The sequence below is a fragment of the Leguminivora glycinivorella genome, chromosome 16 (assembly GCF_023078275.1).
Source record: "Leguminivora glycinivorella isolate SPB_JAAS2020 chromosome 16, LegGlyc_1.1, whole genome shotgun sequence".
Taxonomy (NCBI): Eukaryota; Metazoa; Arthropoda; class Insecta; order Lepidoptera; family Tortricidae; genus Leguminivora; species Leguminivora glycinivorella.
The window spans coordinates 14204370-14270412 of NC_062986.1; the positions used below are offsets into that span (position 1 = coordinate 14204370).

The 66043-nt window shown below is 35.8% G+C and overlaps 6 protein-coding genes across 7 annotated transcripts; 2 read left to right on the top strand and 4 right to left on the bottom strand.

Moving 5' to 3' along the window:
* Positions 1-200: 200 nt before the first annotated feature.
* Positions 201-5601, top strand: LOC125234800 (allergen Tha p 1-like). The gene is made up of 2 exons (XM_048141207.1): positions 201-304; positions 5113-5601. Exon 2 carries the CDS (start codon positions 5118-5120, stop codon positions 5499-5501), a length of 384 nt encoding a protein of 127 aa, XP_047997164.1. The 5' UTR covers positions 201-304; positions 5113-5117; the 3' UTR covers positions 5502-5601.
* A 553-nt stretch (positions 5602-6154) lies between these two features.
* LOC125234797 (ejaculatory bulb-specific protein 3-like) lies at positions 6155-8554 on the bottom strand. Its single transcript, XM_048141202.1, has 3 exons — positions 8438-8554; positions 7149-7334; positions 6155-6358 (listed from the first exon to the last, which is right to left on the bottom strand). The coding sequence occupies exons 1-3, from the start codon at positions 8451-8453 to the stop codon at positions 6168-6170; spliced, it is 393 nt and encodes a 130-aa protein (XP_047997159.1). The 5' UTR covers positions 8454-8554; the 3' UTR covers positions 6155-6167.
* Positions 8555-11700: 3146 nt separating this feature from the next.
* On the bottom strand, positions 11701-15987 carry LOC125234796 (ejaculatory bulb-specific protein 3-like). 2 transcript variants are annotated; one of them, XM_048141201.1, is made up of 3 exons: positions 15927-15987; positions 12767-12969; positions 11701-12008 (listed from the first exon to the last, which is right to left on the bottom strand). In XM_048141201.1, the coding sequence occupies exons 2-3, from the start codon at positions 12948-12950 to the stop codon at positions 11821-11823; spliced, it is 372 nt and encodes a 123-aa protein (XP_047997158.1). In that variant the 5' UTR covers positions 12951-12969; positions 15927-15987; the 3' UTR covers positions 11701-11820. The 2 variants fall into 2 exon arrangements, with proteins under 2 accessions (XP_047997158.1, XP_047997157.1); XM_048141200.1 differs by lacking the exon at positions 15927-15987 and adding an exon at positions 15653-15825.
* Positions 15988-19837: 3850 nt separating this feature from the next.
* Positions 19838-28315, bottom strand: LOC125234805 (allergen Tha p 1-like). Its single transcript, XM_048141212.1, has 3 exons — positions 28294-28315; positions 26741-26913; positions 19838-20697 (listed from the first exon to the last, which is right to left on the bottom strand). The coding sequence occupies exons 2-3, from the start codon at positions 26910-26912 to the stop codon at positions 20546-20548; spliced, it is 324 nt and encodes a 107-aa protein (XP_047997169.1). The 5' UTR covers position 26913; positions 28294-28315; the 3' UTR covers positions 19838-20545.
* A 5484-nt stretch (positions 28316-33799) lies between these two features.
* Positions 33800-36314, bottom strand: LOC125234804 (allergen Tha p 1-like). Its single transcript, XM_048141210.1, has 3 exons — positions 36189-36314; positions 34864-35052; positions 33800-33996 (listed from the first exon to the last, which is right to left on the bottom strand). Exons 2-3 carry the CDS (start codon positions 35039-35041, stop codon positions 33842-33844), a joined length of 333 nt encoding a protein of 110 aa, XP_047997167.1. The 5' UTR covers positions 35042-35052; positions 36189-36314; the 3' UTR covers positions 33800-33841.
* Positions 36315-39679: 3365 nt separating this feature from the next.
* Positions 39680-41335, top strand: LOC125234803 (ejaculatory bulb-specific protein 3-like). Its single transcript, XM_048141209.1, has 3 exons — positions 39680-39709; positions 40192-40384; positions 41042-41335. Exons 2-3 carry the CDS (start codon positions 40210-40212, stop codon positions 41227-41229), a joined length of 363 nt encoding a protein of 120 aa, XP_047997166.1. The 5' UTR covers positions 39680-39709; positions 40192-40209; the 3' UTR covers positions 41230-41335.
* Positions 41336-66043: the final 24708 nt, after the last annotated feature.

Consider the following 66043-nt stretch of genomic DNA (forward strand, 5'->3'; position numbering starts at 1 on the left):
CTTTGAACTTGGCTTTGACACTCCCGTGTCAAAAAAAAATAGGTATTGATTAAAAAATCAACTAGCTAATATTTTACAATAATTATCGAGAACAGTGTCAACTGTAGAGGAAGCATATAATTTGAGTTATAGTGCCCTTAACAATGTCGAAATCGTTAATTAATAGAAATCTTCCGTGTGCAGCAATATTCATTGTCTGATCGATAGCCATTATGTCCTGCGCTGACGTTGTCGATCCTTCGCTATAAATGCTACTCGCGACGGGGCGTCACACTCATAACACAATCGTTCGAGACGTTCAACGGTGAGTTGTCTTATCAACTCTTTATTTTATAATTAAATCTACGATCATTAGAAACGTAAATGCTTAAGGAAATTTATTTTCTTTATATTTGAAACTAAGTACTTAATTTGTTAAATTGGTCGTAATCACAACGTGATCCATGATAGTTTTAAATGATCCTTAACTATATAGGTACCATTTTAAACCACCGACGCAAAAACGACGGGGTGTTATAAGTTTGACATATCTGTCTGTCTGTGTGTGTGTCTGTGGTATCGTAGCTCCCGAACGGATGAACCGATATCAATATAGTTTTTTTTTGTTTGAAAGCTGAATTAGTTGGAAATGTTCTTAGGCATATTTGATGAAAATCAGTATACTATTTCGTGGTTGAGGGTTTTTTCAAAATTTCAATTTTGTGGTTAGGTTATTAAATCTATCAATTATGTGTTCACTATTAATATACTATTTATTGAGGGACACCTTACACAGATTAACCTGGCCCTAAACTAGCTTGTAAGTATGCTATGGGTTGTACTTAGATCTATCTTTTAACTTTAGTATACTTACTACTTGACTCTATAGTTTAAATCCAGTCTGTTTAATGACTACTGTGTGCCCCAAGGAATCATATTACTATTGCATTCATACTTTTCAGTAATGTAATGGTATTCTATTAAATAGTAAACTCTGCAGTTGATACTTATAATATTAACTGATTCGATTATGCATTGATGCATAAATTAACTTTGCTTATTTTTACATGACAGATAATTCCAGTGGCCCATTTCTCAAAACTGAAAATTACAAGTTACAAGCGGACGTCTCTTTCCAACATTGATTACCACTTGTAAATTGTAACTTGTAGCTTCGAGAAATGGGCCCCTGGGGCCCGTTTCTCGAAAGGTACAAACCTTGTATTACATGTGCGCGAACTGTCAAATCGTATGGGTTGTCATGGAAACACACTTGTAATACAACGCTTGTACCTTTCGAGAAACGAGCCCAAAGAGGTAGCTTTCGGTATTATAGCCAAGTTTTAGACTAACTTGTTTTTGAAGTGTGTTATAAACAGTGCTCGGACAAGTCATCGCAGAAACAGATATGGGCAAGGGACAAGACTATTACGGAGTCGAGACTTAAGATTATTACCCCCTTATTCATAAACGTACTCTAAAGTTATCAAGCCGATAAAGTTCGTTTGTCCTTTTCTATCACACTAATACGTCGGAAAGGGACAAACGAACTTTATCGGCTTGATAACTTTAGAGTACGTTTATGAATAAGGGGGTTAGTATTTAAAGCTGATATTATCGTAATTTATTATTTAACATTTGACCTTTTTAGTCGCATATTTGTCATGGATTTGTCAAAGTGGCATGCTTGAAATAGTTCGAATTCAGAAAATTGTCACTGAAAATAGTAGGCAATTCACCGTTTCCAACCGGTATTTTAGTGACAATGAGACTCAAAAATCGGCCCCCAGCATGTAGCTTTATAGCCAAGTTTTAGACTAACTTGTTTTTGAAGTGTGTTATAAACAGTGCTCGGACAAGTCATCGCAGAAACAGATATGGGCAAGGGACAAGACTATTACGGAGTCGAGACTTAAGATTATATATTAAGCCGATAAAGTTCGTTTGTCCTTTTCTATCACACTAATACGTCGGAAAGGGACAAACGAACTTTATCGGCTTGATAACTTTAGAGTACGTTTATGAATAAGGGGGTTAGTATCTAAAGCTGATATTATCGTAATTTATAATTTAACATTTGACCTTTTTAGTCGCATATTTGTCATGGATTTGTCAAAGTGGCATGCTTGAAATAGTTTTGCGGTGACAATTTAAATTAATACAATTATTTGCTCAATTATGGTTATTTCTAAATATTTTAAATACGAGTATGGTGCAAATAAATACAATTGATAAGTGGATTAAGGACTACCCCAAACTCTGTTTGTATGGTGAATTTTAGGTTGCAGTAATAAATGTCATTGAAAAATATAATTAAATAATATTGTACATAATGCAACTCTATTGATCTTGTTCTATTGCAGTCTTGCGATTGTTTTGCGATGTTTTGTCCGAGCACTGGTTATAAATAATCAAACGGCATAACAAGCTCCAATGCCTTGATTGTAAATAACTTGATAAGTAAGAAGCATAATACCTACTCACTAACAAGTTTGCATTGATCGGATATTCTCATAATTTTCCGCAAGACCTGCCACATTTATTATAATTGTCTAATTAAACTGAGATTTTAATGGCCTCATGTAACTAATAGAAGGGACTTAATCTGTGACTAATAGTAATTAATGTATCTAATGATAACTTAGGGAATGCCGCCATCTTTGACAATCATTATAGATTTCGAAAACTTTTTTGATTTGAACTACGAGTTAACTACATAACAGTGGCGGGGCGTGAAAATTTTCGTTGGTAAAGCCGGAGGGGTTTTTGGAATCTGTTTTGTATGGATTTCTACCGATACTAGAGAATTCTAGAGAACCCGTTGGGAATCGAGTTGTATCGACGCTCCGCCACTGCTACATAATATACTTATATTAGATTGTTTAAAGCTCCCATATGCATTATTTCGGTAATGTCAAAACATCAAAACCGGCCAAGAGCGTGTCGGACCACGCTCAGTGTAGGGTTCTGCAGTTTCCCGTATTTTTTTCAAAAACTGTTCAACCTATCAAGACCAAATGAATTTTCCTAGAAAGTCTTTATAATGTTCTACTTTTGTGATTTTTTCCATATTTTTCAAACGTATGGTTCAGAAGTTAGAGGGGGGAGGGTACATTTTTTACGTATAGGGGGTAACATGTTTTTTTTTTTTGCCTTTGTATTTTACCGCTTTGTCGGCGTGATTGATATACGTATTGGTACCAAATTTCAACTTTCTAGTGCTAACGATTACTGAGATTATCCTCGGACGGACGGACGGACAAACATGGCGAAACTATAGTTGACTACGGAACCCTAAAAATGCCTTCAACCAAACCCAAACCTTCAAGAAAGAAAAACATACTTGCAACGTAGTGGATGTAGGACCGATATCCCATACATTGAAGCCGCCATCTTTGTTTTTTGCCTTTGATATCCTTCCGACATCCGATATCGGATCGGATAGTGTGAAAACGCACATATATACCCTCTTTAGGCTAGGTTGATTTGTGTTAGTTGTCTCCACAACATTTATTATTTATTTATATATTTAATAATGCTACACGTTTACACGTCTTTCATAACATAACTTAACGTTTTGGTAATTGATTTGGTGTAGTGTGTGTGTAAATTCGCTTATGAAGAATTTAAATACATTCACAATTTTGGTTCTGTAGCTATTTTAGTGGTAGTATGTCGCGTGCATTGTAACTATTGTAATTAGCTACTCGTATTAGCATGGAAATCCACAATGCGTCAACTTACCGTTCACATTTCATTGACAGTGGCCAGTACCTAATTATCAGAGCACGTGTCATTTACTACACGTCACTATGCTCTTGACCACATCCTTACTTCCCCCCACATGTGATATTGATAGGCCTTTCAGATCTAAACCTTGTTTTCATACAATAAGTCAGACATTTGAGGCAACTCTTCAACTGACTTGTAATGGGTTTGATGAAATGCAGCAGTGTGATTTTAAATAACAGTTCGCAACGTATCATCTACTTCACAACATAGAAGACTAGACGTTTATGAAGTTCATATTGCAAAGGCAAGGACTGTCGTAAAGTAGAAATTCATGTTTTTATTTTCCGGTCTAGGTCATGTTCGAGGTAATTTATAGTTCTTGAAAGTTTATCAGAAGACATTCAGCGAGAAAATATAATCCCTTGGGCGCAAAAAATACAATATTATTTGTTGAAAACTTTAGTTAAGTCGCGATCCATACTATGCCGATTTGCAGAACACTTCAAACTTCAAAAATGTATTAGTACACAAACTGTGTGTACATGTGTGTCATACAGTAATTTACAGTTTTTATGTTAAATTCATTTAACAATATGTAGGTACCTCAAGGAAGAAAATTCTGTTGATCTGTCCCGCTAGTAGCTAAGTGTCCAATGAGTTAGTATATTAGGTATTTAATTATGTCAAATTATTCAAAAGTAAAGAAATAGGCAACTCTTCCTCGGGATGTAACTACAAAAGACAAATTAGAAAGGCGTTGTCAGTTATCAAACTTAAACAACCTAAAACATAGCGTCTCAAAACATTATCAGTCTCCATTGTAATTAAACATACTCAAAGTATTTATTATTTCCGTCCAGAACAATGGACAATGGCCAATCACCACCATTAAGCATTAACACCTATTATTCTGCCATACGTATAGATAACACAAAGATTTTTGCTGGGACACCCGACCAATCTTCCCATGAATTGTTTATTGTGATAGTGGTTTTTGTAGTTGGAGACTTGGAAAAACTATGTAATCTCCGTGATTCTGAGTATCATTTATCATTTACTATGACATTAACTTGATGACTGTTGATTGAACAATTCAATGTATTTGATAAATGATAACCAGATTTACCTGACAAAAAAGTGTTGTGGCAGCTTATGGATGATTTTGCGACTATACACGTATTAGCAAGCTTATTATTATAAGTTACCAAAAATGCAAAAGATTGCCTTTCTTTTAAGTTTCCATCTGTAATCATAATGGAATATCCATTTTATTATTAAGCACTTCGATATTATTATTGACTCTTTTTTAGTTAGCAAATGCCTACTTGCTAAATTTTCCCTGACTTACCTCAAAAAACGATAAACTACTGTACTGAGTAATCGCAATTTTCTTATTTCCAGACACTATGAAGCTTCTAATAGCGATAGCACTAGCGTGCGTCGTCGGGCTCGCCCACGCTCGCGCCCAAAGCAAGTACACCGACAAATGGGACAACATCAACGTCGACGAGATCCTCGAGTCCCAGCGACTCCTCAAGGCCTACACCGACTGCCTCATGGACAGGGGCCGCTGTACCCCTGACGCCAAGGCCTTGAAAGAAACACTCCCTGACGCCTTAGAAAATGAATGCTCCAAATGCACAGAAAAGCAGAAACAGGGATCCGAGAAGATCATCAGGAATCTTGTCAACAAACATCCTGATATTTGGAAGGAACTGTCGAGCAAGTTCGATCCTGACAACAAGTATACTGAGAAGTACAAGGACAAGTTGGAGAAAGTCAAGCAATAATTATATTTCAGAGTCATGGTGATAGTCCTTTAGGTACGAGATGATGAGCGTTTGATTTGGAGCGATTTTTGTACATTTTAATAAACGTCATTGTACCTGAGTTTTGGATGTTTTTGTTCTGGTGACTTAGTGTATTTGCTAGTAGACATGGGGTGGCGGTATCCGGAAGTGAGATAGTTGTATTTAGTTAAAAGCGTAAACAAATCACAACTTAGGTGAAATACCGGACATGTTCAACACAAATAAAGTACGTGTACTCAAACTCCCCAACACTTATTTTGTTCCGTTAGTTTTAAAAATATTTATTACCAAAATATCTAAAATGTACACCAATACGAGTAAGCTATGGAAATGAACATGTGAACATTGGGCTCCGCTTGTGAGAGCTGGACAAATTTATCAATGCTACCCAAGAATTCAGGCAGTATTCCTAGTTTACTTAAAATATCTATTTTTAATTCCTAGTAGCTTGTAGTATGATTGAAGCAATTATTGTTATAAGAGATAAAAGACTTCAATTTATATGCATCATGTTGATGCCATAGGTAGTTTATAAGATTTTTTTTTGAGTCACATCACGTCACATAATATAAATCAAAACTTCCTAATAAATAACATGCTTCCTCCATACCACTGTCCATAATAAAACAAAGTAATCTCTAATATTTATTTCCTACTCTCAGCCAGAAATTTATCAAAATCCTCCTTGTGCTTGTTTTCCGGGTCAAATTTTGCCGTAAGCGCCTTCCAAGAGTCTGGGTGCCGATCCATGATAGCTTTGATGACTTGCCTGATCAGCTGCTTTTGTTTTGGAGAGCATTTGCCGCATATCGTCTCTAGCGCTTCGGGAATCACTTCTGAAATTTGAAAAATAACCTCAATGAGATACTAAACAGGGATGTCAGGGACAAGTGAAGACTGGAAAAGGAGGGGGGAATAAGATACAGTGGGTACTGAATAAAACTGATAAATAAATACAACTCTAATTAATCATTGCTCAGGTTTGGCTAATCAAATAGCAGTAAACATGAAAATTATTTCATGGTCAACGTGGAGAAGACATACAAATGTTCTATTTATTTTTATTTTTAGGCATTTCATATATCTGCTCGACGTCAGCAGCGCATTCACCCTCGTGTATTGGAACCTAAATAACCCACTACGATGTTACAGGGCAATTTTAGAAATCACAAGTTTATTGCCTGGCCTGTTGCCTCGGTGACATTTTTTATGTCGTAGGCAGAAAACTGTAAATTTTCCTGATGTTCATTGCCGCATAACTACTGAAATTATGACTTAAATTACGTCATTCAATCCGTCACTAATTTTACCACCTCAAAGTGAACTAATAAATGCAGTGTACATTCCATTCTAAAGTAGGAATGAAGAACACTTGTATGACAACTATCAGTTAGTGTATAATATATGAGTTACGTTCACCACTACATTAATGCCGCAATAATGACATTCATTTCGGAACCATTTTTTAAGGAGATTGATAGATACAGCGGCACCAACAACGCTGCCACATGTTATCGCAACTGTAGTACAAATGCAGATAGAAGAGCATTTTTTTAAAATTGAATTGGTAAATTTGCTTTTTAATCGCTTCATAATACAGAGCCAGTATAACTTAGGTTAATTTACTTTTAAAATCCTTAGCGTCGGGAGTACAAGGTCCCTGATCGAGGAAGCACTTGGTGTAACTCAGCAGGATCCTATCATTCTCCAGCAGCGGCTTGATGTCGAAGTCATCGTATTTGGAGCTGTAGAAGTCAGCGGTGACCATGGACAACGCAGTCACTAGGATTAAGCTTGATAACGACATTTTAGCTGAAAAGATTTTGAAAATGAAGGTCTTAAAACGTTTGTTGTCCTCATCATATAGTGAATTGAATGCGCCTTAAAGAAATCCGAGTTGTGTTCGATGCATCCAAAACTGACAAATATGCGTAGGCGCTGATTTGTAAAGAAGAGATTGTTAAATTATTTCACTTTGCCAAGTTTAAAGCTCAAGTTTCAAAGATGCATTATCTGGAGATGGACATCCGTTCAGGATGCATTTTGTTACCATGAAAATACTATTTTTGTAAATGCATTTAAATCCGTAAGATTTTGTGGGGATGAAGAAATTGCATCTGTCTGTTATCTACAGAATATTGAATTGTCACGAACCACTTATGATACCTTCTCCCCGATTCTTACTAGAAATGGAATTCACTATCGCTGTTGTACTCCATGACAAATATTATAGGTGTATTCTTTAAAAAACAAGACTGTAAAAGGTAGTAGGTATCAGCAAAGACATAATAATATGTAACTCCGTATAGACGGATAAAGTCTACACTCAATCCTCTTTGGATCAGGTACTGAACTAGTTAACTATAAGATACGAGTAAGGCACTGTCATATTTATTTTTACAGGTTCAAAGGTGCATGCCAATATTTATATACATTTTCCATTTTTAACAACCGGAGACCTTAGTGGATAGTGATCCTGCCTATGAAACCTATAATCCTAGGTAGGATATTTATTTCTATGATGATTACAGATATTTGTTGTCTTGACAAAGAAAGGAATTACCTACGAATAGGTACATAATACAACCATAATTTTGAGCCGATAATTTAGTTTTGTACTGTTTTCTATTACTAATGAAGTGCCGACTAATCGGCCTTTTTTGCCGACTAGTCGCCGACTAATCGCCGACTAGGAATGTGGCCGGATAGTCGGCTTTCCCGACTAGTCGGCGACTAGTCGGTACATCCCTATTAACTATATAAGATAAAGCAATGTCATATTCACGTTAAAGCTCAATCAAATGGTTAAAATGCAGTTGTTCCACTTTATTATGTTGATCTTGCATAGCTTGAACTCCTTGAGCTTGACCACACCAATCGGTATGTTCCTCGAACTATAAAATAAGCATATTTACCTCTTAAAAAATCCATATAAACATCCTCTAAGGCAAACTCAACACTAAGTTAAAACTTAAACTCCAAGTAGATCTACAAAGACTGTATGGACAGTAACACATCCTCTATATATAAGGCCCGTTGTCATTGTACATAAATGGGCATTAAGCAAACAACCCAACAATTATTATGTTCGGATCGTGTATGTAATTTTAATGTACGTAAGTATACGGAGGTTCCTTGCCGCATTATGTATTATGACTAGTAAATGTGTACTTAGTGTTTAAGTACGTAGTTATGTTACTTAGAAGATATTGATGCATTATTGAATTTATGTTACATACTTCTAAGTACACATACATACATACATACAATCACACCTGTATCCCATAAAGGGGTAGGCAGAACACATGAAACTACTAAAGCTTCAGTGCCACTCTTGGAAAATAAGGGGTTGAAAGAAAACGAAACTGTGACATTGCAGTGACAGGTTGCCAGCCTCTCGCCTACCCCACAATTTAACCCATATCCCATAGTCGCCTTCTACGACACCCACGGGAAGAAAGGGGGTGGTGAAATTATTAACCTGTCACGGGCAACCACGGACGGGCGTCACTTCTAAGTACCTAATGTTAATACCAAAACTTCCAAGAGATATAAAGCTTGACCAGAAATATATGAATATTGTCAGGAGGGCGCTGTTAATATCTGATGTATGGGGTCACAGTTCAGTTTAGTAAAGAAAATAGTTCTAATGAAATTCCGCAAGATGGCGCATAGTCATATATTTCTGAAAGAAGAAATAGATTTCCGCCAACCCAAGCTCTCGTTGATACTCCCCGTAATCCCCGTTATTGAGCGCAGCTTCCATTCCATTTTCGACTTCAATCTCGTGTTGCGAGTGTCCATGGGCAGTAGTGATCGCTTACCATTTAAGTACGTTAACGAATTCTTAAACGTCATAAACCTAAGGCGGGATATATGCTCTAGATCTTTATCTTAGACTTAAAATGCTACTTTTAAATAGCACAGAAACTTCAAATGGCTATAGTATTCACTGAAAAATGTCGTACGATACACGTGCGAAGAGGAAATTCGTTACTCGTGTTGATTTAAAACACTCCTTTGGGTCGTCTTTTAATTTATCGTCGTTCGTTTTGAACTTCCTCTATTCCGCACTTGTGTCGTAATGTACATACTCTTTTGTTCCTCAGAGGTGAAAAAGATAATTCATTTTTCCCCTCACTAGCTCGGAAACACGTGTTTTGTCCTTTAATACCAGCGGGTAAAAACGCATTTTATCCACTAGTGGGTAAAGTTTTGACTTTATTCAAGGTCAAATTAACTGTTTTAAAATTGATAAAAGTAGATGAATCTAGTAATAAAGATGATTTACTACTTGTGGAACTACTGGAAGCAGTGATAAATGCATTTTTGCGTTGTAGTTTCCTCGCTATAGTTAGGGGAAAAGTTTTGTGTTACACTCGGGTGCAAATGTATTTTACTTCTCGTGTGTTAAAAAACTCGCAAGTTCAGGATTCTATTCTCGAACCACTCGCTTCGCTCGTGGTTCAACTATAGGATCCTTTCACTTGCTCGTTTTTCAATTCCACACTCGGCGTTAAAATACAACTTTGCCCCCTTGTATAACAAATAACTATTGCTACATTTGTGAAATAAATGTGTGACTCAGGTATCGCGTGCAGCTAATTGTATTTATGAAGACTTATAATAGAAAATTATATATCTTGCGTTATTATGTTCATTATTTATACATATTTAAACAAATGTATTATTTAAAATATTTAATTTTTTTATTAAATCTTAACCTATATAATTTAAATAAATTACGACTTAATAACTATTAAATGCACAGTCTGACCTATACAAGTATATAGTCATAAAATACATAAGCACTGTATAATTTCATTGTTTCATGAAGTTGAGGAATAGGTGCATAGTTACCTACTCGTAGGTGGTACTAGCAGCTACCTATAATATATATTTATGTATGATATTTAGTCAAAAGAATATTAAACTAGTTCATACATGCAATGGCTACATATATTAATAAAGATGTTAAGCGAAATACAATATCTGACATTCGCGATGAAAGCGTCTTGTTCATCTTCTCAATCAGCAAGACAAACTCACAGAATATAAAAGATTTCCATGTTAATGAAAACATACATTTAGCTTATTCTCATTATTATGTATATATCTTACTCGCAGTATTTTTTAAATAGGAATACTGTTTCATTGTCATTGTTTACCAACTATTTTCCACAAGCATAATTAAAAATTCTACTAGGGCTTAAAACATGCGCACCTTTTGTAGAAAAGTCTCAAATAAATTATGTTTGCTGTTAACCTTCTCGAAAACAATTAAATAGTAAATCACAACATATTACTCGCTTAACAAAACTAAAATAACACAATAAAATTAACGGATATTCAAATATAAATACCGTTAAATTAATAGCACCAAAACAGCTTGAACACAAATACAAGAAAGTAACTACGTTTGTTCCACTTTCACAAATGAATAGCAATATGAAAATTCGTCGCGTCTCATACTTCCATATCGATAAGGTTTGATTTCGTATGCGTCGCATCGCCGTCGCGCGACCATCGCGCGACCGTCGCCCACGCAAGCCACGGCGTTACTCTCCCTGAAGATTTCTAACGTGCAAACTATTGTACTTATAATGTAAATAGCTTACGAAATCCTGTCTTGTATTGAGAGACCTCAAAATAACCGCATTTCTAAGCGGCATTCTTATGATATGGCCAAGTACATTTTGATCAATATAATTATTCACAGAAGGCAAGAAAAATGTCAGCAAAAGCTGACTATTTATTATTATTTGTCAGGGCCATTAGCGCTCCTTAATGGACGGATTTTAAAGGCGGTTCCTTTATACTTCAGTATGTAAATGTAACATGGCAAACCTAGGGGACGATTTTTGAATTTCTGTCACTATGTTTCAGCTGATTTGTTCAATAATAAGTTGAGGTGTTTAAATTTTGTTTATACATTGCGGAGTGATCATGTTCAACACCACTATATTCCCAATTTCTATCGCTCTTATTTTAAAAATAGCATTGCGCCGTTTCCTATATATTGAGTGACAAAATCAAGCACTCAAAGTAACAATCAGCCCCCTGTGCACGATCCTCTACACATTCTCGGCGTTAAGAAATTATCGCTAGGCTTTTGTTTTTGATGGTCAATATCTCACGGAAAGCCATATTACAAGTGCTGGAGCCCACTGGCTGTTTGCCATACGGTATCGGTCTGTCGGTCAGAAGTTAAAAGTGACAACGCTGATTTCTGACTGGTTACCGATCAGTGAACTGCTAGTGAGCCTCTTTATCAGAATCTGAATTTACAGCTTGAAGCCTAGTTGCCAGTGACCAGGAACTTGTAAAGGTCATCCCGGTTGGAGCGGTCCGGGTCGTATTTGTCCAGCAGCTCGTTGAAGCGCGGCTCGCTCTTGGCACGGATGCCGAGGAGGAGCGTGCGCACGATAGCCTTCTGTTTGGGGGAGCAGCGGCCGCAGGCTGTGGACAGCGTTTCTGGGAGGACTCCTGGAAGAAATAGATGGGTCTTTAATAAAAAGGGACTAAATTTTAACTAAATATATAAACTTTTTAAACTGGGTATAAGAAAATAAATGGGGCAAATTCAAGTTATCTAATTACATATTTAAAAGGGTGACACAGTACCTACATAACTACTCAAAGTGTTAGAAATATTTCTCATAGTTCTATAGACAATTTCACATAAAAACCATGTAGACACTTACTGCTTCTACTCAAAACAATTACCTCAACTAAAGATAATATGGCTTAAAGACAAAATTCCAGTATAAAACTTACTTTTCTGAAGTGCAAGGTCCTTTATCCATGACCCACTTACAGTAGGCTAGCAGATTTTCGTGTTTTCTACGGTGGAGTCAGCATTGATGATATCTCACCATTTGTCCCGAAGCAACTGCTTCCAACTTCTGCTTTAAAGACAAACTTTTAGTAAAATACTTACTCTTGAAGTTCCTTCCTTCCTTAGTGCATGGTCCTTTATCCAGGATGCACTTTTAGTAAGCCAGAAGTACTCTCTCGTACGCTACGATAGAGTCTGCAGTGACTTTGGCAACTGGTCGCCACCACCGTTACGCGTTAGAAAGGGGATGAGTAGATGCATCATCTTTATGCTTGCCTGGTACCTGTATGTGGGTTTTGTAGTTTCCCAAAGATATGTTCACGTTGTCATGCAGTTAAAATAATGCGTCAAGCCAGCTAAATAATCCTGATACAGAAAATCCCAGATTAATTCTGTGAACACTTACTCTTGAAGTTCCTTCCGTCCTTAGTGCAAGGTCCTTTATCCATGACGCACTTGTAGTAAGCCAGCAGCACTCTCTCGTTGGCTACGATGGAGTCTGCATTGACGTTGTCATAGCGGTTGTAGTACTGCTGCTGGGCACAACAGGTCGCCACCACCGTTAGCACGAGGAGGAGTAGATGCTTCATCTTTATGCTTGCCTGGTACCTGGATATCAAAATTGTTGTTGTTTACATATGTTTAATAGTATTTTAGCAACCGGCGTTTGAAGGAGGTCAAAAAAGATGAGTCGTGTGGGTACGACGCCACGAGTATACTTTGATTCTGTTAAACACCGCTGATGCATACAATACTTTTTCTACGGCCATGCAGTTATTTTTTAATAGTTTTCTAGAATAACTTTCGTGAAATTCACCATGTTTCCTGTATTTTGACGCAGGCTGGCTTTGGGGAACAGACTTTTACGTAGGGTTTTAAAGATCTATGCTGTAAATGACGAATAACAAACAGTTCGGGAATAGAAAAACTTATTACTTAATAATTGTGTGGGTCAAGAAAGAATAACATTTTTATGTGATCGTGGTGTGAATTTCTGTTTTGATTTTTTTTTAAATCTAAATACACACACAACACAAAACATCTCTAAAAGGCTTTCAAACATATTCCAGAACTCGCGAAAAAAAAAAAATCTTCCGTAAAACCGGCCAAGAGCGTGTCGGTCGGGCCACGCTCAGTTTAGGGTTCCGTAGTTTTCCGTATTTTTCTCAAAAACTACTGAACCTATCAAGTTAAAAACAATTTTCCTAGACAGTTTTTATAAAGTTCTACTTTTGTGATTTTTTTCATATTTTTTAAACTTATGGTTCAAAAGTTAGAGGGGGGGGGACGCACTTTTTTTTCCTTTAGGAGCAATTATTTCCGAAAATATTAATACTATCAAAAAACGATCTTAGTAAACCCTTATTAATTTTTAAATGCCTATCCAACAATATATCACACGTTGGGGTTGGAATGAAAAAAAATATCAGACCCCACTTTACATGTAGGGGGGGTACCCTAATAAAACATTTTTTTCCATTTTTTATTTTTGCACTTTGTTGGCGTGATTGATATACATATTGGTACCAAATTTCAGCTTTCTAGTGCTAACGGTTACTGAGATTATCCGCGGACGGACGGACGGACGGACGGACGGACGGACGGACGGACGGACGGACAGACAGACATGGCGAAACTATAAGGGTTCCTAGTTGACTACGGAACCCTAAAAACCATCGACATCGGATCAGCCAAACTATGTAAAATAAGTCTATTTTACAAGAAGGATAATCAAAATATTATTCTACAATATACATTTACTAAAGGCTACGTCAGCAATTGTGTCGCTTAACTTCAAACTTGGGTAAACCCATTCTGCTTTAAGGTTGATTATGTATAAAAATATATATAAACTGAAAAATAATCAACCTTATAGCAGAATGGATTTACCCGAGTTTGAAGTTAAGCGACACAATTAAGACTTGTTGTTCTATTATTTAAAATCCCACAAAAAAATACACAAATACGTCTCCGTCCCGTCTCCAATAAAATAGACTAACATCACAAATAATACATACGCAAACAAAAAGCTTTCTCTGCTATAAATGATCCCTATTCGTTATACACGGTGTAACATGAGGAAACCGAAAATTTTTCACTACGCATTTCTGAGGGCAAAATAAAGATAAAATGTTATATGACGTAAAGCAAATTTCGTAAAAAAGTTTTTTTAATTTTTTTGGATGTATTTCCACATAAAAGTAAATGTTATAAGTAAAACTGGCACTTAAAATAAAAATAAAAACATTTTTTTTCTAAAAAAATACTTTTTTGAAATGTGTCACTAGTTTCTTTTGTCAACTAGGATAGTTAGATCATGTCCGATAACGGCATCATCGCCATCAAAATAGCGTTTTTTTCTGAGAAATGATAAGTAATTGTTATTTTTTTTAAATCCAACTCTGAAAGTAGGCGAAATCCTGAAAAGTTTATATGACATTTTACTCTTCTAAAGTGATGAGGAATACGCTATTAAAATTATTCGGTTTCCTCATGCATTTACACCGTGTATTCACACTGGCATTAAACTTAACTTCGTCAACACATATACTGTTACGCTTTCACAGAGCACTTCACTTTCTAAACAGATAATTCAATGTTTACACGAGCCTAGTTTACTAATTGCTCACTTTGCTCCACTTCTACGTAAGGTACAGCGTACAAGTTTTATTACTTTAAAAACTGTATCGTTGTTTTGAGTGTGTAAATAATTTCTTGTAAGTTGTATTTATAACATTTATAACTCTGTTTAATGTATAAATTCATAATTTATCCATGCAATTTTGCAGCTCACTATTCACTTGCGCTTTGCACAATCAAATCGTAGCACATTATTAGATAAATACTCGTACATACCTAGTAAATAGGTACGTATTTGTATGATTTAAAAATATAAACTTTTAATGCGCAAAGAAATAACTAGTAAAATTGTCTCTGCTTTAGAGCTTTTAACTATTTTTTGATTAGTCTTACACCCAAAATCCCAACACATTTATCTATGCTAGAACTAAGAAGTAAGAACTAAGTTAAAATTTAAATGCTAATAAATTTTAAGTGAATCTATGGTTACTGACCTCATGTAATTGGTCAACTGGACATAAACATAACCGAAACAATTGCTCAAGCTAAGAACTACGTATAATTTTTTTTTAAATAAATTCCGAGATGATTGTTTTAGTTAGTGACCTTGCAAGGAGTATTAAAATCGGCACAAACAATTGCTCAAACTAATAACTAAGAAAATATTTTAGTAAGCGGAATAAATTCTAAGTGAATTCCTGTAGTAACTGACCTCATGGTCCTTTGGTCAAACACAAAACCAATGATTCTAAAACTACTAAAAAATTCAAAGGGAATAAATTCTAAGTGACCTTATAAGGAACAATAAACACAATGTTATTGTCGAAACAACGGAGAAAGTTAAAAATTTAAAGGAAACAGAGTTCAAGTAGGTTCTTTATTACTGGCCTCAAATAAATGATTCACAAAGTTAAAAATCTAAACGGAATAAATTCTAAGTTATTTTAGTTACTGGCCTTATAAGTGGTCAATAAGAGAGTACTCACTAGGGAGTCCTGGCGGCGAGTGGCGGTGAGTGTGGCGCATTTCTAAACCAGTCTTGAGACTTGAGAGGTCGACGTAACGGGACGCATTCAAAGCACGCCCCGGCCGCGGAGGGTTTAGGTGAAGATTGTCCACTTTCCTAAACACACTATACTGCCAGCCTAGCCGATATGACAATCGTTGATGCTAGGCGCCGATCGAAACGCAGTCTGGCTCTGTCCCGCCAATAGGGAAGAGCGATAGAGATAGTAGTACAATAACGATATTACCGTAAACCCTGGCCTGATCCACTTTATGGCGAAACATGTCGAGAAATCTTCTGGGCGTTTTCCAAAATAAATCTCGAATATCGAATTTCACAGAAGAATGAGCCCAAACACGTCCAGGTGGCCGATTTTTGAATTTCGGCCATTCGATTTCGTGAAATTCGTTCAATTATATCTCCACTACTAGCGATTTAGATTCTACTAACAAAATCGAAAACGAGTGGTCATTACCACTAGTTTTAAAATAACTAGCCGTTCTTTTTCAAAAATAGCATTACGTCGTTTTCCACAGACTTTAGAATGGCGAATTCGTGCGTTATTCGAAATTCAAAAATCGATTCCCAGGGAGCCGATTTTTGAGTCTCACTGTCACTAAAATACCGGTTGAAAACGGTGAATTGTCTATTATTTTCAGTGACAATTTTCTGAATTCGAACGCCGTGAGACTCAAAAATCGGCCCCCTCGGCCCACGGCGTTCGAATTCAGAAAATTGTCACTGTCAAAACAAAAATCTTACTTCAACAATTTCACGATTTCGGAAATTTTCCGATACCATTAGCCATATCTATGTTTTGATGTACGCAGTGAACTAACTGTATCCTATCTACTCTGTCCCGAAGAAGAAAGCAGTTTAAGTATACGATAAAACGAGTGATTTACTTGTCACTTTTTCCTTGACTTGTTTTGTTACTGCATTGTTGATTCCATTTTGATAGTTAGAACTAGAACAAGGATTATTTATGTAGGATTTACATACTAAGGGCCGGTTGCACCAAACCGTCTGTCACCGTTAAATCATTCGTAAAATTTTATTGTATGGGAAGTTCCTTAGACCTCTGCTGCGTAACGATGATGTGTCTGTCAAATATGGTTGATGCAACTGGCCCTAAGAATCGTAACTCCATTTTTAAGCGCCACCTATTAAATACTATCATAACTACACCTACAAATTAATGCTGCATGATAAAATTTATGCTGATGATGTCTACAATTTTTTTTTTCAAAATGTGCATATTGAAGTGATACCATGGTTTTAAAATAAAGAAATATGTCATTTTTTGTTCTCTCTACGATTCGTGTTCATAGGTAATACTTTTATTTGCTCTAATTTCAATTTCTGTGGAAACTTGCTATTGGTTCATTGTTTTTATGTTATAAGCCTTATTGTAACTTTAGCTGTAAGTTTTCCTAACAAATAAAATAATAAATAAATAAATTTCAATTTACGGTAGGTATGTAGTTGCTTTTGGAACCAGAGTAACCAGACATAGGAATCTTGTTATTTCACTTATTTTTATTTATTTTGTTATATACAATTTGTTTGTATAAAATTCACATATATATGTATAATATATGCAGATATGTATGTCTTCGATAATCTTTGTATATGAACTTAATTTTGATGGCAAGTTCTTGGGAATTTAAAAATAAATGTTTAAATATACGTCTTCTACCTATTAACATAGTTAAATAGTACTAATTATTATGTAAATATACTTATAAAACGCACGTAACTTTTCAATACTTATAATAATTAATTAGGCGCTAAGTATGAATGGGAGGTCAATTCTTTGCGAATTCCATTAGATTTTTGTAGCATATATATGTACATGTAGATTTACAGTTATAGTCATAATGTAACCCCCTTATTCATAAACGTTCACTAAAGTTATCAAGCCGATAAAGTTCGTTTGTCCCTTTCTATCACACCAATATGTCGGAAAGGGACAATAGTTATTTGTTATACAAGGGGGCAAAGTTGTATTTTAACGCCGAGTGTGGGATTGAAAACCGAGCAAGTGAAAGGATTCTATAGAATCCTGAACTTGCGAGTTTTTTAACACACGAGAAGTAAAATAAATTTGCACCTGAGTGTAACACAAAACTTTTCCCCTCACTATAGCGAGGAAACTACAACGCAAAAAATGCGTTTATCACTGCTTCCAGTAGTTCCACAGGTGGTAAATCATCTTTATTACTAGATTCACCTACTTTCATCAATTTTAAAGCAGTTAATTTGACTTTATTCAAGGTCAAATTACTTTACCCACTAGTGGATAAAATGCGTTTTTACCCGCTGGTATTAAAGGACAAAACACGTGTTTCCGAGCTAGTGAGGGGAAAAATAATATATGCATAATACTAAAATTATACTCGAGTGCAAAATTTATGGAAGTTGAAACTTCACCGTTAGTCAGTGCCAATGCCAATATTTTTTTATTACAAAAACCGAATTCAATTAACGGTTGTGCCCAAAACGGGAGAAGGGTTTTGACCTTAGCCTTGGTACGAGTTTGAGTAATTTGATTTCTTTGCATCTCGCTCTTTTTCTACCACGTCGGTGGTAAGCTGGCATACGGTCCGCCTGATAGAAAGCGGTCACCGTAACCTATGGACGCCTGCAACTCAAGGGGTGTCACAAAGGGTGCAAAGAATAAATAAAAGCTCTTGTTAATTTTATTTGCTTAATTTTATCGTATGTAGGACCGTTCCAGTGGAATCCTTTCGACATCCGATATTGGATCAGATAATGTGAAAACGGACTAACGAGAGATTTTTGGTCGGCGAAAACCGATTCCGCGACGATGATATATACAGGGTGTCCCAAGACCATGGGACATGAAGGGAAATAACCTACCTAAAATATCACAGATGGGATATATTGCTGAAAGAAGACTTTATTTTTCCCCTCACTAGCTCGGAAACACGTGTTTTGTCCTTTAATACCAGCGGGTAAAAACGCATTTTATCCACTAGTGGGTAAAGTAATTTAACCTTGAATAAAGTCAAATTAACTGTTTTAAAATTGATAAAAGTAGGTGAATCTAGTAATAAAGATGATTTACCACCTGTGGAACTACTGGAAGCAGTGATAAATGCATTTTTTGCGTTGTAGTTTCCTCGCTATAGTGAGGGGAAAAGTTTTGTGTTACACTCGGGTGCAAATGTATTTTACTTCCCGTGTGTTAAAAAACTCGCAAGTTCAGGATTCTATTCTCGAACCACTCGCTTCGCTCGTGGTTCAACTATAGAATCCTTTCACTTGCTCGTTTTTCAATTCCACAACTATTACTTTTAAAATTTGGTAAAACTGCATTCAAAGATTTTTTTTTTACTCCTTTACTTTTTGTCCATACAGGACAAATTTTAAGGCTAAGTGCGTTTTCACATTATCCGATCCGATATCGGATGTCGGACCGATATCCCATACATTACAGGCGCCATCTTGGATTTTTTCTATTGAAATCCTTCCGACATCCGATATCGGATCGGATAATGTGAAAACGGCGTAAGGAGTATGCCGTGTAAAATGTTAAAATTCATGGTCTTCCTTTTATGTCCTACACTATGTTATTTAGAGAAAAATAATCCTTATAATGAAGCCTATCGATCGGTATGACAAAATTACAGAATGTTTTTTTTTCTCGTGCAGCGGGTTTGATTCCCAGTTTAACCATATAATTATTTAAAAATCTATGAATGCAGTTTTACTTAGTTTTAAAAATAAAATAAAGTCTTCTTTTAGCAAAATACCATATCTACGATATTAAAAGTATTTTCCGTTCATGTCCTATAGGACTATAGTCTTGGGACACCTGTTATGTATATATTTGGGAAGAAAGAATACTAATAAAACTCTTGTTCCTTTTATTTCTTGCTTAATTTTTTATTGTGTTCGTACATTTATTTGAAAAAAAAACAATCATTTCTCACCTACACAGAAATAAAGAAACCAATATATTTATTATATATTATTTTATTAATTTTTAACCAAGTTAACTCGCCACTTGTACAAAAAAAAGAATAATTTCACAGTATTGCATTTAATACAACATTTATAGCGTAAAGTCAATAGGTACTAATAAAATTAAGAGGATTTCATAATTTACGTTCCGACATCGGATAGCAGAGACGGTATGATTACTTTTTTTAATACTACGTAGGTAGCAAACAAGCATACAGTCCGCCTGATGGAAAGCGGTCTCCATAACCTATGGACGCCTGCAACTCAAGGAGTGTCACATGCGCGTTGCCGACCCATTAGAAACTTGTACACTTATACGGAGGAGTTAAAAAGTGCCATTTATTTTTTTCAAAACTGAAAGGATCTAATGCCTTATATGTGTAGTTTTGTAGGGAATCATTAATTATCTGACAATTGTTTTTCTCAAAAAGTTACTTTGTTTTGGCATGGGCAAAAGGTACTCACATTAAATTAAGTGTACATATCATCTGAGCATCACAAGCTTTCTTAAGCTTACCTCAATTTGCGTAAAAATGTCATATAATTATTTATCAAAAGGTCCGAAATCCGATAGCGGACGCAATGTGAAATCTCTCTTACAACAACCATTTATTCGTCAGGCTTAGGGAACATCTTCTTGGACAGTTCCGCGTAATCTTCTGGGTACTTCTGTGCGAACTGCTGCATAATCTTGTTGAACTTCTCCTTCTGTTCTGGGGTGCATTCTTCGCATTTAGTCGCGACAAGTTTAGGCAGCGCATCTGAGAGAAACAATGAATAAAGTTAATATGAAATTAATAAAGTTAATATGAAAGATGGTTGACGCCGTATTTTGCCCGAAATCATGGGAAAGTAAGATTGGGCAGCAGGTTTAGGTGAAGTGACAATCGTAGACGCTAAGTATGGCCATCGAAATGTAGTCTAGTTCTGTCCCACCTCTGCAGAAGAGGGATAGGGAGAGAGCTATGAAATGCTTACGCAGCGTAAGCGGTTGTGACTACGTTCACAGCGGGCCACTACGATTCAGAGTTCAGAGTAACAAAAACAACAAGATTATAAGTAAAATACTAATCTTTTCGAGATGTTTCATGTAAATTATTGAATCGAGGTAATATAAAACCACCATTCGTAACGTTTCTCGATGTCGTTTTTTTTTTATTAATTAAGTATAGGTAGGTACATAATATTATTTTAAAATGAAATTAAACTTTTTTTAATTCGAAATGTGTACATCTAAAGTGTATGACATATTATGGAGAACTTTTGGGGATAAACGCCTACGCAATTTATAGCGATACTTACATGTTGGCATCGTTGCTATTACAAACACACAACACAACACAACCCTTGCTACGTTTACAACCATTACCAAATTTAAAAAATAGAAAAAAATATATTTTAGGTGCCAGTTTTACGAATAACATTTACTTTTGGCATATAATTAACCGGGCACCTAAAATATTAAATGGGAAGTTATGTCGGGCATACAATAATATAATTTGGCTGTGTTTTAATATTGTGGCGACAAAAAAAATACATGAGCCGCAAATATTAAGCATCATTATTATTGAAAAAACGGCAGCAAATTTCAAGCGACAAAAATATTGCCGAGGAACATTAAACAATACTTTGGCGACTAAAATAATAATTGGCACCTAGTATTGTAAAGCGTAAGATTTTTAATATTTGTAGTCATATAGATGTTAGCACCTAAATAATTATACTTAGCTCATCGTTTAAAGTAGTATTTAAATTGCGGAGGCAACTAAAAAAATATTGGGAAGTAGGTTTTTTTAAAACACACATATAAAATCGTTTCTTTATGGAAGTCACCAGCAACACGCTGAGGTGAGGTCATTTCGTGGCACTTCATTCCTTTCTGTCTTGTTGTTATTATGTGTATTTTGTCTTGTCTGTGTTCACAAATAAATGTCTATTCTATTCAAACATCGTATTTGCGACCCGTAAACCACGGGTAGTATTTAAATATCTCACATCTATTTTCGAGCGAGTTGCAAGCGAAGGAAACGCGTACCAAATCATTTTATAATAAGTACACAGCAAAAAAGAAGTGTATAAGCTTCTAATGGGTCAGTAACGCGCATGTGACACCCCTTGAGTTGCAGGTGTCCATAGGTTTCAGTGACCGCTTTCCATCAGGCCGATCGTATGCTTGTTTGCCACCGACGTGGTACTCAAAAAAATTGCCATGATAATCGTATAGAGCAGAATTATTTTCTGCTAGCAAAAAGTGGGTTAGGGTTAGGTTATTCTTTTAGTAGAATATAAGTCCTACCAAATTTGCTAAGTATAGCATATTCTTAGGTACTTTGTATGAACAAAACAACGATAGCAAAAAGGAAATGAAATACATTCCCAGAGGCATGCATCCTCAACACACATGACTCGCTATCAAAACAGAAATAGGAAGAAGATGGACAACTTTTTACCGAAATATTATGCAAACAAAAATCTACGGAAGTACTCTTAATTTAGAAGATTATTTTGCTCATTAACATTATGCCAGCATAAGATTTAATTAATCTTTCAGAGTGATGCCTTAGATTCGATAGAGTAAACGTCATGAAAAGTTAAATTAATTGTATAGACGAAGTTGCCAGCACCCCCAAACACCTAATTTCATACCCAAGTATAATATTTTGTCGACCGTTATATTTTATAAGATTTCTTTTTTTTATTAAAATGATAGCTCAGGTGATGAGTGTCGATGTATAAATTTTAAATGTACTTTTTATGTTAATTTGCTATATAAATATTTTAAAAGAACTGTATGTTTTATATTAATAGGCAGCCGTTTTCCTATTAAACTGTATCTCTTAAATTGTTTCCATTATAATAATTCAGTCGCCAAATAAATAGTTGGTACTCGCGTCTGAATAAACCGTAGCCGTAATGACATTAAAATGCTACCTCATATTGAAATATTTTGAGGCCCCATTTTAGTCGCCAAACTATTATTTTTGATACCCATTTCTATGGTTAATTAGTCGCCCGGTTAATTTACTTTTTATGTGAAAATACAACAAAAAAAAACTAAAAAAATATAAAAAAAAATGTTTGTGCGAAATTTGCTTGACGTCATTTATCATTTTATCTTTATTTTGCCCTCAGAAATGCGTAGTTAAAATCATTCGGTTTCCTCATGTTACACCGTAAGTAAGTCATTAAAGTGATCCTATATTCTATTGATATTGTGATCATAAAAAAATACCAGTTCACTTTTTATGACTGTTTATAATGAGGTCCATTGTAATCTTATATTTAATGATTATAGTACTTATAGCATTATTTATGAGCGACAAATAGATGCTAATTATATTAATTGCATAACAATTATAGAATACAAGTAGGTATATCTACATGTATTTATATACAAATATCTTACATAATATATACGTATTCAACCTTTAACTGATAACAAACTACTTATACACACAATAAAAAATAAAACAACACAAAAGTACTCCAAAATCAAACAAACAACCGTTAATCTGTTAAGTTCCCGCTAACTATAACTATCTCTTATACGTCATAAAAGCGTAAGGAAAATGTACAGAAGCTTTTCTTTCTTAAAAATTACAGTCGATTTTATTTACGTCTAAATCATGAGCGAATAAAAACTTCTGAACATGCTTAATTAAACGCAAAATGCGCACATCACATATTTTCTACTTCTAGTAGGTGTCATGTTGACTGTGTTCAGATAGTTTTGTTTCACTAACTCGACTTTACGGCAACTAAAACACCAAATATCGTAACACACGCTTTGTTATCCTGAAAATCTCGTCTAATATACAGGGTGGGCCAGTGATAAATTCTCTTTTCCCCTCACTAGCTCGGAAACACGTGTTTTGTCCTTTAATACCAGCGGGTAAAAACGCATTTTATCCACTAGTGGGTAAAGTAATTTGACCTTGAATAAAATCAAATTAACTGCTTTAAAATTGATAAAAGTAGGTGAATCTAGTAATAAAGATGATTTACCACCTGTGGAACTACTGGAAGCAGTGATAAACGCATTTTTTGCGTTGTAGTTTCCTCGCTATAGTGAGGGGAAAAGTTTTGTGTTACACTCGGGTGCAAATGTATTTTACTTCTCGTGTGTTAAAAAACTCGCAAGTTCCGGATTCTATTCTCGAACCACTCGCTTCGCTCGTGGTTCAACTATCTATAGTCAATTCAAATCATCATCAATTCTATAGAATCCTTTCACTTGCTCGTTTTTCAATTCCACACTCGGCGTTAAAATACAACTTTGCCCCCTTGTATAACAAATAACTATTTCGTCTCGACCGCTTTTGGAAAATGTCGGCATATAAAAACGATGTCATTAAGAGAAAAAAAAGCAAATTATTATTCAAAATTACGTCTTACACTTTGAAACAGTGAACGTTTTACATCCGAGACTTTTTTGAAGAAAATCGTTATAAAAATCTGTCTGTTCGTCAGCGTTTTCGACTTAAGTTGGGATTTCTTGAGTGTCCAAGCTCAAATTTAATCAACCAATGATTTTCAGATTTAAGGCTACTGGATCGACACTATAATCTCGGCACGAAGGACGTGGTCTTTGCGTACTACTGAAAACAACGAATTTTTAAGGTACGTAGCCAAATGGCACAAACGCTCACGAAACGAAAGGCTCTTAGATATCTATCTCCATCGCTCTTGCGTATTGGCGTGACAGAGCCATATTACCTTTCACGGCGTTTCGTTTTGCTATTCGGCTTCGGCTACGGGTGTATTTTACTGTCGTAATTTTTAAAAATATTATTTTCAAAACTATCTCTCTATTTATATAAACAAAAAAGTACCGATTTTTTTATACATGCATTTAATTGGTCCATCCTGTATTTAGGTAGTGTCATAGTAACTGTATAAAATAAATACCTACCATAGTAACTAACTACCATAGTCAGAAAGATATGCGATAGCCCCATCTCACATTACCTTTGACGTTAGAGTATTGAGTACATGGGCCCAGATCCATCAGACAGTTATAAAGGGTCTTCCATTTTTCCTTGTCTTTTAGCAATGGTCCAGCGTCAGTTTTTAACAACAACTCGAAGTTTCCGCCCGGCGGTGTTGTAGGATCCGCTAGAGGTTTAATTATCTTTGTTGATTTTGGCCAACGCCGTAGTAGCATAATATCGTGATTGGCAAACGGAAACTGTTTAAGTTATACCTATAATCCTTATAAAATATTAATAAGTATATAAGGCGAAAGGAGGTCTTCCGCGACCACGACCAGTGCAACCTGTGGCCCGATTCTCGAAAGGTACAAGCCTTGTATTACATGTGTGCTTCCATGACAACTCATACGATTTGACAGTTCGCGCACTTGTAATACAAGGCTTGTACCTTTCGAGGAACGGGTCCCTGGTGTCAATAAAAGAGACGCGGTGATAGCGAGAGCGAGTTATAAATATTTCGCCACCCAGTGATGAACTATAAATAAATCGCTCTCTCTCTCTCTCTCTTTTATTTACACGAGATCTTGTGTTCGTTTCTATCGTCGATACGATAGCTCATCCTTTGCTCGCTTTTTGGTGGGACCATAACGATATCCCAGGCTCCTCGATTTAGTCAATTCTTCTGCCTTCCTAAATAGTACTAAAACTCGAGATATAAGGACCAAAGTCCAAGGTTTGTCTGAAACTAATGTTTTAATACTTAGACACAAGGGTCGCTGTGAATCCAACTCTGAAAGACTAATTTCCATTGGGTTTTGGGTTTGGGTACCTAAATATACAATGATGAACTCGTAACTTCGTATTAGGACAGGCTGAGAACATTATTGATGTCCGACTATCAGGATATAAAATATGATGAAATATAAATATAAAATATATGATGTACTATCAGCTGCAAAAGTGCATGGCGAATTTATCAATGAATTCATTCAATAATTTCTCCACGCACTTTTGGATCTGATAGTACCTTTAAGAATCTAGCAATGCAAGGCTCACGATCGGGCCATTCAAACATTTGTGTGTTCAATTCAGCTTCGTCAGACAAAAAAATTGGCTTTGTTGTGAACTCCTACCCTAAGAGGAGTGTCATGGATGGAATAACGAGTGAACTGATGCTCTTCTGCAAGCGGGTTACGCCATGCTAGTAGGTATTCTTCATCCCCTCCATAGTCACCAAATATTGAGATAGCAAAGTTACGAGAGGAGTGAGTCCTACAAGCCATCCTATAGGTTCCCCCAGCCTAGGCTTTCAATTTCAGTTTTTTGTATAGTCATAGTTATAGCGACATCTAGCGACAATCACACGTCAATCACGCATCAAATAGCGTGAATTACCAGTACCACTACTCGATACTAGGTGTCAACAGTGTCTCGTCGGCCAAAATTTCATATTAGATTAACAGTTTTACAACTTATATTACAAGCAGAAGGAATTGAAAACAGAATACTGATTAATACTATTGTAATATTAGCTAAAAATTGGTGAGTATTAGACTCTTCGTTTGTCACGACATCTATAGACAAGTAGCAATACTGATAATTTACGCTAGTTGACGCGTGATTGTCGCTAGATGTCACTATAGCTATGCCTATACAAATAACTCACATTTACTGATGTATGGAGTTACGACTTTTCCCTTATCTTCTATGATCGAAGCGGTCCGTCGAGAATGAGTTACGAGCAGCCGGATTCAGCTGGAGCGGGGCCACGAGGGTCACTGAAGATAGGAATAAGGTGTGGCGCGAGCTCGTGAAGGCGCTTTTCAACTCTGTTGTGCTTTAGGCAACAACAACAAACGCTTTTAATCCATACCTTTTATAACCTGGTACTCTTCACACGGACCGCGGTTCATGAGACAGTTGAACAGCATCTTCCACTTGGCCTTGTCTTCCAAGATCGCTGAGGCGTCGGTTTTGAACACCTCATCATAGTTTTGGGCCGCTACGGTGGCCAACAATCCCAAGCACAGGAGGAGGGCGCGCATTCTAAAGACGTTTTAAGAAATAGGTAAATATTAGGACATTTATACACAGATTGACTAGGCTCCAGAAAGGTACAGTCATCACACTATATGCCTTTACCGGGGTTTGAACCCAGGACCGTCGGCTTGACAGGGAGCACTATTCACTTGGCCAGATCGGTCGTTTATGAGTAAAGATGTTATTTTTGCTGCTCAAATGATTGTGTCCATTTTGACGATTTTGCTTTATATATTCTAAACGAATCAGGAGGTACAAGTATACATGATCAGTCAAGGTATGGGTAAACTCGCCTCATTCGGTGACACGCCTAATTCGGTGAAACAACCAAAAATCGTCTTTAAAGCACTATCAAAGCTTGTATCACCGAATAGGCTACTAGACTCTTATGGAATTTGGCACAAGAAATGATTGTTTCCTGTAGTATTTGACATAAGAAACCAATTTTTATAGATTTTGGGTATTAAAAGTGTATGGTGGCTACGTATTTTTGATTAAAAATCTGTGTAATATTTAGTTTAACTTTGGCCACCGAAAACGCTGTCAGACGTGTAGTGACGTCACAGAACCTAACTTAACTTAATGCCGAGTCAATCACTGAGATGATGAACTTTATGCCTCATAACTTAAATGTCAGAAAATTTTGTGCTCAATTCGATTTACGTCATGCGCAGACAATCTATAGATTAACATGGCTAATGATGTTTTTGCCTAATTAAGTTAAAGTAAACTTTATAAATGTTTTTTTGTGGTTTTCAAGTCGTAATAAAATATGGCAGAATTTTTTTTCGGTTAATTGGACAGTAATAAATAATATAAAATAGACTTTAAAAAAGGGTCAAGTAGCCTATTAGGCATGTCACCGAATGAGGCGAGTTTATACCCTACTATTATTTTGTTATAACGTGGTCAAGTGAAGACTTAAATTGGAAGCTTTTTAACTTCTTCTTCTTCTCAGCATATTTGCGTCCACTGCTGAACATATGCCTCTTTTATGGATTTCCATTCTGTTCTATAAGCGGCGGTTCTGTGCCAGGTCGGCCCTGCCGTCTTTTTGATATCGTCCGACCATCTGGCTCGTGTTTTTTAACTTACTGTTAGAATAATGTTATTTATAACAAATCGAATTATTTTTAGAAAATGAAAGACACACAGATAAAGGACGCCGTTGTTTCGATTCCAGCTGTGGACAACTGGATGACTAAGTCACTTTTTTTCTGCTTATCTTAGTGTATTTTATTTTAGTCTACTTTGCACCTTTGTTTAAAGATAGCTATAGTCTCTATGAAGTCTAGGATCAACATTCCACTAGAAAAAATGACGGTTGTGTTGATTTCTTTGTCATATCTTATTTTGATGAAAAATAACTAAGTGTAATAAACATACCTGATCTAAGTTATCTTACAAAGTCTTCAGGGGAATGCTAGTTTCATGGGCATTGTCTAGCTTATATAAGTAGGACGTTAGCTCATCAATGAATGAGGAAATATTCCCGTCTCACGAACACCATTGTGATACCATTTAATTCAAATAATTATTAGTAGGTACATACACTATTGTAAGAGCTGGTTCAGACTAGGGTTTTTGCTATACCTGCACTAATTGCAATGTTAAAAGCAGTTACAGGACAGCCGGCATAGCCGAAATAGGGTAAACTCGCCTCATTGACACGCTTAATTCGGTGATACAAGCTTTGAAGCACTATTCCGAAAGACAATTTTTGGTTGTTTCACCGAATTAGGCGTGTCACTGAATGAGGCGAGTTTACCCTATTTCGGCTATGCCGGCTGTCCTGGCCCCGTAGCCGAATGGCATTTCTCCGACGCCAAACGAAAGCGATACGCCGCTGGCTCTGTCGCGCCAATACGCAAGCGCGATAGAGATAGATATCTACTAGCGCTTCGTTTCGTGAGCGTTTCGTGAGCGATTGTGCCATTCGGCTAGCCACCCTGTAACTACTTTTAAGAATCGTTGATGTTAGACACCAATCGAGTCGCAGTTTGGGTGTGTCCCGCCAATACGGAAAAGTGACAGAGATAGCTTAGCTACAATAACTATATATTTGTAAGTTTGTGCATTTGACTGCGTTCCGAAGCGGTTTCAGAACGATGCATGCATACGCTTTAGGAGCAATCTTTGACATATAGCTAATGTAGCTTACGACATGCAATTCTTCTTCTAACATTTCTGAAGACGCTAAAGCGAAGTTGTGTCTGACAACCTTTCATGACATGACTTGGTTAACAATTTGGCAGTATTTTCTCGAGCTTTACGGATATGATTAAAGTATCTGCCATACAAGGCAAAAGCATGTCGTAAGCGACATTAGCGACATACTTTTATTCTATTAATAATCAACCGCTCGTCTGAATGAACTTTAACACTAACTAATAGTAGTGTTTATAAATTTGAAAATCAGACTTAGACTATCGTGAGTCATACTTGCTTTGTAACGTTCTATGCGTCACTAAAAATCTATTTTGGTTCCAATAAGTTACCGAAAAGGGGCCCTTTACACTGTCTCCGTAAAATAAATGTCATTTTCACCACACCCGCAAAACTAAATGTGCTATTGGACGCAGGCGGAGCGTGAGTTATAGAAAAATCGTTTTCCCAAGGTAATAATGAAATTTCTAGTACCGTAGGTAATTAATTTTTTTACATCTATTTACATATTTTTTATATTACGAGTGTGATGAAAAACATTGTGTGTAACTCGGGGAGTATGAATATTACAAACTCGAGTCTTTAAATCGCTCCGGCAAGCCGTCGTGATTTAACTAACTCTCGTAAGTATAATAATATTCAACTTCCTCCTCTTGTTGCGCAGTGTACTATTAATCGTAAGTATGTAAAATACAAAAAATATTTTTTCAGTACAGATGGTGTTTTTTTTACGCACTAGTGCGAGAAGTGGTTCATTATATAACAGGTCGAAACTTCGGAAGCTCATCTGTACTGAAAAACGTCGTACGATACTCGTGCGAAAAGGAAATTCGCAACTCGTGTCGATTTAAAACACTCCCTTCGGTCGTGTTTTAATTTATCGCCACTCGTTTCGAACTTCCTTTTTTACGCACTTGTATCGTAATGTACTATTTCAGTACAGATGGTGTTTTTTATACGCACTAGTGCGAGAAGTGGTTCATTATACCTATGTCAGGTCAAAAGTTCGGAGGGCCATCTGTACTGAAAAACGTCGTACGATACACGTGCAAAAAGGAAATTCGTAACTCGTGTCGATTTAAAACACTCCCTTCGGTCGTGTTTTAATCTATCGCCACTCGTTTCGAACTTCCTTTTTTACGCACTTGTATCGTAATGTACTATTTCATCACACTCGCTCGTATACGGTGTTATTACATGCCTGCCTGCATATTGACACCTAATGAGCTATTTTACCGCATAAGGGCGGTAAAGTACAAATACAAATAAATACAAATTCAAATACAAATAATTTATTAATAAAAACATAATTGAATAGGGTGGGGCCTTCCACGGCCTGTCAAAAACTACAAGATGGCGGACGAATGTTCGAAATGTCAGCGTAGGTATTTTAATAAGGCACAGCACTTAAACAAAGGATACTATAGACTAGACAGCCAAATAATAATACCACTACCGAACGAGATGGTCACATACAAATTATAATAAGAGTGACAGAGAGCAAAATGTTATTTTTTGTCTTTGTCATAGTTTCACGTTTCCGCCGTTGCCACAAACGAGTTTGTGGCAAACAATAAGGACGTGGCTTGTCAAGCTTATTATCCGCCCAAATTACGTAGGTTGTTTATGGTAAACTGTCAGCCATTTTTAAAGTGATTCTTAAATTCGCTCCATTATTCTATATCTGTCCCTTACGGGTGTACGCTTGCGTCAAGTCTATAGTATCCTTCGTCTGAGGCACAGCAGGACAAATCTCGACTGGGGGGCAATTGTAACTGATCCATTTTTTCCATTAACACTATTAAGTTGAATTCCACATGTAGCCACTGAACATGCTTGCCATTGTTTGACACCCATAGTCAAGTTTTGCTTAGTTTGGGGCTAAGTTGATTTGTGTAAGGTGTCCCCAATATTTATTTTATTTATTTATTTAATTATGAATTGTGATGGACTGGAGCATGTTGCTGCTCAATCTAAATTTAATATGTAAAAAATCTATGAATAAAATACAATTAAAAACAGTAATAATTATATTGAGTGATTGAATAAACAATAAATTAAAATTTAGAATCAATAGATTGAGAAGTACTTCTCAAACTACCGATTTTTTTATTTTCATCAGCGATTTTTAAATATAACTTATACATAATAAAACACTCTGTATTTAAAATTTCGTTATTTTCACTAAAATTACAACAACAAATTTATCCATATTTGGGATGGCTTTTACAAAAACAGATTTATAATGACTTTTGGTCAAAACACAAACTGACTTAATAATGAAAATACGATATTCAAAACTTCCTTTATTTGATGTGTGACAAATTAATTAAAAAAAAAACGACGTGGAGGTTTATGACATTTTACTCTTCTAATATGAGTAGGGATACGTTAAAAACATTAAATAAATGTTATATACAAAGAAAAAGCGACCAAGGCCTCCAGTGTTCCGAGCTGGAATCGAACCAGCGTACTCCGCTTACCGGGCGAATGCATGAACCACTCGGCCATCGGTACACGAAGGCAAGGGTCGAAATCTCCAAGTATATGACATTCCCGAAGGCTCGTGTTAAAATATTTTCTATGAAAATAATTTAATTTGTTCTTAGAGAGATACGTTGTTAAAATTATTCGATTTCATCATATTACACCGTGTATATTCGGGTATTTGCTCTTGATAGCGCTGATATACTAGTACCTTCTGACCACCATCATCTGACGTCCCGTGCATCGTGTGTGGTGGTCCTGTGAGTTTCCTTATTTCATTATAACTTTTGCAGATGTTCTTGAACTAGTAGTAGTCTACTAAAAGATGTTGGTGTATTTACTCTTGGTCGCGCTAATATATTTATGTGCTGACCACATCTTTCGACACTCTGTGAATTGTGTGTGGTCTTGTAAGGTTTCCAATTTAATTATAACTTTTGTGGAATCCGTGCATTATGTGTGGTGGTCATGTCAGGTTTCTAACTTCATTATAACTTTTATCAGATGTGCTTCAACAAGTATACCTATCTACATAGCTGGGCATTAACTCGTTAATCCGTTAATCGTTAATTAACGAAGTTAACATTTCGATTAACGGATTAACTTTTAAGTTAACTTTAAAAAATGTTAACGGATTCGTTAACTTCCGTTAAATTTCATCGAGTCCGTTAATCGTTAATCCAGCACCCCAAGCGACTCGCTGCGCCGCGAAAACCACGTTCTTACTGCTACTGTAAAAGCCCGTAGTACGGCAAAACCTAGGTTTTATCGGTAAAAGCAGATCCGTCGGTTATAAACAGTCTAAAGACCAATTGGCGACTTTGGATCACTTATTCGAGATCTTCTAAATCTTATTAGGCGTGCTAGATCGATCACTAACCTGGGAATAGAGTGCAATCATCAGGCATGACAGACAAATCGCACAACCGACGCATCGAGTTAGAGTCCGGTGCGGGCCTTAGATTACTTTACCAGCATGCTGTATTGTGCTGCATCGAGTTGTCATCTCAAAACTTAATCTGAAGAACCGACGCACCACGATCACCGCATGAATGACCCAATAATTACCATCCCGAAATAAAACCTAGGAATTTGGCAACCAACGGTGGTAAAAGCCCGAAGAGACCGTAATTATTACATTTCAGTTTTTAGGGTTCCGTAGTCAACTAGGAACCCTTATAGTTTCGCCATGTCTGTCTGTCCGTCCGTCCGTCCGTCCGTCCGTCCGTCCGCGGATAATCTCAGTAACCGTTAGCACTAGAAAGCTGAAATTTGGTACCAATGTGTATCTCAATCACGCCAACAAAGTGCAAAAATAAAAAATGGAAAAAAATGTTTTATTAGGGTACCCCCCCTACATGTAAAGTGGGGGCTGATATTTTTTTTCATTCCAACCCCAACGTATGATATATTGTTGGATAGGTATTTAAAAATGAATAAGGGTTTACTAAGATCGTTTTTTGATAATATTAATATTTTCGGAAATAATCGCTCCTAGTGTGTCCCCCCCCTCTAACTTTTGAACCATATATGTTTAAAAAATATGAAAAAAATCACAAAAGTAGAACTTTATAAAGACTTTCTAGGAAAATTGTTTTGAACTTGATAGGTTCAGTAGTTTTTGAGAAAAATACGGAAAACTACGGAACCCTACACTGAGCGTGGCCCGACACGCTCTTGGCCGGTTTTTACCGATTGGTGTCACAGGTTTTAATGGTTTTTGGTGGATACTTAGTAAATAGAAATACATAATACCTACAGTGGAGTCCTATTTTTATGACGTGTTAACGGATTATCGATTAACTTTAACTTCCGTTAAATCTACCGAAATGTATCGCTTTAACGATTAACGAAGTTAACTTTTTAAGTAACGGATTAACGATTATCGAAGTTAACTATTTGATTAACGGTGCCCAGCTATGCCTATCTACTGCAAAATATTGTGGTATTTACTCTTGGTCGCGCTAACATATGTGCTGACTACCATCTTTTATTTGTGTGTGTGTGGTGGTTCTGTAAGGTTTCTAATTAAATTATAGCTTTTGTGTAATCTTCTTGAACAGGAATACCTATCTCCTGCCAGATATTGGGATAGTTGATATCTTTGATAGCGCTGATGGCACAATCGCTTAACATGTCACGAAACGAAGCGCTGATCTATCTCTATCGCGCTTGCGTATTGGCGCGACAGAGAGCGGCGTTCCGTTTTCGGAGAAATGCCATTGTGGCCTGGTGACGTCCGTTTATTGTGTGTGGTGGTCCTGTGAGATTTCTAATTTTATTATATTGTCTGTGGGATCTTCTTGAACATTTGGCGTATCTTTCGCCAGGTGTCGGGGTATTTGCTTTTGGTGGCGGTAATATATGTCCTGACTATTACTTTCTGACGTGCAGTGCAGTGCGCACAGCGATCCTGGGCGATTTCTGCCGCTAACTCGCTAGTACTACTATTGATGTTTTAAATAAGTTAAATTTTACTAAACGATTGACATGTAACCTAATGTTATCAATAAATTTTCATTTTCATTTTTTTTCATTTTCATTTTTTTACTCATATACAGTGCGTAAACGTACTCGTAATAAGGGCGATAAATGAAACCAGGCATATAATTCAATATTGTTATCATTAATTAAGAGGTGTTTTTGAGTTACTCTTACTTTTCACCCCATAAAGAATTTTTGAAAAATTTCCCAGCAGCAATGTACTGTAAACGTGGTTGCGGTGACAATCAATGACAACTGTCAACGAGCGTTTAACGCGAGTGTGTTTGCATTACGTTGCGGGCCGAATTAATTTGTATGGATAAAAAAAATATTTAAATTTTAAGTAAAAGTTATCTAATTCCATTTTTTATGTCCTATACTCACCACCGTTAAGAGGTTCGCCCTTATTAGGTTTACACCCTGTATATAACATACTCTAACTTTTTTCTAAATGTTTATAAATTGGCAAAGTTAATAGTATAATGGAATATACATCAACGAGTTAGGTTAATGCAACAGTTGTCAACAGTAGTTTAAACCCCTCTCTGACGGTTTGTTTGCCTGTGTGTGTCTATCTGTGGCATCGTAGCTTTCGAAAGAATGTACCGAGCACAATGCACCTTTAGATTTAATTTTTTTGTTTGAAAGCTGAATTAGTCGTCAGTGTTCTAAGCTTATTTTTGATGGAAATCGGTATATCGGGGTTTTTTTTAATTTAAATTTTGTATTGTGGTTATTTAAAGTGTGCAGCACACGAGTGTAGCTGTATTTATTGGGGCAAATTATTGTATATTATGCATTAGATATAATAGATTATACCTCTGACTTCGTCCCAATATGGCCCACAGTCCATCCTTCCTAAAATACAGTCGTTAACAGCTTTATGAATCTCTTCATTGGCCACGATGTTCTCTATCTCTATCCTGTCGTATTTCTCGTCGTAGGTGTGAGCGAGATGGGCTGCAGTACAGATGAGTAGAATTGTTGATAATTGCATGTTGAATGGTTCTGAAAACAATGGGATTTTTAATTAGTATTTAGCCTTTGAGCTTTGAAAACATCATAATAAGAATAGGTATTTAATTTGAAAGTGTTTTACAAGAAAAACATGAATTATGAAAATATCATAATAAGAATAGGTATTTACGTATTTGAAACTGTTTTGACAAGATATTGAATCTGTATGAATTATAAAAAATATTATTTTTGAATACTATACACCGTGTTTTTTTGTTTTCCGTTAAATTCGACACGTCGTTAGGTACATCCTCAGGAACCAACGGGTATATCACTTTTTATTAAATTTGAAACAAATTACATACATAATAAATTAATAAATTAGTGTGAAAGACCCTTAAGAATAACATTCAAGTTAGTGTCAAGTAATTGACGTCACATATCATAATAAAAATACTACTACACATAATGAGCCGTTAAATTGATTAAAAAAAAACTCGACAACAGTCAGAGTTAAGACCTCCACTAAAGTATTAACGTGTTATATGTAACGGAAGGGTTAGAAACCAGCGTTAATTGTAACTCAACTTGGAAAAAGAACTCTTGACGACGTTTCTCAACATTAAAGTATGTGAACGTGACGTTTAAATGCAATTATGACATACTTTTATTTTAACGGACCCCTTTCTTCCCGCGGGTTAGTCGACTGTGGGATATGGGTTAAATTGTGGCGGTATACGAGAAACCAGAAGCGGAAAGCGATTCATAAAGACAATGTCGAATGTCGGGTATATTCCAGATGAGGGCCACTTTGGATAGGTGGGTATCAAGTTTTCTGAGAATATTATGTAGGACAGATGGCGCCACCATTAGTCCAATGCACAGATAAAGAATTTCATACGTAAGAGCGAGAAGATGATATTGACAGTGACATGCCTAGACACTTGCACAGGCGCCGCCTGGCGGGATAAAGTGTCAGTGTGCCTCCTCATTGCCACGAGTGGCACTGAAACTTGAGTAGTTTCATGTGCTTTGTCTACCCCTTTATATAGGCGTAATTGTATGTATTTTTTATATTTTTTTATTGTTTAAGCGTCCTGACTAAAGTTTCCTTCTATTCTATTCAATTAATGGAAACCAATAAAAACATGTTGTATTGTAAACAATATAAAACTTTGAAAACTTACATTTTATCCTCAAAATTCACAGTCACTGGCACAGACACATCTCAAACACAATAAGTGGCATCCATGTAACCCGCAAACTGTTTATAAATGAAAACGTTTTGCCCCTTTGTAACTCCAGCGTGCTGAATACATTATTTTAACTGCGTATTTACAAAAAAAATGTATTAGAACAACAATAAGTAACTCTTTCATTTAAAGACTTCCTGAGCACACGATTGTAGGACTTACTCTATTGATTCAGTAAAGTAGTAATTCGTGGCTCATTAAGTCATTCATTATCATTACTTAATAATTGTAGACAAAAGTATGAACTAATTAAACCAATTAACAAAGCTGTTCTATTCATTTCGTGATCATTTATATGGAATGGGTGGTCTAGAGATGGGCCGAATATTCGGTAAATATTCGGTATTCGGCAAAGTTTTCAATGTTCGTATTCGGCCGAATAATTCGGTATGATTGCCGAATATTTACCGAATAAACAAAGTAAATAACTAATGAAGATCTTACGTATTCCATTGGATAATAAGCTCTTTAGTAGTAGCTTTCTAAGGAACTACTAAAAAGAGATAATTACCTATGCGTCAAAATATGAATACAATTGTTTTATAAAAAACTTAAAAAACCGTAGTTTAAGAGTTGAGAAGAGTTCAGAGTTGTTTTAACTAAGTTTTAGTTATCCACTAAATCATAAGAACATTAGTTGTAGCAAGGTTGTAGTATAGTATGTATAACCATCAATTTTTTCATAGTTTTAATCTTAACATCCGCTTTAAAAATATGGCGTAACCGAATATTCGGTAAGTTAATGTTAATGATTCGGTAAGTGTTGAACCGAATGTTCGGCCGAATATTCGTATTCGGCAAAGTCCATATTTGGCCCATCTCCAGTGGTCAGTCAAATTTCGTTAAAGAAATATATTATTTAATAACAGTAAGTGCTTAAGTACTTACAAGACCCTAATAGTGTTGTGTTCCTGCCGGTGAGTAAGGCTGCCAGAGCTCAATGAGGGTGCGGTGTACTGATGATGGGAGGACTTACGGAACTGACTTATTCCGTCTATTGTCCTTTGAGTCGTCGGCAACCCGAACCCTCCTTGGAACTTGTACACTCCTTTTTGCTGTGTATTTAACACAGCAAAAGGGAATGGTATAAGTTTCTACCGATGTAGTATGTAGTATAAAAAAAAGAAAAGATCTAATGAATAAATGAAAGTCTTTGGTATGTCATCTTTATTGTCAACTTGAACTCTAGACAACGGGGGCCGTGTTGAGCTGTCGGTATAATTTTGTCTTCAGCGGGCCGATTTTTGAGTCTCACGCGTTCGAATTCAGAAAATTGACACTGAAAATAATAGGCAATTCACCGTTTTCAACCGGTATTTTAGTGACAGTGAGACTCAAAAATCGGCCCCTGATGTTATTGCCTGTTTTTGTTAAGTATCCCTTCAATCTTCCCCCACTTTACCTTAACAGTTTAGGTTTCCAACAATCTCAATTAGATAAGGTGGTAAACACATTTTAATGATTAAGGTAGAATGAAATGGTATAGAATATAAGTATTGTGTGTAAGAATGAATGAATAATATGAAAGCTAATTAATAAAATAAATTAATGTATACATAAATTTACAAATTTTCTGTGATTGTAATTATAATATTTAAGCTTGACCTGTAATTGATATTATTAATAAATATGAGTATGAGTATGAGTATGAGTATGAGTCTGAGTATGAGTATGAGTATAAGTATGAGTATTAATTAATTTATTTACCTATATTATAAGCCTGTAAAAATACCGCCAATAGTAATTGCGTTTCAACATGATAAAAATACCTATAATTGAACTCGGTAAAACGAAAATAAAAATAATTAGCGAACACACACAAAAGAGAATCGAGCAAAGGTATTCTAATACCGTTTTCGCATAGAACTAGCTGCCCTTACTGATCCATTATCCAAATACACCCTGCAGACTGGGCATAACTAAAGGTAACAATTTCATAGTAACATCAGTAACCTTCTAAAACATTGTTACACTAGATGGCATAATACCAAATATTAAGTAATACCTATTTTATTTTATGTCGGCAACGAAACAGGTGCCTAACTTTATGTTGCTAGCAATAAACTTCACTAATAACTTTATATCCTTAGTTTAAAGAATGGCGTTCCGTCAATATAGAATTTTCTGTATCTCGTTCATGATTCAGCCATAATTCAGCTTTCAAACCAAAGAAGAAAAAATCTAAATCGGTTCATCCGTTCGAAAGCTACGATGCCACAGACAGACAGACAGACACGTCAAACTGTCGTCCGACCCTTGTACAGTCACCGGCATAAATAAGTGATGATTTCTGTACCTTGTCGCTTTAAATTGTTTGACAATTTCGCATGACATTTCAAACAAGACTTTAATGTGAAAAGGTATAGACAAAGTGACTGTACAGGCGGGATTATCAAAGTCAATGTCACTTAGTTTGACTCTAGCAAATTAAGCATGTTCAATTGTTCATATTCATGAACCCCGTCTGATGACAGGATAAGTTTAGGTCCATTAATAGGACCACTGAATAGTACAGTTAGTTTTTTTTAACCGGATTCAATAAAAACACGCTGTATAATAGTGTATACCAGCCTATCTATAAATATAATTATTGTCCTACGCACAGTGTTGCAAAAATTATGCGATTAATGTAATGGTTGTGGGTACAATAAAGCAACGTTCAACTTAATGGTCATATTGATCATCATATGACTCAATTTTGTATTAATTTTTTCTACTTAGGTATTAAAAAATGAATGAATAATTGTAAATTAACTTGGTAAATCTAAGGGCTTGCATCTCGCTTAACTACGTCATAGGGAGCATAAATGATAGTTTCCCGTGTTTTTTATTTAATTCTTTTAAATTTTTTTCGACACGTTTATTATCAAACCTTGGTCCACTTAGGCCCACTTGCACGAACCACTTAACTCAGGGTTAGTGGGCTGTCCTCTGTCAAATTCCATATAAAATGGTGGGCTATCCCTCGGGTTAACCCTCCATTGTCATTGGTGCAAGTTTTTTTTTTTTTTTTTTTTTTTTTTTTTTTATTATAAACTGGCCAGTGATTGACCTTAGTCGCACCTGATGGAAAGTGACGACAAGGCCGAGGTTGTAGCTCACTGGTTCAGTAACAGCCTATAATGCCCTTATAATGTACTTTATATGCTACATATCAAAACTTGTACGTCAATTTCGAATGAAACTTACACCGATTATATTATAGATAAGAAAATTATTGTATATAATTATGTAGATACATTATACCGTCCACTTTTTGAAGGTCACCTGTAATGTTTTAGTCATTTTAATGGTAAAAACAACGATTATTTTGATATTATGGCACGAACAAAGCAATTTAATAAATTTTGGATAAATAATGAATTTCCGTCATATTTTAGTATAAGTAGCCTAAAACGTTTGCAGAATTTGCCATTTCATCTGAAATCTTCCAGCTACACAACTTTGGAAAATCGGTGAGTACATCAAAGTAACTTTTACCATACCAGTAACCGGTAAGTTCCTTTAACTGTCTAGAATCTAAAACCAATTGTGAGAGATGAATTTTGATCCAAATGTGGGATGAAAAAAAATTCAAATTCCAGTTCTTTCCGAGCTAATTAACTGACTTAACTTAAAATTAACTGAGCAGAAAAAAATGTCTTAAGAAATTATACAGCTAATGGATTTATTTTGAATGATGTCCGTATTTTTCTGGTGTTGGTGTGGTGAAAAATGTTATGTTTCACTCAGTGGCAAAAATGTGTTTAATCTTCGTGCCTTGAAAGTCTTGAAACTCTCTCAAGCTCAACCCCTAATGCTCAAGTCGAAACCTCTCACTTTTTAAATATTTGTATCTTTCGTTTTCTCTGGCATCAATATTGGCACTAGCGGTTAAACAAACTTGGACCCATTGTAAAACAAATAACTATTTTATCAGGCCTCTCTTTATCTTTAGATACTTAACTGCATCACCATGAAAGTCCTCGTGTTGATCGCGCTTTTGTCTCCGATGGTTCTCTGCTACGACGCCAAATATGACTCCATAGACGTAGACAAGGTGTTAGCAGATGAAGCTCAATTCAATGCCTACATCAACTGTATGCTGGATAAAGGACCGTGTACTGTGGAACACTCAGCGGATTTCAGAAGTAAGTAACTAACTAACTAACTAGTATGGCTTTGTGATCCAAAGATGATCACCCTCCCGATCCTGCGCAGCATCCTGCCATCACACTGTCTCCCCAGCAGGCTGTCGCTGGATTTCAGAAGTAAGTTTCTCAGAATTTGAATTACTTTGGTTGTGCTCTTCTCCTTGCTGGTGTTGTGATGCTACGACAAATATGACTCCGTATGATTGACGTAGAAAAGATGTTAAGAAACGAACCTCAGTTCAACGCCTACATCAACTGCTTGCTCGACAAGATTACCCTGCACGGTTGAGCATTCTGCTGATTTCCGAAGTACCTAAGGTTCTTAGCTTTCGAAACACATTGAGCTATCTCTCTCGCTCTTGATTATCGGACATCATCAGTATGAAAACTCTTAAGATTTTCGAAATAAGTTTCTCGGCTTTTAAAGCTGTCATATTTAACTATCGAACATCGTCACCGTCATTAGAAACTCTTCTGGTGTTTCTAAAATCGGATCGCTATAATTGTTAAAATTTCGGCCGCATGTATAAAATTGAACTAGAAGCAAAAGCTACTGAGGTAAACTAGACTCCACAGTCGAAGCATGAAGCTTTTTCATACAAACTCTTCTATTTCCCCTTTTGAACTTTTTTCTATTATTCTTATAATTTTCAGAACTGCTCCCCGAGGTAGTCGCAACCGCCTGTGAGAAGTGCTCAGACATTCAGAAGGCTAACATGAGGAAATCAGTCAAAGCCCTACAGGAGAGGAAACCGGCAGAATTTGCAGAGTTCAGGGCCAAGTACGACCCTAAGGGAGAGCATGAACAGAAATTCGCTGCTTTCATCCTGGAGACCAAGTAAACGCTACGCTATCTGCCATCTTCCTTCAAGGTCACATATAATACTATTTTCAGGAGGCTCCCTGTGTTACAAAACCCCGGTTAAGGTGCCTAAACTTTCTCCATTTTTCGCGAGCGCTATCACTAATAACTAGTGACAACCTCGTGTACCTGATTGTACAGTCCTTAAAAGTTTTGGAACAGTAAGAGATTTCTTACAATCTGATTTATAGCGTTACTATGACATAGTCCTACAGTGGCCTAGGGTTCCAATTGGTTGACTGTACCTACTTGTAACGGCTCGGGGAAATCGCGGAGTGAGCCACACCTGGTATAATTTAAATTATTGAGTAAAAGCTTTTACAGCTATTTCAGGAAATGGATTCTGCATGACATGCTTAGAATAGTCGGCAATGCACAGACGACAACCCTGGAGGTGCAAGCATCAGCAGACTTTAAGCGTGTTAAACTTTACAATCTAATGAGCTACAGTACTTACGGCTGCATTTATATTTATTACTCTTGACAGGCCTTGTGCCTTAAAAGGAAGATGCAAACGTGTTTTATCTAATCCCAAAGATTCTGTTCACATTACAAATTGCTGATAAAAGAAATTTAGTTATTATATCAATGTATAAGTGGACAGAAAACGACTTGTGCTATTCTACCGGATTTAACCCTACATACGCGTGAGAAATGTGGAGCTAGAACATATTGGTGATAATAATTAAGTTTTACTTAATAAATGATGATTGTGGATGATGATGTTTGAAATAAATATTACGATCATAAATTAATGAATTATTCATTCTTAATTTGTTTTTTATCATGCAGAAACGTCTGCGAGCGATATTACATAATTTTAAATTAAAGGAAAAATGGAAAAATTCACACCACCGGCAGGACTCGAACCTGCGACCTCTGGACCGACCGGCCAAGAGAAAGTTTAGGCCAGAGGTCGCAGGTCCATTTTTCCTTTAATTTAAAATTACATTCTTAATTTGTTTACTTACATACTTAATAATTAACCTATAAAAGTACATACACATCTTAATACATTTTTTAAGGACACATAAAAGTAGGATAACATTGTTGTCGGTCAGCTCATCTGTCGAGCTGTCTATCAAAACCCTGTAACACGGGAACGTATGGAGATGTTGAAAATAAAATTGTACATTTACCCAGTGCACTACATAGTACATAGAATCCCTCTTTGTAAACTTTGCTTCTGATTTAACATAACAAATAATATATTATACGGCCGGTTATGCCGACACTCTCAAGGGAATCCTACCCCCGTTGATCTACAAGTATTAAATAATGTAATAATTATAGAGAATTATAAAAATTAAAAATAGTAAGCTACAGCGGGGCAAATTTCGACTTGTAATCTAATCCATTTTTTCCATTATTACACTATGATGTTGAGTTCTACATGTATCCACTGAACACGCTTACCGTATATAACCGGTGGACACTCTATTTAATAATGCAAACATTGTAAAACATGAAAAAAATTGACTAGTTACATTTGCTTCCCAGTCGAGATTTGCCCCGCTGTACCTTAAGCTAAGTTTGTACGAGAGCCCGAAGTAGGCCAGTCTGACTCGCACTAATTTTCATATAATATAATATGTTAATGAAATGCATTAATGACAACATAAAAAATAGGGTAAAAAAGTGAACATTCTAATTGGCATTGGCATATTACTTCCACCACATTCCACTTCATTATATATTCTGCGTCCACGCACATACGCATTGACCATCTCCGTTACCAAAGACATATACCTATGTAACTCCGTATAGACAGCTACAGTCTAAGAAAAAAACGTACCTCAGAACCATATAGAAATAGGTACGGTGGCCTAGATGGCGTTACACCTTTGGGAGACGCTCGGCTAGATGTCGCTAATATTAAAATTTGACATTTTAACACATATCAAGCTAAGAATATGGGCCAAATTGTCAAAACTGAGGTTCAAAAGTTTCAAGCCTGTGTCAAGAGATGGCAGTCTATGCACTGTGTAACGACCCGATGTCCTCGCCTCTTACAAATCTATGTATATAATTATTTGAATAATCTGACTTTGTTTCTTTTAGACAATTGTCTATGTTAATGTTGTGTTGTATGATTTCATAATAAGTAATATTCTAATCAAATAGTTACACTATTTGAATACAGTATTTGTAAAATTAAATATGCTTAGAAACAAAAATTCCAGAAAATTGAAAATAACAATTCTCGGAATTTGGGCACGCACATTTCGCACAACGATCACTGTTGCTACCCGCAGCACAAGGCCACGCTGGGGAGATCACACGATAGAAAAATAATAATTATTCCCGGAATTCAAACGTACATAATTTACAAAGATCAACATTTCTAAAACTGTTGCCAAAAGCGTTATTATCGAGGAAAGCAGTAAATCGGGATAAAAATATGAAAGTTAGCGTAATTTACAAAATCAAACATTCCTTACACTATTGCCGTAAGCGTTGTTATCGAGGAAAGCGGAACTTTGGACGAAAAACTTCAACCAATGAGACGCTAGAGAATCGCGTCCCGGGCGTTTGGGGAGCGTCACCAAGAACAGCGCATGCGTCATATTCGGGGGAATAAAACTCTGAGCGCAGCGTCAGATGGGGTCATTAGGTTCGGGAACGTTGAAGACATAACATTATAAGATTAGGTACTATGTGACTACGGAGAAGGCTGGAGCTAAGGTTCGCATAGTTCAGAAAAAGGAGTTGTGGTGAGTAGGCCAATAATTATGAAGAATGGAGGAGCTTGGAGCTAGTCATCGAAGGCGACATAAAGAAGACCTTCCGACATTAAGAAAACAGGTACTAATTATTCTTTAATAATTTTAGTGCGCAAGTGAACTACATAATTAATTATGTGACGTTTTTTCATTGGCATCTTTATGTGTGCGTGTGATAATTTAATTAATACTATAAATAAAGTCCGGGTGTCATAAACTTAAGGAACCCGCTTTAAGTACGTAATTGCAATAAAACTATTTCAGCTAGATAAATACCTTTTGACATTTGCATTCCGTCGGGACATTAGCTTGCTTTTATAGTGTAAATATTTCATTAACCAATTCACTAAGACACAATCACAGTTTATAACACAATGCTTATTGCTTTCCATTATCTTTCACATACACAAAAAGTTAATAACGTGTTGATATCTTAAAGAATTAACTGATACATCCCGGCTCTGCGATATGCTTACAAAATAAACGAGTAAGTCCGTAAGATTAGATCTTCGCGAATACAATCTTAGTTCATTTATTACACTGATAGAATACAAATATACTTTCACCACGTAGTTCGCGTTCGCGTTGTATTTGCCTATCATTATGTATCAATTACAAACAATTTAGATTAATAAGACATCGCGTTAAACCGAGCGAAAACGACATGCGATTTATTCCTGTGACGTAATAGAACTAAACCGCTCGTGCATTTGATACCAGCCAGCGCGGGTCTTGACCTTCGAATTTCAAAAATGGCGGATGATTTTGATCGCGTATCGCGAGAGGGCGCGAATTCTGTACTTTCGATATTCTATTTAACGTACTAATATATATTCTGTAAATTAATCCAATATCGTGTTTCAATGCGATCTAGTAATTGTTTTAATATTTACTGTGTATATGAATAGTGATTTCTTAGTGTATTTCTAAAAGTCGAAAATAATTTGGATTGCAAGTTCGACGCGACGCGAGGCGGGCGGCCATTTTAAACTACACTGTGTGTCTAGTACTAGATAACTGAGCGCGTCGGGGTCAATTTATACTGGGCGTGTTGTTACTGTGTTTATTTGAATTTAAAGTTATTTTGTATGATATGTACATTAGATAAGTAGGTTAGTGTCATTCAATTATACGTATTTTTTTATACTACTTCGGTGGCAAACAAGCATACGGCTCGCCTGATGTAAAGCGGTTGTTAAAAGAGAACGCTTTAGCGTTGGTAATTAGGTAAATTATTTGATTTGATTTGATTTGATTTACAATTAAGCAGTTTTACTTTTGATTATGAATTATAGCAAGACTGAGCAATCTTGATACTGTAGTATAAATTTAATGATGATAAATAAATAAATAAATAAATATTATTGGACATTCTTACAGAAATTGACTGAGTGTAAAGTAAAGAAGTGAGTGATATTTTTTGTTTAGTGTTCTGAATTACGGTTTGATAAAAGAAGTGACTTTACGATGTTTTCCTAAGGAAATAACTATATTATGATATCATGTGATTAGATGATTATTTTGTTTATTATGTATTTTGATTACTATTTGAGTACACATAGTATATTTAATGTGAACAAATGTTACTCGTCAATATAAACAACGAATACGATGAGTTAACACAGACTTATTGCATTACTCAAATATAATGAATATGGGGAATTATGTCACAAATATTATATATAACATGTACAAATGTTACTCGTCAATATAAACAACAAATACGATGAGTTAACACAGACTTATTGCATTACTCAAATACAATGAATATGGGGAATTATGTCCCAAATGATATATTTAATGTGTACAAATGTTACTCATCAATATAAACAACAAATACGATGAGTTAACACAGACTTATTGCATTACTCAAATACAATGAATATGGGGAATTATGTCCCAAATGATATATTTAATGTGTACAAATGTTACTCGTCAATATAAACAACAAATACGATGAGTTAACATAGACTTATTGCATTATTGAAATATAATGAGTATGGGGAATTATGTCACAAATATTATATATAACATGTACAAATGTTACTCATCAATATAAACAACAAATACGATGAGTTAACACAGACTTATTGCATTACTGAAATATATTGAATATAGGGAATTATGTCACAAATAATATATTTAATGTGTACCAATGTTACTCGTCAATATTAACAACAAATTAGATGAGTTAACATAGACTTATTGCATTAATGAAATATGATGAATACACTATGCAACATATTACTAAAAGTTCTTTATGGGGAATTATGTCCCAAATAATATATTTAATGTGAACAAATGTTACTCATCAATATTAACGAGAAGTTAGATGAGTTAACATAGAATTATTGCATTACTGAAATATAATGAATATATTATGCATCATATTCCTAAAAAGTCCATATGTGGACAATCCTCTCTCATGTATGTTGAATAACATCATTGGTATAATTTTACCATCTATACTATTTTCTTTTCTATATTATTATTAGCTGTTTCTACTTAGAAGATTTTGAATATTTGATTGAAATTAATTTTGATAATGTTTTTAACATTTATGAAATATCAGTTCATTTTGATGGCACGAAGTAAGATCTTTATTATTTCTTCACAGCTGTTTGATATGAAATATCAGTTCATTTTGATGGCACGAAGTAAGATCTATGTTATTTCTTCGCTGCTGTTTGACATAATGTTCAGGTGGACATTTTATGGTTTAAGTGCACTAACCGAGCGGAACGCAGAGTTAGGAGTCATACTGTATAATAGAAACAGTCGATTCACGCAACTTATACCTAATGAATTGTATTCCTGACTAAGGTCATATTAAGGCCAAGGCCTATTACAATTATTACCTAAGGGTAAAAATGATCTACGGATCTGCCATCAAAGCTTACAGTCTGACTAAGGTCATATTAAGGCTAAGGCCTATTACAATTATTACCTAAGGGTAAAAATGATCTACGGATCTGCTATCAAAGCTTACAGTCTGACTAAGGTCATATTAAGGCTAAGGCCTATTACAATTATTACCTAAGGGTAAAAATGATCTACGGATCTGCCATCAAGGCTTACAGTTTGACTAAGGTCATGTTAAGGCTAAGGCCTATTGCATTTATTACCTAAGGGTATAAATTGATCTACGGATCTGCCATCAAAGCTTACAGCTTTTGGGAATGGGTTATGGGATTAGCTTAGAGTGAAATGAAGTAGGTAGGGGTTTCTGGTGAATACTTGACGTTTCAATCATCGGAATACCATTAGGAATTGTGAAACGTTTTCTAGCCATTCGCTGAGTCTTATACTCCTAGGAATAGGGAGGTAGGGATTAGGAAGCCCAATCAAGGGACTTTCCCACAGTGATTGGTTTAGGGAGACTCCATACCCCACCTAGTATAGGAAGCGTTAGTTTTAGCATTCAGATTTTATTAGATTAAATTCCATAACTTTAGAGTCACTTCGGCTTATCCGACGCTTCTCGTGCGACAGGAGTCACAAGTAGGAGTTGGGGATTTTTACCAAAAACCTTTTTTATGTTTATGTATTTATTATCTACATCGTTACACCTGGAAGGACTACAAGGACCACTGTTTCTACTCCAGCTGAGCTACTGCTATTGTCAACCAACTCCAACGACTTATGAGAGTTCCAGTATCCAGATTCTGCAGTATAGTACAATTACATGAATGATTACTTAACTAAATTATTATTGTGTTTGTTATATTACATTGATTAAAACATGTTCTTTGTTACTTTGCTTTTGTTATTTATCTACTTCTCATAATAACCTAACTTTAATATAATCTAACTTTCTAAGATCTAAAACTTTATAGTAAATTACCTTTAATTAATTATCTTAGTTTCATTAAATTCCAGTTTTGTAAGGTATGCAACTCTCCTCCTTGTTAAAGAACCAGGGGTTACTACGCACAACTACGGGGTCCTACCACTTACTAGACGATCACATCACTTTTATGGCCAAACGTTTAAATGCAAGACAGAGACAGATAGTTAAAGAAGATTTGCTTTTAGGGTTCCTTGAGATTTAGATTAGTTATTGGGTCAGTGGGTCTTTGGGTTTAAGGTAACGTTTAGGTGGGTCGAGGGGGCTTTTACAATTTGGTGGCGCCATGACCAGGATTATTATTTACTGAACTTAAAATTATTACCATTAGTAGGATGTATTTAAATGTGTTTCGATTTGTTTGTGTCTTTGTTTTGCTAGTGGCACGCGAGTGTCACAATTTGTTGCCGTGTTACGGATGCAAAGAGTTGAGAGTTGCATATTTATTATTACCTTTCTAACATTGTTTTTATATTTTTAGGTCTACATTACTAACCTTGTTCTTGTGAAAAGATGGGTCAAGAGTTTACTAAAAGTGGGGGCAGGTTAATTGAAGCTATATACTGTGATGTTATTCCATTATTTTCTTCTTCATACATAGTATAGGAAAGCTAGGAGTCTCAAAATGAAGAAGATATCAGGCAAAAGATATTAAAAGTAACGACAATTGGTAAGAAGATAAATGAAGCCAGACTATAATATAGCAGTTTATATTTTATCAAGGTAAGTGAGCATGTTTGTAATATTTCTTATTCGTGTTTACTTACGTAACTTTATATATTTATCTTACCGGATTTATATTGTATTCGATTACAATGGAATTTTTCTGTGGATAATTCTACTGCATAGTTGTCGTTTTGATATTTCTACTTTTATTTTAGAAGATTACTTGTGTTAGTTTGTCGTAGCTATTCTTGAAAACGAGAGACATAAAACAATTCAGCTTTTCAATTAACAATTCTATGAAAATTATGATCTTTACATACAAGAGGACATTTATAAATAATATTTAGAGGCGAGTGATTTAGCAAAATATTTCAATTTTAAATAGTCTCTTAAACAAAAAGTAATTACTTGTCGGATCATAATTATTAGTTTATTATTTTGAATCAAGTATACGTAATATTGCATTTCAAAGGAAAATATTTTTCACATTTTAGGAATTTTACGATGTGTCGACTCAGTTACGCAATAATTTCACTACTCTGTTTGACTACTATCATATCGTGTTCGATTATTTCATATTTGTATGTTTTGGTAAAATATAAAAAAAAATATGTAGAGATCGGAGGATCTAGTGGTGTCAAAGTTTAACTCATTGTACCTGTCAGTAAGACACGGATAATCAAGTCAGGTAAATGTTAATAGTGCCATTATTGTCATTCTACACCAATTTCACAAACTTAAATAAACTTTCATTAAAAGGTTAAAGAGTGAGAAAAAGAAATCAATATTAAACTTAAAAGGGTTTAATTTTCAGAGTTGGTTGTTTGTATGTATGTATGTTTGGAATCACTTAGAATTTATTTACCATCTATTCAATTTTATCAAAATCGATGACGTGAATAATTATTTAGATTTGAATACCAACTTAGCAATAACCTCTGTTTAGAAATTTACAATTGTTTCCAATTTACAATTTCAAATCTAAAACCAATCAATAACCACTGTTAAGCATTTCCTATTTTTATGGTTCCTGAATACCATCATTTTCTATTTTTATAGTCTTTTAATGTCATCAAAATCTAAAGATAGCTTGAAGGAAGAAAGTAGTGCAATAATTTCAGTTTAATCGGCATCTAATTTGGGAATTTAGGAATAGTTATTCGACGTATATGATTATTCAATGACAGATGACAAAGTTTAGTTAACAAGGGGGCAAATAGGTCAAAGTATAAAGAAATCAGTTGTATGGACAATGTAAATGTATGTGTATGTATGTTATTTTTGTTTTTGTTTGCCTCAACTGGTAACCTAAATTCAGTTAGCAGGGGGCCCATATTGCCAGCAATTATAATTGCAAGTAAATAGTTTGTGCATGCAACAGATACATTGTAAGTGTATGTGTATGTTATTCTTGTTTCTGATTAACTTAATTAAGTTAACTTCATCATCATCATCGTAAATATAATATAATGGGCTTATATCATAAAATTATTTTAAAAACAAGTCGTAGTAGTTTTATATTTTTGAATTATCATTTTATAAGAGTTAGTTAATAGTGTAAAACTTGCGATGTCATGGGGGCAAGTTTTATTACGAAGTAACTTTCATTAACATATTTTTTGAAATATTTATTAGAGAAACGTTTATCTGTCAATAATTGAGAGTAGACTTTAAAGTATAAAATTAATATGTTTCACAATTTTAATTTAAGTCGAACTTATACTGAAAACGTTACGCTGAAACAAAAGAATCCCGAATTAATCATAGCTACTGTTACAATGATTTGGGTACAGGAAAACACTAAAGGAGAGCGATTCGTAAATTAAACAAATATATAATAGGTACCTATACTTATGACATATGTATATATTTTTAATGTGACATTTAATTGAAAATTGAGATAGCTACAATAAAGAAAAGAGAGCTATTCAATTATGATAATTATCATACATTTTTGTACTGTCATTATCTAAGTGGGCTTGCATGTATGACAGAAACAGTAAAAATGAGCGTATGAGGAAGGATGGAATCTGAATGAGTAGTATAAATGAGAGAAGAGAGGTTTAGCTAGATGAATAGATGGAGTTCGGTTGAAGATATGAAGGGTTTCCTCATGTTTGCAAGTCTGAGAATAGTGACGGCAGTTATTGGAATTTTAAAATGGGGAAAGGGTTACACAAACTTGTTACCACGAGAGTTAGGTGTTAGGATAAATAATTTATACCTTTTACAGGTACATTCTTTTGGTAACAACATACTCTACACGCTGCTAATAAACAAACCAAACACACCCTGTGTCTTTATGGGATGAATCAGATAATCTTGTTTGGCATGAAATGTGACTTAACATAAAATCATATTTGTAAAATTGTCAATATGATTGGAGTGTTGATTGTCTGATTACTCTTATAATTATACATAGGACATATGCCGAGAAAGGAGGAAAATTATTGACTAGTATTGAGTTGTGGACTGGTTTTTCGAACTATGGGGAGAACAATTGTCGGTGGTTACCTGAGAAATTGAAAGGCTTTTTCATTCTAGTAAAGAGATTTTTGTAGGTTCATAATATCTGGGCAATGTAGATAGCGGGTTACCTAATCGTGCAATGTGATTTAACTACCCATATGAGGATGCAAAAATTTTACCATTAGGGTACATTTGATTCACAACCAAATGCTTTATTGGAATGGGAATTCTGGCTGGTGGCAATTTGACTCATGTGTCTGGATAACCATTAAGTTCATAATTCGTGCTGGATCAGTGAGGTTCCTTTGAATATTGGTCACTTTTACTCATCACAACTACGAAAAGGGGAAATTGAAAATTTCAATAACTGAATTTATTTTGCTGGTTATTTTTGATTAATCAAATTATTTACTATATTTCTCTCTATCTAGGAGAATTATTAAATCAAAATAAGTTTTGTTCACAAAAGTTGAATCATAATTAACACTGGCCTCGAGAATGGCAGACTTTGGAATCATCATTCCATTCTTATAATACTACATACTAACATAAAAGTTACCCTGGAAGTCAAACAATTCTAGCACTGACTAGTGTAACACGATGTCAGGTGATAAATCCGCGATACTAGGAAAGTGGAGTATCACATGCATATAGAATTTATAGTTTGGAATCTCGGACAACTATCGATGGCCATGGCCAAACCATTCAACACATTTCACACCATATGGCAGTTGAATCTAAGGATTTGTCATTCAAAAGGCTAGTTCAAAAAGAATTTGTCTTAGTTTTTAAAGATAACCAAAAATGGATACCGAAATAGATATTCAGTTTCCTAGACAATTCAGGAATTAGTTGGAGCGGCTCTCATATAGAGATTTAATTTACCGAAGTACTCATCCCAGAAACATATCATATTTTACCGGAATTAAAGGGTTAAGACAACTATATCTCATTTTGAATAAAAACATTTGTGCTCCGAGTCAGGTTTGAGAAACCATTCTCTATGCACAAATGTGGGGGCAATTGTAACGACCCGATGTCCTCGCCTCTTACAAATCTATGTATATAATTATTTGAATAATCTGACTTTGTTTCTTTTAGACAATTGTCTATGTTAATGTTGTGTTGTATGATTTCATAATAAGTAATATTCTAATCAAATAGTTACACTATTTGAATACAGTATTTGTAAAATTAAATATGCTTAGAAACAAAAATTCCAGAAAATTGAAAATAACAATTCTCGGAATTTGGGCACGCACATTTCGCACAACGATCACTGTTGCTACCCGCAGCACAAGGCCACGCTGGGGAGATCACACGATAGAAAAATAATAATTATTCCCGGAATTCAAACGTACATAATTTACAAAGATCAACATTTCTAAAACTGTTGCCAAAAGCGTTATTATCGAGGAAAGCAGTAAATCGGGATAAAAATATGAAAGTTAGCGTAATTTACAAAATCAAACATTCCTTACACTATTGCCGTAAGCGTTGTTATCGAGGAAAGCGGAACTTTGGACGAAAAACTTCAACCAATGAGACGCTAGAGAATCGCGTCCCGGGCGTTTGGGGAGCGTCACCAAGAACAGCGCATGCGTCATATTCGGGGGAATAAAACTCTGAGCGCAGCGTCAGATGGGGTCATTAGGTTCGGGAACGTTGAAGACATAACATTATAAGATTAGGTACTATGTGACTACGGAGAAGGCTGGAGCTAAGGTTCGCATAGTTCAGAAAAAGGAGTTGTGGTGAGTAGGCCAATAATTATGAAGAATGGAGGAGCTTGGAGCTAGTCATCGAAGGCGACATAAAGAAGACCTTCCGACATTAAGAAAACAGGTACTAATTATTCTTTAATAATTTTAGTGCGCAAGTGAACTACATAATTAATTATGTGACGTTTTTTCATTGGCATCTTTATGTGTGCGTGTGATAATTTAATTAATACTATAAATAAAGTCCGGGTGTCATAAACTTAAGGAACCCGCTTTAAGTACGTAATTGCAATAAAACTATTTCAGCTAGATAAATACCTTTTGACATTTGCATTCCGTCGGGACATTAGCTTGCTTTTATAGTGTAAATATTTCATTAACCAATTCACTAAGACACAATCACAGTTTATAACACAATGCTTATTGCTTTCCATTATCTTTCACATACACAAAAAGTTAATAACGTGTTGATATCTTAAAGAATTAACTGATACATCCCGGCTCTGCGATATGCTTACAAAATAAACGAGTAAGTCCGTAAGATTAGATCTTCGCGAATACAATCTTAGTTCATTTATTACACTGATAGAATACAAATATACTTTCACCACGTAGTTCGCGTTCGCGTTGTATTTGCCTATCATTATGTATCAATTACAAACAATTTAGATTAATAAGACATCGCGTTAAACCGAGCGAAAACGACATGCGATTTATTCCTGTGACGTAATAGAACTAAACCGCTCGTGCATTTGATACCAGCCAGCGCGGGTCTTGACCTTCGAATTTCAAAAATGGCGGATGATTTTGATCGCGTATCGCGAGAGGGCGCGAATTCTGTACTTTCGATATTCTATTTAACGTACTAATATATATTCTGTAAATTAATCCAATATCGTGTTTCAATGCGATCTAGTAATTGTTTTAATATTTACTGTGTATATGAATAGTGATTTCTTAGTGTATTTCTAAAAGTCGAAAATAATTTGGATTGCAAGTTCGACGCGACGCGAGGCGGGCGGCCATTTTAAACTACACTGTGTGTCTAGTACTAGATAACTGAGCGCGTCGGGGTCAATTTATACTGGGCGTGTTGTTACTGTGTTTATTTGAATTTAAAGTTATTTTGTATGATATGTACATTAGATAAGTAGGTTAGTGTCATTCAATTATACGTATTTTTTTATACTACTTCGGTGGCAAACAAGCATACGGCTCGCCTGATGTAAAGCGGTTGTTAAAAGAGAACGCTTTAGCGTTGGTAATTAGGTAAATTATTTGATTTGATTTGATTTGATTTATTCACCGGACAGTAAGTTTATTTTGCAGACAGATGCATCTGGCTATGCTTTGGGAGCAGTTTTAAGCAACAGAGACAACAGACCAGTGGCTTATGCTAGCAGAACACTAAATAAATCAGAGAAAAATTACCCAACCATAGACAAAGAACTCTTAGGAATATATTGGGCCGTCCGTCATTTTCGACCTTATCTGTATGGTACTAATTTTATTATTCGAACAGACCACAAGCCACTTGTCTACTTATTTGGAATGAGGGATCCATCGAGTCGTCTATTAAAATATAGGCTAGCGCTTGAGGAATACGACTTTGTCATTGAATATGTAAGAGGATCCGATAATGCGCCCGCTGACGCGTTGTCGCGTGCTTATATAACTTGTCAAGACTTAAAAACCTTAAATGAACAGATATGTGTTACGACTAGAGCACAATCAAAGAAAATAAGTAATACTCGTACACTTACAACACGGAATATGACTAGCAAGGATGATTTTCAACAATCACCAAAAATTATAGAAACACATAATAAGTTACCGGGTTCAGTAGAGTTACGATTTATTAGTAGAAAGGAGTTAAATACGCTAAGGAAAGATGTGTTAATAAATGACTACGAGAATAAGATATTCTTATACGACTGCAATAAAAACGTTATTTATATTAAATTTCTGGACTCTTCATCGCAAATTTCGCCAGGCGAGTTTGTGAAAGAGCTGGATCTCTTTTGTTGTAAAATGAATATTAATATGATATACATCGTGCAAAATAAAATGATGGAAATATTTATACAAAAATTAATGAATGAAATAAAGAAGCCTGAATGTATAATGAAAGTGAATATTTGTATTTTGAAAGATTTAATAAGAGTATCTAATCGCGAACAACGTAAAATAATTTTAAATGACTTTCATATTCTGCCCACTAGTGGTCACGCAGGTATGAGGCGAATGTACAATAATTTAAAAAAATATTACTTCTGGCCGGGCATGGAGAAAGACATTAGAAATTTTGTTAAATGCTGTGATAAGTGCCAGAAAAACAAATATGCTACCCCCATTAAAGAACCAATGGTAATCACGACAACTGCAACATATGCTTTTGAGAAAATTTATTTAGATTTAGTTGGACCCTTACAGACCGATGACAATGGTTATTCATACATACTCACATTACAGTGCGAACTAACAAAATTTGTAGAAGCCTATCCATTACTTTCTAAAAGAAGTAAAGACGTAGCTATGTCTTTGGTAAACAATTTTATACTTAGATACGGCGTTCCCAGGCAGATAGCTTCCGATCGGGGTGCAGAGTTTGTTTCAACCGTTTTTAAAGAGGTAAGTGCAATACTTAATATAAAACAATTAAACTCCACAGCTTATCACCATCAAAGTATTGGAGCTCTTGAGAACACACATAAACATTTAGCTGCATTCTTACGTATTCAAACAGATAGACATCCAGAAACTTGGAGCACTTGGCTCCCATTTTGGAGTTTTTCATTTAACACGTCGGTGCATACTGAAACCAAGTACACCCCATTCGAACTTGTGTATGGCAGGAAGTGTAACTTACCTAGTAATTTGTTCGGAGATACCGTGCAACCCTTATATAATCACGAAAGCTACCCAAAAGAATTGCAATACCGACTTCAGCTAAGTCAAAAAGAAGCACGGGAAAATTTAATAAAATCAAAAGAATGTAGAAAACTTCGATATGATTTCAAAACAAACAGTATTGTTTACAAGCCTAACGCCTATTAAGCAGTTTTACTTTTGATTATGAATTATAGCAAGACTGAGCAATCTTGATACTGTAGTATAAATTTAATGATGATAAATAAATAAATAAATAAATATTATTGGACATTCTTACAGAAATTGACTGAGTGTAAAGTAAAGAAGTGAGTGATATTTTTTGTTTAGTGTTCTGAATTACGGTTTGATAAAAGAAGTGACTTTACGATGTTTTCCTAAGGAAATAACTATATTATGATATCATGTGATTAGATGATTATTTTGTTTATTATGTATTTTGATTACTATTTGAGTACACATAGTATATTTAATGTGAACAAATGTTACTCGTCAATATAAACAACGAATACGATGAGTTAACACAGACTTATTGCATTACTCAAATATAATGAATATGGGGAATTATGTCACAAATATTATATACTAGCTTTTACCCGCGGCTTCGCCCGCGTAATAAAAGTATTCTTATTGAAACGTTTACAAAAAATAAGATTTTCATTTGGATCCGTAGGTTTCTTTGTAGGTATATTTGTCCGCGATCACTTCGATTAAGGTAAAGCGGGGCAATTCTCGACTGGGGGGCCATTGTAACTGATCTATTTGCTGTACGGTCAGCCAAGAAAGTGGTTTACCACTTTTCGACTCTATTGATCGAAAAGTGGTAAACCACTTTTTTGGCTGACTGTAGTACTTACACATATTACTATTGTTTTAAAAGAAATTCTTGCAATGTTTGTAGAATTGTTACACAGCGACCACAGCGTAGGTAGTAGGTACGAATATGTTTGTATTTTATACCTATATAAATATTTATACTGGGGAAACTTCATACAACCCACATAGCCAGTATCTCGACGCTATTGTCGGTAGGGTAAAAAGTACTTCCTTGCATTATCGCTTACAATTTTTTCCATTTTGCTTATACTTATTGCAAACGTAAACATATAAAAGGCAAGCAAACAACGATCTTCTTACAGCACATTGAATGTAATAGTTATTACGGATGCAGGAAACTCGCCGATGCCTACTTACTAATCCCTTCGCACTGAGCCACCTGCATTTTACATTGCCTAGATATCGATTGCCGACCGATTAGTACGACCCCAATCCGTATTCTTATCCCCGTCCCTATGTCTATCCTTGTCCCCGTCCCCGTCCCATCCCTGTCCCCGTCCCTCCCCTATCTCTATCCCCGTCCCTGTCCCCTATTCCTATCCCTATCCCTATCCCTATCCCTATCCCTATCCCTATCCCTATCCCTATCCCTATCCCTATCCCTATCCCTATCCCTATCCCTATCCCTATCCCTATCCCTATCCCTATCCCTATCCCTATCCCTATCCCTATCCCTATCCCTATCCCTATCCCTATCCCTATCCCTATCCCTATCCTATCCTATCCCTATCCCTATCCCTATCCCTATCCCTATCCCTATCCCTATCCCTATCCCTATCCCTATCCCTATCCCTATCCCTATCCCTATCCCTATCCCTATCCCTATCCCTATCCCTATCCCTATCCCTATCCCTATCCCTATCCCTATCCCTATCCCTATCCCTATCCCTATCCCTATCCCTATCCCTATCCCTATCCCTATCCCTATCCCTATCCCTATCCCTCTCCCTCTCCCTCTCCCTCTCCCTCTCCCTCTCCCTCTCCCTCTCTCTCTCCCTCTCCCTCTCCCCATCCCCATCCCCATCCCCATCCCCATCCCCATCCCCATCCCCATCCCTATTCCTATCCCTATCCCTATCCCTATCCCTAACCCTAACCCTAACCCTAACCCTATCCCGTTCTTGTCCCTGTACCTGTACCTGTCCCTGTCCCTGTCCCTGTCCCTGTCAAATTATCATGCTAGGAGGTGAACTTTGAAAAATCCTTTCTTAGTGCTCCTCTAAGGAACATCCGTGTCAATTTGAAATCTCTTGAACCAGAAGTAAATATAAAAACGAAACCTATACTTATGGCTATTTTGGATATTTTAACCCCATTGCACAACAACAGGGGAGAAAATTTATTTTCCACCTCATTAGATTTTAAAATCGTTGTATTTATCGTGTTCAGCGACCCGATAAACCATAAAAACGATACCCATATTGTGTTTTTGACTTTACCCCCTTTGCACCGCTTTAGAGGTCAAGTTTTCAAAAAACCTGAAACATGTATTTAGTCATATGTCTTTAGGAATCCTCCTATGAAGTTTCGAATAAAATAGTCAAACTAATCTTGTTTCCCCATACAAACTTTGAACCCCCATTTCACCCTTTTAAGAGGAGAATTTTGAATAATCCTTTCTTAGTGCTCCTCTACGCCATATAAGGAACCTATGTGCCAAATTTGAGATCTCTAGGACCAGCGGTTTCGGCTGTGTGTTGATATATTATGTCAGTTAGTCAGTCAGTCAGTTTCTTCTTTTGCACTGCACCCCCAACCCCATTGCACTACAACAGGGGAGAAGGTATTTCACTTCCGCCTCATTAGATTTTAAAAACGTTGTATTTATCGTGATCAGCGACCCAATAAACCGTAAAAACGATACCCATATTAGTTTTTTGACTTTATCACCCCCTTTTCACCCTTTTAGGGGTTAGATTTTCAAAAAACCTGAAACACGTCTTTAGTCATATGTTTTTAGGATCCCTCCTGTGAAGTTTCGAATAAAACAGTGAAACTAACATTGTTTCCCCATACAAACTTTGAACCCCCATTTGACCCCCTTAGGAGGCGAATTTTGAAAAATCCTTTCTTAGTGCTCCTCTACACTATATAAGGAACCTACATGCCAAATTTGATATCTCTAGGACCAGCGGCTTCGGCTATGCGTTGATATGTTAGTCAGTCAGTCAATATCTTCTTTTATATATTTTTTTGATATTGAAACCCCATTGCACCACAACAGGGGAGAAAGTATTTCACTTCCGCCTCATTAGATTTTAAAAACGTTGTATTTATCGTGATCAGCGACCCGATAAACCATAAAAACGATACCCATATTGATTTTTTGACTTTATCACCCCCTTTTCACCCTTTTAGGGGTTAAATTTTCAAAAAACCTGAAACACGTATTCAGTCATATGTCTTAAAGAATCTTCCTGTGAAGTTTCGAATAAAATAGTCAAACTAATCTTGTTTCCCCATACAAACTTTGAACCCCCATTTGACCCCCTTAGGAGGTGAATTTTGGAAAATCCTTTCTTAGTGCTCCTCTACACTATATAAGGAACCTACGTACCAAATTTGAAATCTCTAGGACCAGCGGTTTCGGCTGTGCGTTGATATGTCAGTCAGTCAGTCAGTCAGTCAGTCAGTCAGTCAGTCAGTCAGTCAGTCAGCTTCTTCTTTTATATATTTAGATAACATGTACAAATGTTACTCGTCAATATAAACAACAAATACGATGAGTTAACACAGACTTATTGCATTACTCAAATACAATGAATATGGGGAATTATGTCCCAAATGATATATTTAATGTGTACAAATGTTACTCATCAATATAAACAACAAATACGATGAGTTAACACAGACTTATTGCATTACTCAAATACAATGAATATGGGGAATTATGTCCCAAATGATATATTTAATGTGTACAAATGTTACTCGTCAATATAAACAACAAATACGATGAGTTAACATAGACTTATTGCATTATTGAAATATAATGAGTATGGGGAATTATGTCACAAATATTATATATAACATGTACAAATGTTACTCATCAATATAAACAACAAATACGATGAGTTAACACAGACTTATTGCATTACTGAAATATATTGAATATAGGGAATTATGTCACAAATAATATATTTAATGTGTACCAATGTTACTCGTCAATATTAACAACAAATTAGATGAGTTAACATAGACTTATTGCATTAATGAAATATGATGAATACACTATGCAACATATTACTAAAAGTTCTTTATGGGGAATTATGTCCCAAATAATATATTTAATGTGAACAAATGTTACTCATCAATATTAACGAGAAGTTAGATGAGTTAACATAGAATTATTGCATTACTGAAATATAATGAATATATTATGCATCATATTCCTAAAAAGTCCATATGTGGACAATCCTCTCTCATGTATGTTGAATAACATCATTGGTATAATTTTACCATCTATACTATTTTCTTTTCTATATTATTATTAGCTGTTTCTACTTAGAAGATTTTGAATATTTGATTGAAATTAATTTTGATAATGTTTTTAACATTTATGAAATATCAGTTCATTTTGATGGCACGAAGTAAGATCTTTATTATTTCTTCACAGCTGTTTGATATGAAATATCAGTTCATTTTGATGGCACGAAGTAAGATCTATGTTATTTCTTCGCTGCTGTTTGACATAATGTTCAGGTGGACATTTTATGGTTTAAGTGCACTAACCGAGCGGAACGCAGAGTTAGGAGTCATACTGTATAATAGAAACAGTCGATTCACGCAACTTATACCTAATGAATTGTATTCCTGACTAAGGTCATATTAAGGCCAAGGCCTATTACAATTATTACCTAAGGGTAAAAATGATCTACGGATCTGCCATCAAAGCTTACAGTCTGACTAAGGTCATATTAAGGCTAAGGCCTATTACAATTATTACCTAAGGGTAAAAATGATCTACGGATCTGCTATCAAAGCTTACAGTCTGACTAAGGTCATATTAAGGCTAAGGCCTATTACAATTATTACCTAAGGGTAAAAATGATCTACGGATCTGCCATCAAGGCTTACAGTTTGAATAAGGTCATGTTAAGGCTAAGGCCTATTGCATTTATTACCTAAGGGTATAAATTGATCTACGGATCTGCCATCAAAGCTTACAGCTTTTGGGAATGGGTTATGGGATTAGCTTAGAGTGAAATGAAGTAGGTAGGGGTTTCTGGTGAATACTTGACGTTTCAATCATCGGAATACCATTAGGAATTGTGAAACGTTTTCTAGCCATTCGCTGAGTCTTATACTCCTAGGAATAGGGAGGTAGGGATTAGGAAGCCCAATCAAGGGACTTTCCCACAGTGATTGGTTTAGGGAGACTCCATACCCCACCTAGTATAGGAAGCGTTAGTTTTAGCATTCAGATTTTATTAGATTAAATTCCATAACTTTAGAGTCACTTCGGCTTATCCGACGCTTCTCGTGCGACAGGAGTCACAAGTAGGAGTTGGGGATTTTTACCAAAAACCTTTTTTATGTTTATGTATTTATTATCTACATCGTTACACCTGGAAGGACTACAAGGACCACTGTTTCTACTCCAGCTGAGCTACTGCTATTGTCAACCAACTCCAACGACTTATGAGAGTTCCAGTATCCAGATTCTGCAGTATAGTACAATTACATGAATGATTACTTAACTAAATTATTATTGTGTTTGTTATATTACATTGATTAAAACATGTTCTTTGTTACTTTGCTTTTGTTATTTATCTACTTCTCATAATAACCTAACTTTAATATAATCTAACTTTCTAAGATCTAAAACTTTATAGTAAATTACCTTTAATTAATTATCTTAGTTTCATTAAATTCCAGTTTTGTAAGGTATGCAACTCTCCTCCTTGTTAAAGAACCAGGGGTTACTACGCACAACTACGGGGTCCTACCACTTACTAGACGATCACATCACTTTTATGGCCAAACGTTTAAATGCAAGACAGAGACAGATAGTTAAAGAAGATTTGCTTTTAGGGTTCCTTGAGATTTAGATTAGTTATTGGGTCAGTGGGTCTTTGGGTTTAAGGTAACGTTTAGGTGGGTCGAGGGGGCTTTTACAACTGTGAATAGGTAAACATTTTACTTCGACAGTAACTCTCTACAATTGCACGTGGCAGAGATGAGAATGTTAAGATGGATGTGTGGCGTGACAAGAATGGATAAGATAAAGAATGAGTATATCAGAGGAAGCCTGAAAGTAGCACCGATTGTTGAAAAAGTAAGAGCGAATCGACTAGCATTGTATGGACATGTAATGCGGAGGGATGAAAGGCATGTGACGAGAAAGGTATTACGAATGAATGTGGAAGGTGGTGGAAGTAACGGGAGGGGAAAACCGAAGAAGAGGTGGATGGACTGTGTGAGACATGATATGGAACTAAAACAAGTTAATGATGAGATGACGAGTGACAGAGATGTATGGAAGAGAAAGACATGCTGCGCCGACCCCAAGTGACTGGGATAAGGGCAAGAGAATGATGAGTAACTCTCTACAATACTCGATCCTCTTTGGTATATAACTTCCACTTCATTATATATTCTGCGTCCGCACATACGCACTGACCATCTCCGTTATATAACAAGCTGTTACACCGCGACTTTGACCTTGATAGTTATAATTCGGTTACATTTCAATATTACCAGTTTGATATGTGGGTTACGACCATTTGTCGAAGTTCCTTCATTGCGTATTTATTAGGCAGTTTTCCTGTTGGTGGAAAAACCGGTTCGATTTTCCTCGAAATTTCTGTAACTTCTACAGTATCATAGAATAATGGTACATATGTAAATCAACGACGTTGAAAAAGTTACTGTATAATATTACTATACCTACTATATTATATTTGCTGGGCACTTCTGGATAAGATTAGCCCAGGACCGGGATAAGTGGCGTACACGAAGGGAGGCCTATGCTCAGCAGTAGGCGAATAATTGTTCCAAAATCATGTTTTTTTTTGCATTTTTTTATGACAATATAAATGTTTGCGTTTATAATAAAAGCACGAGAAACTTTGGTAAGAAGTAATATTGCAGTAAATTTCTTTATAATTCGTTTTATACATAATTTTGGTTTCACTGTGTACGTAAGATATAAATATTAATCGTATTTGACATATTTGTAATATCACATCACTAATGTCACGTGGCAAGGATTATATAATTATGATTTAAAATCTCCATACTAAGAATATTACCTCGATTTTTAGCGCCATCTATTAAATACTATCATAACTACATTGATGATGTCTACACATTTTTTTTTTCAAAATGTGTTTGACATGATAGCATGATATAAAATAAAGAACTATATCATTTGTTCTTATAAAAACAAAAACACGCAAAAATATTTGGGGTAAATATGATTTTGGCCACTTCCAAGCTGCGAAACAGCGCCATCTAGTTTTAAACCAAAAAAGCCCATACATTTCAGGGGTACGCTTTTTGTATGGGGTTTGTTAATCCTGTTCTTGCACGTGGCAAACTTTTACGCGCTTTTAGCGCAACTTAACACTTGCACTGCCATCATACGTCTTTAAAGTCAGGTACATAATTATATTATGTAATAATTGCCAATAACACGCCTGTTTAACCAACTAACAAGTTTGACTTCAACAGCTAAAGGATATTGCTAATGGATGGATAATTGAACAAATATAAACTTCTCACTTAAGTGTGATTACCTGTCAATGAGCAACACTGACAAACACAATGATTTGCAATACCAAATCATCTTTAATCGGGGTGAATACAAACACCCAGAGTAAATATGCGCAAAATATGAAATCAGATTAACTCGAAAAATCCTTAATATCTATACCCCTAAATTATATTAAACCATGTTTTGGTATTACTTTCAAACGCATGATACACTTATGTCAGAAGATATTGAGAAATTTTCAGCGAAAGCTTATTAAAATTTTTGTCTTTATCTCCAACTATCTCTTTTCACCCCGGTTATTTCCCTTCACCCCGACAGACGGTATATTTTAATTGAATGTTTGTCTACTTTTAACCCCCTCAAATGAATCAAACTAGCAAATTGTTTTGATACTTACTTTAAAAACTGCCGTGACGTTAAATAAAGGTAAAAAACAAAAACAATTTCTGACGTTGTAGTAGTTAGTCATCAAATTGTTTTTACCCATTAATTGTGTTTATTTAAAACGTATAAATAAGCTTCTTTATCAATATGCCAGTCAAATATGTTTGTGCTTTCTTGGGGGCCTAACCAAGATAAAAATGTTGATAGACATGCCAATCGAAACTAAATATTCTCATGGAAACTGCGCCTGCAAGCTTAGTTCCATTTTATTAGACTCTGCGGCTACGTCTCCGTAAAAACTTAGTCCTTGTTTTCCTCTATGTATAATTGTATACTGACATTATGAAAACTCTTTTTATATGGATATATTCATGGATTTTGAGTGCTACTTCGTAAGCGTGGGGTCGCACCACGTTCTATGGACGCCTGAAACTCAAGGGGTGTCACATGCGCGTTGCCGACCCATTAGAAACTTGTACACTCCTTTTTTAAAGAACTCCATACTGTAGTCCATCGGGAATACCTCGGCAGGGAGCTCATTCCACAGCCGGAGCGTCCGCAGGATGAAATTCCTCTGAAACCGCACGGTGCGCGACCATTTAGGTTGCAAGGTGTGTGGATGAGCGCCCTGTCGATGGCGAGCGGTGCGATGATGGAAAGTGGACGTTGGCATCATGTCAAACAGTTCCTCAGAACACAACCCATTGTACAGGTGACAGAACACACATAAGGAGGCGAAGTTTCTCCTTAGACTTGAGGGTTCAATATCGCGGGTAGCGCTAAAAGTGCAACAACCTGCTGGCGACTGTACCTTCTGACCTCACGGTTCTAATTTCATGTCATACGATACAAACCAATACGTGCAATTCAATTCTTTTGTGATGTGTCGGCCGCTGCAATGGACCATATATTATACGCAGATTTCTAGCCAAAGGGTGTCGTGTTTTGGAGGTTTCGGGGTAAACTGCTGAATCTTACAGAATATCAGACGACGCAATGGAGCTACGTAGCATGATTAGTGTAAGCTAAATTTACACCTGCAAGTTATTGCTGTAAGTTTTGAAACAAAGGCGCAAGAAAGAGATGCAGATATTTTTCACACTCTTACCCATAGTTGTGGCTCAAAACTGGCAGCAATAAGTTGCAGGTGTAAATTCAGTTTATGATATGTAATACGAATAGGATTCACTAAGACGTCATGTAAAATGGAAAATGCATGTAATTTTTGGTTTTGGATTAAGTGATTGTCATTTTCCGTGACTACTGATGTGCCGACCGAAACTTTCCAAAATTCTGAAATTTTCATATAGGAAAACTTCGGAAACTTTCCATACTTTGTATGGGCAATTGTATGGATGGAAACTTTCCATCTCATAAATTTAAATTCCCCTTATTTTTCGTGAAAGTTTCCTGAATTTTTCAAGAAATTTAAGATTTTTTTTAAAGTTTCCGCAACTTGCACATCACTACCCGTGACTATCGAGGAATGTATTCTAACACTTCAATAAGTCATGACAGAGACTCAGCAGTCAGAGCTAGCACATGATTGGTGCGAGGTCATGTTGCTGCGATATAGACTAACCGTCCTTATGTCATTAATATACAGGCTGAAATATAAAACGGACCGTTCAAACTTTGCATCTAAGTGAATTTTAAGGTCATAATGAACAAGATTTAGTATGGGACCAATGCTGAAAAAGCGAAAAAAAATTTGGCTCTTCCATAGAAATGAGCGTCGAGCGGCGTCAGCGGAGCCAAATTTTTTTTGCGATTTCAGCATTGGTCCCATAGTAAATCTTGTTCATTATAAGTATGCAAAGTTTAAACGGTCCTTTTTCACCATGTAGATCGAATAAAGACGTGATCTACGGGGCGATGAGTAGTTTCCAGCACAAACAAAACTATGGTGACATATGATGCAGAAACTTGGTGTCAAAGATTATGGCTCGGCGTTATACAACCGCCAATGAAACCGTTACGTCATGCGTCTGCGCAACGCTTGACACACAAATCGACACGCAATCGCACCAATTACAATTACTGCGTACAGTCTGGTCGGGAATTAGACTATTGTAGTTAGGTACTTATTGTTACTTTTTGTAATATTTTTATCAGTAAATAATTTTTTTATCTACCTTAGGAGTAAAGTCAGCGGATGCATGTCCTATAGTCCGATAGTCCGTTATTCAGGTAATTAATCAACTTCAAACAAATTAAATCACGCGTGTTGAAAATTACTGAGTAATACTCTTGGACGGAAAAAAAGTACTACATACTGAGAGACGTATTCCAAATAAAGGCCTGGCCCGTAACCAAATGTCATTTTGCGAAGCAAAACGCCACCGAAACGTCGCAGAAATGTAGTCTGGCTCTGTCGCGCTAACGCAGTGTCTTGCGTGAGCGACGAACCCGCGATGAACTCGCGACGGCGACGCGATGCGATGCGATGCGACGAAATCAAACCTTCGCTCTCTATGGACGGGTGACGGAATGCGAAGGCGACGCGATGCGATCAACCCGCTGTCTTCATATGGGAGTGTCTT

What these genes read in the sequence shown, in the direction of transcription:
- LOC125234803 (XM_048141209.1), top strand. Translation starts at nt 40,210, where the DNA reads ATGAAAGTCCTCGTGTTGATCGCGCTTTTGTCTCCGATGGTTCTCTGC. An exon ending in ACACTCAGCGGATTTCAGAA is followed by an intron (nt 40,385 to 41,041) that starts GTAAGTAACTAA and finishes TATAATTTTCAG; the next exon opens with AACTGCTCCCCGAGGTAGTC.
- LOC125234796 (XM_048141200.1), bottom strand. An exon ending in GGACGGAAGGAACTTCAAGA is followed by an intron (nt 12,009 to 12,766) that starts GTAAGTGTTCAC and finishes TATTTCTTCCAG; the next exon opens with GAGTCCTCCCAGAAACGCTG.
- LOC125234804 (XM_048141210.1), bottom strand. Translation starts at nt 35,041, where the DNA reads ATGCAATTATCAACAATTCTACTCATCTGTACTGCAGCCCATCTCGCT. An exon ending in ATATTGGGACGAAGTCAGAG is followed by an intron (nt 33,997 to 34,863) that starts GTATAATCTATT and finishes GTAGTACTAGCG; the next exon opens with AGTTAGCGGCAGAAATCGCC.
- LOC125234797 (XM_048141202.1), bottom strand. An exon ending in CGACGCTAAGGATTTTAAAA is followed by an intron (nt 6,359 to 7,148) that starts GTAAATTAACCT and finishes TTCAAATTTCAG; the next exon opens with AAGTGATTCCCGAAGCGCTA.
- LOC125234805 (XM_048141212.1), bottom strand. Translation starts at nt 26,912, where the DNA reads ATGCGCGCCCTCCTCCTGTGCTTGGGATTGTTGGCCACCGTAGCGGCC. An exon ending in AGAGTACCAGGTTATAAAAG is followed by an intron (nt 20,698 to 26,740) that starts GTATGGATTAAA and finishes TGTTTCTCTCAG; the next exon opens with ATGCGCTGCCTAAACTTGTC.
- LOC125234800 (XM_048141207.1), top strand. Translation starts at nt 5,118, where the DNA reads ATGAAGCTTCTAATAGCGATAGCACTAGCGTGCGTCGTCGGGCTCGCC.